Source organism: Schistocerca piceifrons, chromosome 2, assembly GCF_021461385.2.
Source record: "Schistocerca piceifrons isolate TAMUIC-IGC-003096 chromosome 2, iqSchPice1.1, whole genome shotgun sequence".
NCBI lineage: Eukaryota > Metazoa > Arthropoda > Insecta > Orthoptera > Acrididae > Schistocerca > Schistocerca piceifrons.
In genome coordinates this window covers 1,014,334,498-1,014,406,586 of record NC_060139.1, presented here as the reverse complement: position 1 = coordinate 1,014,406,586, position 72,089 = coordinate 1,014,334,498, and the positions used below count along the sequence as shown (strand labels likewise).

Sequence of the window (72,089 nt, the reverse complement as noted above, 5' to 3'; positions counted from 1 at the left end):
AACATCTTTATTAGTGCGGCTGTGACAAGAGATAATATCTATTAGAGGTAACTGTAACTTCAAGACCTGCCCTACCGTGTTTTCAGACTGCAAAATGGTTCAAATGGTGCTGAGCACTATGGGACTTAACTTCTGAGGTCATCAATCCCCTAGAACTTAGAACTACTTAAACCTAACTAACCTAAGGACATCACACACATCCATGCCCGAGGCAGAATTCGAACCTGCGACCGTAGTGGTCGCTCGGTTCCAGACTGTATCGCCTAGAACCGCTCGGCTACCCCGGCTGGCAGACTGCATAATGACAATGTACCAATAGCTCTTACTGTTTCGGTATTGCGATTAATGTAACATAAGGCAATAAAATAATACTTTCGTAATGTGGTTGTATGGGGAGATTCCACAAGTCTTTCAACAGTCTGCGTGTAAGGATACAGTTTACACTCAAAACAGAAAAGCTCGGCATGTTGCCATTTCCCACTATAGAAGTGTATTGATCGTTAGATGCTACTAGCATCGATAGATATCCTCAAGCTACGTTCCACCACCACCAAGAATAACAACAAAAGGATTCGACTTTATACAGGGTGGTCCATTGATCGTGACCAGGCCAAATATCTCACGAAATAAGCGTCAAACAAAAAACTACAAAGAACGAACCTTGTCTAGCTTGTGCCCAGTGGCAGAACTGTACACGACGATCAAAGTCGTCGCCATGCAATTCCTGGTGCATTGAAATATGGTACGGGTGCAATCGATGTTGATGTAGCATTCTCAACACCGACGTTTTTGAGATTACCGATTCTCGCGTAATTTGTCTGCTACTGATGCGTGGATTAGCCGCGACAGCAGCTAAAACACATACTTGGGCATCATCATTTGTTGCAGGTCGCGGTTGAAGTTTCACATGTTTCCTTAAATAACGTAGCTGTCCGACGAACGGTCCGGACACTTGGATGATGTCGTCCAGGATACCGAGCAGTACACATAGCACACGCCCGTTGGGCATTTTGATCACAATAGCCATACGTCAACACGATATCGACATTTTCCGCAGTTGGTAAACGGCCCATTTTAACACGGGTAATGTATCACGAAGCAAATACCGTGCGCACTGGCGGAATGTTACGTTATACCACGTACTTATACGTTTGTAACTATTACAGCGCCATCTATCACAAAGCGAAAAAAGTGGTCCAACTACAACATTCATATTTCATTACATACTACACGAATATGTAATAAAAAATGGGGGTTCATATTTTTTAAAAAAAACGCGGATGATATCCGTTTGACCTATGGCAGCGCCATCTAGCGGGCCAACCATAGCGCCACCTGGTTTACCCCTTCAAGCTAGACGAGTTTCGTTCTTTGTAGTTTTTTCGTTTGATGCTTATTTCATGAGATATTTGGCCCGGTCACTATCAATGGACCAGCCTGTATACACTGACCAAGAGGGCCGAATTTATGATGCAGACAACATAGTTTCCTGTCAGATAGGCGACAGTAACTGACGGGAAGTGATCTAGTGAAACAGAAGTGAAATCTGGAGTCCACCAAGGATGTGTTACGAGACCTTTTGCTGTACTTAATCTACAGACCTTTTATAAATTTGTCATGCGAAAGGAAACTTTAATTTGGAAAATCATAAACAGCTTACAGAAAAGTTTAATACAACACTGAATACAGTACACGTTTAAATTTTATTTCCGCCTAACATTATTAGTTCCCGTCGATAGCGCTTGGTGGCATGCGTGAATGAGTTATTCCAACAGTCATCATAGATTCGTATAACGGCGCAGGGCGTGTACAGTGTTGTTTATGGTTTCATGAACCCAAATCCGCTACTGCTGTTCGGAGAAAATTCAAGACTAAATATCGCAAGCCACTACCTCAAAACCAAGCTGTTATTAATTATGTAAGTAGCCTGTTTGTATGTTGGCAGCGGTATAGACTGTGTTAATATCACTGATAGCGCTCTGCGCCATTAGCGAGAGATTCTGTGGTTGGACGGACTAGCAGTTGGCGAGTGGATGGGGAACTGTATGGACATGATATTCTTAGTGGAGACTCTGTGTTGGTGGGACATACATTGTAAAGTGAGATTAAATTATATGTTTATAAGAAAATACTCAAGGAAATGTATAATGACGCAGGTTTTATTGGTTGTGTTTGGGCAGTGGAATTATTGGCAAATGGTTTAAACCTAAGTTGCGGCCACATGTAGTGAGCGTTGCTTCACGCAGTGGAGAATGGCAAAACAGAGGCACGCCGGTGACCGAGGCATTGCGAAATAAACGTGCACAGATAGCCTTGCTGACAGTAGCAGTCTACCAACAGACCGACGCAAGGACGCACACAGACCGAGCGCCAAGCGAAGCCTAGAGAGTACTGAGTAAAGGGAAGTGAGGCCAGCACGATAAGCTACGCTGCAATATACTGAGGGATTAATAATAACAAAAAGCTACCGCCGAGGGTAAAAAACGTCCTCCTGCCGGATATAAATAGTGGAGTGCCGGCAGCAAGAGACAGAAGCCATTAGGAAGCAGTTGGGATCTGAGGACGGACGTGGTCCGTATCCGAATGTTCAATCTTCGTAGATGACGATTCTGGAAGTCTGTTCCAGCTCGCAGGAGTCATCCGTTCGCCGCCAGATGTCAACTTCAGCTCTGGAGGTCGCCACCATGTCTGACTAACTACAGCGAGAACTTCCAGCAGGACCGCCCGCAGCGCGGTCTTGGTCACAGGCGCCGCCTGGGACTGACGCCCGGACCTCACGGCAACCCGGCCCCACGGCACGTGGTCCGTCCATGACGGGACCTCGCGGACATCGCGACTGACGGCTTCCCAGCCGCCGGTGCATCAGGCGTCGGCAGATGACCTCACGGCGACGAGTTCATCTCAACCACAGGGCATCCTGGCTTCAGCGGAGCACTGGTGGCCTGAGGCTCCCGAGTACGATCAGCGGTGCGCGTTGTCGGAGAATCTACACAGCAGCAGCCAGGCGAAGGGATCCACAGGGCTGGGCAGCGACGACGAGGTAGAAATTGTAAAGAAAGTTCAATAAATAATTGTAAAACTCCACGCCGTCTCAGTCTTTGGCGCAGCCACTGTGTCTGCTGCTAACAAGTGGTACAGAAGCCGTAACACCTAACTAACCTAAGGACACCACACACATCCATGCCCGAGGCAGGATTAGAACCTGTGACTGTAGCGGTCGTGCGTTTCCAGACTGAATGTCCTAGAACCTCTCGCCCACTGCGGCCGGCTAATTATTGACAACTACATAATTTTTGGAACCGGACGTCGCATGAATAAGGTTAACTTTTCTAAATACACTGTTTGTTCTTCAACAAAATCTTTCTTTTTGCTAACCATATGCATCCTAGTAGTTAGAGTCTGTAGTAGTTAGAATCTTTTTATTTCCAGAATGAGATTATTTAACTGTCCGTTGTTGCTATTTGCTGTAATTGCTGTAGTTCGTGTTACGAATATTTTGTGTGAGGTAAGTGACTTATGAAAAAAGAATGGAGTTTCCACCATCGGAATCCCGTGACTAAAATGAGTTCAGCCAGTTATCAGAGTTGGAGGTAGTTTCACACTTCTTTAATTTCAAATTTTTTGGATTTGTATTATTGTTAGCATTTCTTGAAATTCAGGGTCATTTTTTGTTTTAATTATATGTCATGTTGTCTGTGAATGGCAGTCAGATTGCGCTTGGCTTGTATATTGTAGGTAATAAATGAATCGGTTAAGTTTGAGTTGTCTTTGTCAGGGAAAATTCTGTAGATCAGTATTTAATTAAAAAAAAAATAATGAAAGAGCTAATTTTAGGTAGTACAATCGTTTCACTGAAACTGGTTTCGCATCACTTAGGACGCCGGTTCAGTGTCGACCAGCATTCTCTAACATAGCAAATGAACAAGTTCGGCCGTCTGCATTTGTAGTCTGGGTAAATCAATAGACGTGCCAGCTTGGAATTGAATACAGTTCGTGTCACGGTGTGAGAGGTATTACGGAAACACCTGTCGCAATAATCCTACAAACTGCAACTGCCACAAGCTTCATGAGAAAGTCACAAACAAAAACGAGCTGAATTTTATGCATAAATTTTTATCAAGCTGCAGGCTTAAGATGATTTTGTTGTAAACTTGCGTACAGTGAGGAAGCCACCTTTCATATCTGCGGTAATGTGATTTGTCATTATGTTCGCATATGAGGCGAACAAAAATCTCGTCACGCAATCTAACATCTACAGGGTTCGCCTAAGGTAAATGTATATTGCACTGTTAGCTGTAACAAGATTTACAGTCCTTTCATTTTTGCCGAGTTAACTGTAACCAGCCTATCATACCTGGACATGTTTGAACGTTACGCAATGCCTCGATTACAACAGGATATGGACACAAAATTTATTTTCCAGCAAAAACTACGCGCCGCCACATCGTAATTTTCGAATTTTCGCATATCTCCTTCGGAATGTGCCGACGTGGAATGGACGTCGAAGAATAATATCCTGGCCACCACCATCACCACTCTAACCTCAGTGGATTTTTGTGTACGGGATTCCATTAAAGACAGAGTTTTCTGGGAAACGTCGACGAGCTGCGACGAAGGATAACAGGGCGGGTGCCACCATACACCAGGACTTCCTTCATACCTGGACATGTTTGAACGTTACGCAATGCCTCGATTACAACAGGATATGGACACAAAATTTATTTTCCAGCAAAAACTACGCGCCGCCACATCGTAATTTTCGAATTTTCGCATATCTCCTTCGGAATGTGCCGACGTGGAATGGACGTCGAAGAATAATATCCTGGCCACCACCATCACCACTCTAACCTCAGTGGATTTTTGTGTACGGGATTCCATTAAAGACAGAGTTTTCTGGGAAACGTCGACGAGCTGCGACGAAGGATAACAGGGCGGGTGCCACCATACACCAGGACTTCCTTCATACCTGGACATGTTTGAACGTTACGCAATGCCTCGATTACAACAGGATATGGACACAAAATTTATTTTCCAGCAAAAACTACGCGCCGCCACATCGTAATTTTCGAATTTTCGCATATCTCCTTCGGAATGTGCCGACGTGGAATGGACGTCGAAGAATAATATCCTGGCCACCACCATCACCACTCTAACCTCAGTGGATTTTTGTGTACGGGATTCCATTAAAGACAGAGTTTTCTGGGAAACGTCGACGAGCTGCGACGAAGGATAACAGGGCGGGTGCCACCATACACCAGGACTTCCTTCATACCTGGACATGTTTGAACGTTACGTAATGCCTCGATTACAACAGGATATGGACACAAAATTTATTTTCCAGCAAAAACTACGCGCCGCCACATCGTAATTTCCGAATTTTCGCATATCTCCTTCGGAATGTGCCGACGTGGAATGGACGTCGAAGAATAATATCCTGGCCACCACCATCACCACTCTAACCTCAGTGGATTTTTGTGTACGGGATTCCATTAAAGACAGAGTTTTCTGGGAAACGTCGACGAGCTGCGACGAAGGATAACAGGGCGGGTGCCACCATACACCAGGACTTCCTTCATACCTGGACATGTTTGAACGTTACGCAATGCCTCGATTACAACAGGATATGGACACAAAATTTATTTTCCAGCAAAAACTACGCGCCGCCACATCGTAATTTTCGAATTTTCGCATATCTCCTTCGGAATGTGCCGACGTGGAATGGACGTCGAAGAATAATATCCTGGCCACCACCATCACCACTCTAACCTCAGTGGATTTTTGTGTACGGGATTCCATTAAAGACAGAGTTTTCTGGGAAACGTCGACGAGCTGCGACGAAGGATAACAGGGCGGGTGCCACCATACACCAGGACTTCCTTCATACCTGGACATGTTTGAACGTTACGTAATGCCTCGATTACAACAGGATATGGACACAAAATTTATTTTCCAGCAAAAACTACGCGCCGCCTCATCGTAATTTTCGAATTTTCGCATATCTCCTTCGGAATGTGCCGACGTGGAATGGACGTCGAAGAATAATATCCTGGCCACCACCATCACCACTCTAACCTCAGTGGATTTTTGTGTACGGGATTCCATTAAAGACAGAGTTTTCTGGGAAACGTCGACGAGCTGCGACGAAGGATAACAGGGCGGGTGCCACCATACACCAGGACTTCCTTCATACCTGGACATGTTTGAACGTTACGTAATGCCTCGATTACAACAGGATATGGACACAAAATTTATTTTCCAGCAAAAACTACGCGCCGCCACATCGTAATTTTCGAATTTTCGCATATCTCCTTCGGAATGTGCCGACGTGGAATGGACGTCGAAGAATAATATCCTGGCCACCACCATCACCACTCTAACCTCAGTGGATTTTTGTGTACGGGATTCCATTAAAGACAGAGTTTTCTGGGAAACGTCGACGAGCTGCGACGAAGGATAACAGGGCGGGTGCCACCATACACCAGGACTTCCTACATATGATTGGGCAAGAAACTGTTTACATTCGGGACATCTGTCGTGGCAGAAAAGGTACCTTCACTATGCATTTGGAAATGAAATTTCAATGTAAACTGCATTCAGTTCCGTATCAAACGGATCTGTAAGTTATTTAGCTTTTTCACAATTAGAAGGTACATTTGGGTAACTAGTTTACAAACATCCTGTATAGAAATGATTTAGGAGACATTTGGAACGTCCCTGTTAGATCGTCTTTTACTGTCGAGTAAAGTGATCAGAAGATCAATCCGTGAAACTTCGGTTACACGTTTTAAAGATCGTCTATGCAATAAAATACATAGGGATTACAATTACTTAAATTGGTACTATGGCATAGGAAATGTAATGGGGAATGCGACCCAAATGCTGTAATTTGCAGGCAGAGCGCGTAAAAGTCGCAAGCTCTACTAATAATACCATCAATGAGCCTTAGATCTACGACATTTCCGAAGCGGGCCAAAAATTTTATAGTGACCCGTCCCCTACCAATCGAGCGTTTGAGATAGGACTTAAAAAAAAATAAAAATAAAAAATATGTTCATTTTGAACTCACATCTTTCTGAAGAGTTTGATATATAAAACATACATATTCCAGGAAATATAAGACGTTACTTGGTTTTAAGCGTGCCAAAGTGCAGCGCCACGCCTCTTCATAGAGCATTCTTCTGTCTCACGTCACTGTATTTCGCTTTGTGGAATTCAAACGTGTATATTTTGTAATGGAAACCATTAAGCCTATATTTAGACAGTAGAAATTGAAATGTCGTGCGGTGCCTCCCCTGCCCCCAGTCGGCCAGTTTGACATCCTACCCCATTTAAAAAAACTCACAATTAATACTGGGTGGGACTATTAGTGACCGGAAGAATATGAACTCTTCAGAAAATTTGTCTAATAGCTAATAACTTTCTCTGTAGTGTGACATGAAATTAAAGAAAGGAAACATCAAACCAGTAAGACAAGAGACAAGCAAGAGAGTACGCATTTCTTCAATCCTTAGGTCGCAGCATTTTTTTCTCTCTAATCTTGCCACAGCTTTACACGGCGTGCTTTCATTTCTGCGAAAGAGTCTATTACATCAAAGTACGTCAAACGTTTTTCTACATGAACTCAAAATGACATTGCCTAATACTGAAAAATCTCTTAATACGAATGGTACCCAACACTGGTATGGTTTCTCAATTTCGTTACGTCTATTTCGTCACTTTCTGCTAGATAAAGCGAAGTAGGCCTTTCTAATATAGCAGCAGTTGTAACACACGCCAAATAAGCGAGATTATTTTGGCTCAAATGATCATTTTGTGTACCCCATTTGCATAAATAACACGACAGAGTATAATCCACTGAGTACCAACATCAATTGGCTATTAGGCTTACTACAAGGAAAAAGTTGCATGTTAGGAAAATAGTTTCACATTCATATACTCCAGTTTCTCAAGCATGAGATCGACAAGTAGTAGTATTATGAAATTTTTAAGTGAATTTGGAATCGTCATATTCTTTCATATAATTTGTGTGATGTCCCAGTTTCTTCTCCTTCCTCGTTCTCCGGTTAACACAGGTAACCCTGCCAGAATCATCAGTTCAGTTATCCCGCGTTTATTCTCCGGTTAGGCACTGTTAAGTGCTCGTACGAGCATTTCCGTGCTATTCCGAGAACAGAATTTAAGTGGCTGCTAACCGCTGCTACAGCCGGCCCTTAGTAGTGCATCTATCTGACAAAAATTTTAGATCAAAATATCATTTTCTAGGATACAACGAGGAGAAAGTATGTAATCTTTCTTTCCTGTTATTCCTATTATTTCCACTCTGGTAGTCTGAATCTACAGATTTCGCTAGTAATAACAATAACGCTTATCATTTGCGCACCCAATGAACCACATAAACAAACAGCGGTTGGCATTCACCCTTTCTGGTTCATTCGACTCAGCCCGTAATAGCCGATCCCCTTCTGTCTGCGGAAAAGTCTTTTATTTATAGATGCGAGGGGTATTCCCCTGTCAGAGACATCATGTACACTACACAGGCATTCAAAAACCAACTTATGATTCGCTCAGCAATCAACATTGGATGAGTTAAAAAATTTCTAAAACCAACAGGGATGCGTTTCAAACACATATGAATAATCGATCAACCAATGTGCGCTAGATGCTAGGCGCTTTGTGAAACAACGTTTTTTTTCTTCAAGAATGTGAGTATGGTGCTTCCTGAAATAGCTGCCCGGTTTGCTCCCCCTAGATCCGGACCTAATAATATAGTAATCAACAATAATAAACAATCCAGATATTAATCAGAAGGGATGTGATGAACAGGAAGGTGGAGGAGGAGAATAAAAGAAAGGGAGGATTAGTTTATATAATACCATTAATGGATAAAAAGTACAAATAACAACTCATGTCAGCAATGACTAGGGAAAGAAGAGATCATGTTTGTTCAATGCTAAGAAATGTGAGGTGTGGTCTCACCGCCAGACACCACACTTGCTAGGTGGTAGCCTTTAAATCGGCCGCGGCCCGTTAGTATACGTCGGACCCGCGTGTCGCCACTGTCAGTGATTGCAGACCGAGCGCCACCACACGGAAGGTCTAGAGAGACTTACTAGCACGCACCCCAGTTGTACAGTCGACGTTCATAGCAATGGTTCACTGACAACTACGCTCTCATTTGCCGAGACGATAGTTAGCATAGCCTTCAGCTACATTTGCTACGACCTAGCAAGGCGCCGTATTCAATTGATATTTATTATGTGAAGCATGTATCATCAAGAGCGATGTTCTACAATTGTGGATTAAAGTTAAGTATTATATCAACTACTTACTTTATTTGCATTTCTCAAGATATTGTCCTGTTCCAGACCTCACGCCAGTCAGCGTGTAATTAAACGCGTGCATTTCGGCCTCCTCTAGAAAAACAGTGTTGGCTCTTCTGCCAACACTACATGAGGTGCTGTTGATGTACCTCAGCCTGAATGTGCCGTATTTCCGAAAGAAACTGGTACAAGCATTGCCGAAATTTGGAAAAAAATTGTGTCGTGTTAGTAGGAAAAAACCAAAGAAAATTTATTTTTCCCCTTCTGTCAATTAGTGTCGCCACCAGTCTGATGTACCATACATAATACATGGTCTGCAACAATGTGTAAGAAGACAAAAAAGTTGTGAGCTTATTACCTGTCACTGTAGACATCTTTCTAATAGTATTTGTTATCCAGAATGAGGTTTTCACTCTGCAGCGGAGTGTGCGTTGATACGAAACTTCCTGGCAGATTAAAACTGTGCCGGACCGAGACTCGAACTCGGGACCTTTGCCTTTCGCGGGCAAGTGCTCCACCAACTGAGCTACCCAAGCACGACTCACGCCCCCCTCCTCACCAGCTTTACGTCCGACAGTACCTCGTCTCCTACCTTCCAAACTTTACAGAAGCTCTTCTGCGAACAAGAGGAGAGCTTCTGTAAAGTTTGGAAGGTAGGAGACGAGGTACTGGCGGACGTAAAGCTGTGAGGAGGGGGCGTGAGTTGTGCTTGGTAGCTCAGTTGGTAGAGCACTTGCCCGCGAAAGGCAAAGGTCCTGAGTTCGAGTCTCGGTCCAGCACACAGTTTTAATCTTCCAGGAAGTTTCAGTATTTGTTACGTTAAAATTGTTATTTATTAGGTTACTGGGATGTAAAAATGGTACTGTAAGTGTGTGAAATCCTTGTCTGACGTAACATAGGGCCTGATAGCTCTTATCATACCTGCTTAAATAAAGAAATAAATAGAAATGAAATATATAAATTAAAAATCATAAAATTATGGCCTAATATAGAAAATAAAATTTCATAAATTCTGAAATTAGTTCTAAATGTAAACTTTACTATCATCTACCGACCTCAGCAAATCTCGAATCACGGTTCAGCGATCGGGGTCCCTCTAGGTTTCTTTGTGGTATATTCTGTTTTATTAAAGATACCCCGTGGTTTTGTAGGGTTCAATGCAACTTGAGCCAAGTGTTCTCACTTATTTAGTTTCCTGACAATTTTTTTAAGTGTACAGTATGATGTACAAGAACCTTATACCTACAAACTCCGTCAATCCACAGAAACAATAAATAGGACAGTAATTCCAGTTACAAACAACAGTACAAAATAGGGGTTTGATGCAATTTCTATACAAGAGTATTTAATATAGTTAGGTGACAATAATTTTATGTAACGCCAAGGAACGATCCTAGAACATCATGAAAGTGTAGGTGTGGTAACATGTGAAACATGTGATGTGTTTGGCGCTTTATTCATTTTCAGCCTTTGTACTCTGAATCCCTTTGTAATATTTGTTTGGCAACGTCATTTATAGTGGCTCAGGAATCAGGTTTTCCGAATGCTAAGTGAAAGTCTATATCTACAACATCGTTGCCTCTAATAACACTATTCGGAGGATATTATAATACAACCTGAACTGTCCACATCCACGTTATTTGCATTTGGCGATTGCACACACAGAGGCTGTAACGCATGTCCCGTTACAAAATGGATCATGCCCTTTGTGGTAAGATCTTAAGGGACCAAACTGCTTAGGTTATCTGTCCCTAAGTTTACACATTACTTAATGTAACTTAAAGTAACCTACGCTATGGACAACACACACATCCATGCCTGAGGGAGGATTCGAACCTCCAACCGCGGGAGCCGCGAGGATCGGGACGAGACGCCTCAAACCGTTAGGTTACCCCGCGGATCATTCCTCTACTTGGGTTAAAATTTTGCAATTCCAGTTCTGTCATGGGCGACTAGCATCAGTTAGTAAACACTACCGGAAGTGTCCTTATTGTCCGAGTTCTGTTTTCAACGTACCAACTACGTGGGACTTCTAATGGACTTCATTTTTTTAGATTAGATTAGATTTACTTTCATTCCAATTGATCCGTAGTGAGGAGGTCCTCCAGGATGTGGAACATGTCAGAAAAACAACAATACATGACAAATATTTACAACTAAAACAAATAAGCTAATGTACCATTCCACAGGTCCCAAGTGGAATGATCGTCATTTTTTTAATGAACACTGAGACATTTTACAAATACTAATGCACTGAATTTAAAATAAAAAAGTTTTTTATTTATTTATAAGGTAATAAACATGTAATACAACTACTGTAATACTTATTTACAATGAACACATTACTGCACTGAAATGGTGCAGAAGTTAGATTATACTTACACACACACACACACACACACACACACACACACACACACACACATACACAAATTCTCAATGAACACATTACTGCACTGAAATTGTGCAGAAGTTATGTTGTACTTATATACAAATCAGTTGGTTTTACTAAGAAATTCATCAATGGAGTGGAAGGAGTTGGCCACCAATAAATCCTTTAGGTTTCTCTTAAACTGAATTTCATTGGTTGTTAAGCTGTTTATGGCTGCTGGCAAGTTATTGAAAATGTGTGTTCCTGAATAATGCACACCTTTTTGTACAATACTAAGTGACTTTAAATCCTTGTGAAGATTATTCTTATTTCTAGTATTGATTACATGAATTGAGCTGTTGGTTTGAAAAAGTGATATATTTTTAATGACAAATTTCATTAAGGAATAAATATATTGGGAAGCAGTAGTTAGTATCCCTAGTTCCCTAAACAGGCTTCTGCAGGATGTTCTTGAGTTCACACCACATATAACTCTTACTGCACGTTTTTGTGCCCGGAAAACATTAGCTTGGCTTGATGAATTACCCCAAAAAATAATCCCATATGACATTGTGGAATGAAAGTAAGCATAGTATGCCAGCTTTTTCATTTTTATATCCCCTATGTCTGACAAAATTCGCATTGCAAACAGAGATTTGTTAAGAGGCTTCAGCAGTTCTGTAGTGTATTCCTCCCAGTTGAATTTATTATCAAGCTGTAATCCCAAGACTTTAACACTGTCCACTTCTTCTATCTTCTTGTCATCGTATGTTAGACATATACTCTTGGGACACCCATTACAAGTTCTGAACTGCATGTAGTGTGTATTTTCAAAGTTTAGTGACAAAGAATTGGCTATGAACCAGTGATTAATGTCCACAAATATTTTATTGGCTGATATTTCTAAGACTACACTTGATTTGCTATTTATTGCAATGTTTGTATCATCGGCAAACAAAACAAACTTGGCATCTGGTAATGTTACTGATGAAAGGTCATTGATATACACAAGAAAAAGTAAGGGCCCCAAAATGGAACCTTGTGGGACCCCACATGTAATTAGTTCCCAGTTGGATGATGCCTGATAGCTTGATACATGTCTCTTTCCTAGTAACACCCTTTGTTTCCTGCCAGAGATATAAGATTTGAGCCATTTTGCAGCATTACCTGTTACACTATAATATTCTAGTTTACTTAAAAGGATATTGTGATATACACAGTCAAATGCCTTTGACAGATCGCAAAATATACCAGTTGCCTGCAATTTTTTGTCTAATGAATTAAGCACATTTTCACTGTAAGTGTAGATAGCCTTCGCAGTATCAGAACCTTTTAGAAATCCAAACTGTGACTTTGACAGTATGTTATTTGAGATAAGATGGTTATAAAGACGACAGTAAATTACTTTTTCGAAAATTTTTGAGAATGCTGCAACAGTGAAATTGGACGGAAATTTGATGCTATTTCTTTATCTCCCTTCTTAAACAGTGGCTTAACTACAGCATATTTCAGCCATTCAGGAAATATTCCACTGATAAACGACTGGTTACACAGATAGCTTAATATGTTTCTTAGCTCAGACTCACATTCTTTAATTAACTTTGTTGATATTTCATCATACCCACTAGATGTTCTTGATTTTAAAGATTTTATGATAGACATTATTTCTGTTGGGGTAGTGAGGGTCAAATTCATATTATGGAAGTTACTTGAAATGTCTGGTCTAAGGTAATCCATAGCAGCATCTACCGAACCTGATAACCCCATCTTTTCAGAAACAGTTATAAAATGTTTGTTAAAAAGTTCTGCAACACTATACACATCTGTCACCAATATATCATTTACTCTTAATGCTATTTGTTCCTCTTCATGTCTGGTTCTACCGGTCTCCTCCTTCACTATATCCCTTATTGTCTTTATTTTGTTATCTGATATGACCATCTTTTCCTTGTAATATATTTGCTTTGACATCCGTATTACAGTCTTTAATATTTTGAAGTATTTTTTATAATGTGCTATAGCATCAACATTGCAAATGTTTCGGATTGACAGATACAGTTTTCTTTTTGTTTTACAAGATACCCCTATTCTTCGAGTAATCCATGGCTTCTTTGTAGACTGTGCTCTAACCTTGGTAAGTTTTGGGGGAAAGCAGTGTTAGAATAAGGTAAGCAGTTTATTAGCAAAAATGTTATATTTTTCATTCATGCCATGAGCACTGTAAACATCAGCCCAGTGAATGTCTCTGAGGAGTGTCCTAAAATAATCAATTTTTGGCTTAATGATTACCCTCTTGAGCTCAGATTTAACAGATTTTATATCCTGTTCAGTATTAACATTTAACAGAAGGAACTGCATGTCATGGTCTGAGAGGCCATTGACTATTGGTTTTGTAATATAATTTTGTTCATTGGACTTTTCTATAAAGATATTATCAATGGCTGTTTGTGAGCAAGTGGTTATCCTAGTGGGGAACCTTACAGTGGGAATTAAGTTGAATGATAGTGTTACTAACTCAAATAAGTTTTTATTGGGAGAGTCTTTAAGGAAATCTACATTGAAATCACCAGCAACCACTATTTCTTTGTTTTTGGTTGTTAAATGGGCCAGTTTACAAACAGATTAAAGTTACCTGAAGGTGCTCGATATACACTTAATATTATGAAGGATTTTTTGTGAAATTCTAATTCTGTTGCACATGCTTCCAAATGCTGTTCTAGGCAAAATTTATGAATGTCTACGTTCTTAAATTTATGACAGTTCCTGATGAATGTGGCAACTCCTCCTTTCTCCATAATTCATGATTTGTTCCGCAGCATTCGGCTTCATTTCGAAGTCGCCTTCCCCCAACCACTGGCGTACATCTCTTTAGCTGACAGTTTTTTCGACGGGATGTATTCTCAGAACCAGGAACACAGTTTTTACAGATGAGTTCCAAATGCTCCTGTTAATTTCAGGACTCCTCGTCTAATTCGTTTAGCTGTGCCTTAGCTCTTTCATGGTGTAGCTGCTGAACTCCCACATTGATAGTAAGAATCCTAAATGGTAGTAAAGATGGTAATAAGGTACAAGTTCACTGCTGCTAATGGTATAAGGGACAGTCTGAACTTGACGTAGCTTGTGCAATACCTTGTACACGTTCTGCGGGAGATGAGGTGAAAAATTTATATTTTCCTCCCAACACAAACCCAAAAAATTACCCGACCGGTTTCTGCGATAGAAATTTCTCCTAATGTGAGAGTAAGATGTATCTCTAGAGACAATGTAATTTCCAGCAGTTGAAGCAAGGGGAGCTACTGCTGTTTTTGTACCATTTTGTCATTGATCTTTCCTCGAGTTGTCTAAGCCGATTACGGAGTGTTGTCTGCTTATGCAAAGATTCCACCTACATCAACCTCGCTTCCTTGATACTTATCAGTGGTGTGGCTATAATAACCGAAAAGATTAGATCACAGATGTAATATTGCCTTTCGTAATGCATAAGACTATGCTTAAGTACACAGTTCGTCCGCTACATCAGTCCGACAAGCTATTGTACACGTATTTTGGTGTTTGGAGATCTCTTAATTGGGATTACATTGTAGGCCACCAGTGACTGTAAATACGTCTGTGATACACACCGTTAAAGTCACTATGAACCTTGCAAACCCTCGTATTCGGTCCACCACACTTGATTGATATTATGGCCAATAGATTTTTAATTGTGAATCCAAACAGACTACGGTGGAGACCTTGTAGACTCTTGCGTGCATCCAGGTGACCAACCACAAGTCTACCCTAGATGTGGTCAGTCTGTGATGCTTTTGGCTCTATAGATATTTGAAACTGAAGCATTTTGGTCTCAGCTATTTTTAGTGAATAATGCTGTTACTGTTTTCCAGATTTCGAGAACGATCCATAGTATGAGTAATTCGCTAAGAGACATCATCTACAGATCTATGTTTCGGCAGACCTCTGAATAAATGTTGACAGGACTTGTGTGTTTCTTCAATTTAGAGATGAATTCGGCAAACTGTTCCACCAGAAAAGAAATATAATCGCACTTTTATCATATTCAGTATGCGACAATTCTGGAAGGCAAGTGTAACTGTCAATATTTGGAAACTGTTCGGAGAAAGGGTTCCTCTGGCGCCCAACAACCTCTAGTCGTTCCCTAGTTGTCTGGTCATGAAGCTGATATAACTGAAAGTGTTTCTCTTTCCTCACACGCCCTTTAGTATAGCTGCTTCTTGATATTGAACGATAAAGCACTACGCTGGTAGAACTCGTTTGAGGTTAATAATTGTTTGTTTGATATCCGACTTCAACCTATAGTTATTCTCTAAGCTTAGCTGACATTATTATCGTCTCAATAATGGTTAGCTAACTTCCGCATGCTACATACGGTTCCTCTAAAATTGAACACTTTTTCATTCCATAATCGTTACGATATGTTTGATGAATACATGATAGGTATGTTATGCGGGTATTATACAATTTCTGTTGTAGAGACTGTCATCATCACATTGCAATGGAAATGGCTACATTACTTGATCTACAAGGTACTGTCCTGTACCTTACAAGTCTACAGCGGCTGCAGCAGAAGTCCGTTCAGTCCGGTCACACTTTCTAAGTATAGTTGTTTACGTTGATTAACCAATATTCTGTGAATTTGCGATATTCTAATCAGCAAAGTTTAATCTTGAGATTCGTTAAGCGATGACATCCTGAGCACGATAAAGCAGCGACATTGCATCACTGAGACGATCTTGATACCAGCTTGGACGTTGCGCGCAGTACATAAAAGTCCCAGACTACACCACGCACACATCCGCGGCCAGAAGATGCTACGACACACGCTGCTAGTTCTCGCCCTTGTCGGTTGCGTGCTGGATGAGTTTGTATCGTATACTGTTCCATGTTTGCCGTAGTTGCTCCTATGTAACTTAAGGATTGATGGAACACACATATGTACATCCATTATACCTTGCATGCTGCATCGGCACAAAAAAATGAGCGTTAATAAGGAACTGCGTGTCGTGACGTGTTAGTGAACGATAAACTTTGGAATGTGCCCCTAGGATACGACAAATTTAATCAAATTTCATCAAGATAGGTGACCAATTTACTTCAGACATTATCTCGCGGCACCTCAACATTATCAGATATTAACAGAAGTACTCCATAAAGGTTGTCAGTTAGTCAAAAAGTCATGCTTCAAAAATAGAATGACTTCAATTCTCGTAATGCAACGTAGCCATCTCAGCTAAGTCCAAAATGCGTCACATTACGAGAAATATAGTACCTACTTTTGAAGCATGACTTTTTGACTAGCGACTAGCCACAGATCTACCCATTACGCAATACTACTGTTAATTATCAACATGGTCACCTGCCTCATACACGGCTTTATGTTGCAACTGTTTATAAACAGGAATATTGGGAGAGCGTTCGAACACGTGTCAACTCAAATGGGCTCTACCTTCAAGTTTACACACAACAATTCATGGTAGGTATACAAGGTTGCTCCGAGAGTCCTCTTTTGTCTTCGTCGCTTTACATGCACGACGTTCTCCGGTCGGTACAAAAACATGTCTGCAGTAAACAGCATGTAAAATACCGCGGAGTTGGTCGATTTTAATTGAAATTTTGTTGGTTAAGAACTTACATCAAGGCTGAAGTCCACATGTTCACCAGTAAATAACGATAAATAGATGCACATAAACGCAAACAAATTTGCTTTCTTCGTGCCGTGGTAACGTTTTTAAACTTAATTAATTACTCAAAAATTTTATTATTAAAGTACTTTTGGAGAAATGCTTATCAATCATTTCACTTGCTTACATTGGTACCCATTTTACACACCCACCCACCCACCCACCCACCCACCCACACACACACACACACACACACACACACATATATATATATATATATATATATATATATATATATATATACTATATATATATAAAAAGGGCTTATTTCATAGTGGTACGTGTCCATTTTTGTTCATATTGAGATAAGAGTCCTAAAGTTAAATAAGCGCTGAAAAATCTGCAGTTGAGATACCACAAATACTCAAGCATATGGCTTCTTGCTAGAGATGAATCTTTCTTTCTATTTGTTTGGCTCATTAATTCCGGAAGCATTATAGGCAGAAAAGTGGAGGTAAGTGAAAATTAGAGCCGGCCGTGGTGGCCGTGCGGTTCTAGGCGCTTCAGTCCGGAACCGCGAGACATCTTCAGTCGCAGGTTCGAATCCTGCCTCGGGCATGGATGTGTGTGATGTCCTTAGGTTAGTTAGGTTTAAGTAGTTCTAAGTTCTAGGGGACTGATGACCTCAGATGTTAAGTTCCATAGAGCTCAGAGCCATTTGAACCATTTTTTTTTTGAAAATTAGAACTTTACTACTACTCCTCATACACGCGCTGAAGTTTCCCCTTGGGACTACTTAAATAGACTCTACACTGAGGTGTCGAAAATCATGGGATACCTCCTTATATTGTGACGGGCCTCCGTCCGCCCACTGTAGTGGAGCAATTTGCCTTGGCATGGACCATGGACTGAAAAAAGTCGTCGGAAGGCCCCCGCAGAAATATTGAGCCATGCAATGCTGCTCTATAGCCATGCTCTGAATACTGTTGAATTCTTCCCAAATGCTTGCCAGCCAAGCTTGATTCGTCGATAGATTTCTGGCCTTATGTCTCCCTTCATTTTTATAATCTGGCCAAGGTAGACATATTCACTGACCTCTTCTAGTAGACTGTCCTTGACTTTCACATCTCCAGCTGGGACCCATTTGTTGCACATTACTTTTGTTTTGGAAAGGTTCATGTTCAAGCCAACCAGCTGACATTCCGATGCAAGATCTGTAACTAAGTTTTGGATTCTGCGAATTCTTTGCCCAGTAAGGCAATATCATCAGAAAATCTCAAGTTAGTAAGCCTTCTTCCATTAATTCTAATTCCCTTACCTTCCCAGCTCAACTTTGACGTAGCCATTTCCAATACAGCGGAGAACAGTTTTGGGGAGATGGGATCGCCTTGCTTGACACCCCTCATGATGCAGAATTCTTGAGTTGATTCGCCGATGTTAACATAAGCTGCAGAATTCTCATAGATTTTCCTGAACACTTCAATGTATGCTGCTCCCACTCCTTGCTCACTCAACGCTTGGAGGACAGCTACATGGCTAACGGAGTCAAATGCCTTTTAAAAGTCAACAAAGGCAATGCAGAGAGACAGTTGCTATTCGTACTGAAATTTCCAGGAAGAAGATGTGTGGTTTTTTGGTGTGGTTGCTATTTAGATTTATATAAACCGGTGTATAGAGCCGTAGTTGTAATCAGTTGATGTTCCACCACTTGACAGGAGCGAGACTGCCCGTGCGTCGCCTGGTGAACAGCGGACGTGGGAGGAGCCTGGGCACTGCAGCTGGCCGCATAGTGGGGGGCCAGGAAGCCACCAGCGGTGAGTACTGCAGCAGTTGGTGATGATCATCATCGCCAGGGATTAAACCACCACAAGGTAGTGTCAGCCGCATGTGTGGTTCATCCATTTTTTTCTGTGGCACACCGATTCTCCTTATTTTGGCTTCTAGCTCAATTCTGGCTTTGGTGTTCCAGTTTCTTTCTTTCTTTTTAATTGCCCTATCTCATGCGTCCCTGTAATTCACTACATCAAAATTCAGATGAAATATTTTTACTTCTTTGTTGACATCCGCATTTGTCGTCCCACCAGGTAACGTGTCGCTAGATAACTCTCACAGGAAAGTCAATTCAAACTTATATCTATCACTTAGTGAAGTGTCGTAACATTCTCGCTCAATTGTTTTCTTTCTTGTGTCCTAATAATAACAGTTGTAGTCACAGTTATTATGAAATTTCTGTATCTGTTCTAATCAGTATGAACTGAAGGTGACGATTGTGCGCAAGACTATTAAAGGTTGCTACTCGAATGGTGAATCCAACTTTATCACCGAAAAGACGTTTCATTGCATAACAAACTTTAGTAACATTCATATTTTTGGCAAAAACAACGTAAATGAGAGTTCAGAATGTTCAAATGTGTGTGAAATCTTATGGGACTTAACTGCTGAGGTCATCAGTCCCTAAGCTTACACACTACTTAACCTAAATCATCCGAAGGGCAAACACACACACCCATTCCCAAGGGAGAACTCGAACCTCTGCCAGGACCCCGAGCGGTCTAAGGGGCTGCAGCCATGGACTGTGCGGCTGGTCCCGGCGGAGGTTCGAGTTCTCCCTTGGGTATGGGTGTGTGTGTTTGTCCATAGGACAATTTAGGTTAAGTAGTGTGTAAGCTTAGGGACTGATGACCTTAGCAGTTAAGTCCCATAAGATTTCACACACATTTGAACATTTGAATTTTTTTCTGCCAGGACCAGCCACACAGTCCATGACTGCCGCGCCTGAGACCGCTCGGCAAATCCCACGCGGCTAAATGAGAGTAATATGTGTCATATTAAAATTGAATATTTTCTCAGACTAACATAATGCATGAAATCATATTTTAGTTTTTTTAAAGAAATGCTTCCCTAATTGTGAGAGTGATCCTAAGCTGAAGACTATCTTTCACCTCGAGCTGTGCTAGCGCCCATCCCGCGCAAGCAACGTGGTTACTATGAAGATAGGTCGTATTGTTACCATTGGTTACTGGTTTCCTTGGTTCACTGATTTTGTGGGAACATTCTCGCTGCACAACAGTGACAAACGTGCATTAATAATTAAATGAAGAAAGTTAGAATTACTGTGGCTTTGTACTCACATTAACATTTTATATATAATACCAGACCCAAGATAAAGAAACCTAGGCAACTTTTGGTTGGTAATGTCTGTTTTCGTCCTCACTATTTCACACTCTCTAAATTTGATAGTTTTGATTTAGACATGGAGATATTTAAGTTACACTAATTTGTAGCTTGTACAGGCAAGTACAGCGCACGTGGTAGAACACCTTCTGTTACACATAAAATCACATGGACGTTGTGACCAGAGCAGCGTTATTTACTTTGAAGTATTTTTCTAATAATTTTGCAATTCATTTCTGACATCGTCAACGTATTAACTAACGAAGCTAGGGGACAGCACGTTTGTATAAGTCTTTGTATTGTAATCTTACACAGTTCTGTTTAAAATATTATACAACTCATGGAAAAAAATTACGACAGCAAGAAGGAGTTGCGCGACATACACGAAAGCGGTAAGAGTGTCTCCACATCTCAAACATGGTATCTATTCAGATTTTCCGCCAGTCGCATAAGGCTAAGGCTAGTTGTGCCACTATGGGGATGCACATCAAGCTTGCTTTAAATACACGCTGTAACGGTCGTGACCGTTAGTTACCTTTGAGATTGGACATGGTGAGTTGATCTGCGCCAAGAACGCTTTTAAGGAAACGAAGAGGCTGTTGTCAACACCTCACTGAACTAGATCGAGTAAAAGGACTTCGAGATGGTGGCAGTTCCTTCTGCGATACTGCAAAAAGACTTGGCAGGAACATAGCCACTGTACATGACTGCTGCCAGTTGTGGTCAAGAGAATGTTCGGGCCCGGGAAGAGCGGGCTGCTGACGGCCACGTGACACTACGGCGTATGGCCCTTGCTCATCGTACTGCATCTGTAGCAGCAATTTGAACAGCAGTTTGCCCACAGTGACACAACGTATTCTTACAAATCTGTTAATTCGAGGAAATCTCCGATCCAGAGGCCCTTTAGCGTGCATTCCACTGTTCTCAAACCACCGCCATCTCCTTCTTCAGTGGTATCAAGCGAGGGCTTATTACGCTCGTTAAAGGGGCAAACACAAATCAACCATGGCCACGCAACACGAGGGACGTTGCAGTACTCTGCCGCCGGTGAAGACTGGTGCGGTACAGCCTGTCACGTCGTAGCGTCGTCCCCGATATCTGAATCGATGTCGGATACAGAAAGGAACTTTTACTTTACTCCTTTTAGTCACAATAGCGACCTAAAATAGCATATAAATAATGCATATCCAACCGTAAGAGTCTTTTCTGGCTGGTGTGACGGTGTTACCAAGGTTTTAGTCGTGGAGGATCCTTGTAATATCTCTCGCGATGTCGCAGCATCAGTCTACCAGCACTTCTTTTTAGAAGGTCTTTCGTAAGCTTTCCAATTTGACATATGTCCAGTATCCGAGCGGTTCCTAGAGGCGGCAGTTGTGGATGATATCAACAAGAAATGGTAAAACTTGCATTAATTACCTGAAATACTTTTAATGTTCATCTTTGGTGAATGACCAGTAACCATTCCAACAAAGTTTCATTATAGACTCGAACTCCAATATATAAAACAGTTTCAAACATGTTACATTTCTGACAATAAGGGTGTACCACTTTTGTGGCTGAAGGCACAAAACTGTAGTATGCTGGAATTGTTAGTTTCGCATTGGTAACCGAAGAAAAGTGATCACCCCTCTGCACGTTATGTAAGCTTGTTAGGAGCCGCTAAGTGTCAATACAGTCTGGGCAATTTGTGTGTGGTGAGTAACACTGCCTAGAGGTACCTAAAAAGTTTCTAACATTAATAGTTGACTTATTGTATTAAAGCTTTAAGATTATACACGTTAATGAGTTCATTATGACATCATTTTAAATTTTTGTCGAATATTTGTTGATCCAGGTAGGCTTTAGGTAGGCCCCAGACAATTATGATCAGAAGTATCTGGACACCCCTACGTAACAGGTAATTATCAAGCAAGTCGCATCCACCTGTTTAAAAGGGGGCGGGGAATATTGCGTTGTCAATAGACGAACAGCAACAGTAGAATGACTCGGTCAGAAGAGACCAGTGATTTAGAACGTGGACTATTCATTAGATTTCATTTTGTTAACAGATCCACAATTCAATCAGAGACATTTCAACGCCTATAAAGGTGTTGGTGACGTGAATGGGAAGTTGAAACGCGGAGGAACAACCAAAGCTAACCCAAGTCCAGTTACAGCTCATGTACTGCTGGACAGAGAGTGTCGAGCGCTGTTGACGATGATTGTAAGAAATAACACGAAATCAGCGGAAAGAATCACTCAAGTGTACCCAAGAGCTACCAGCAGTCTGCCTAGGGCAATGACTGAGTTAAAAAGAATGTGGTACAACGATCGAGCAGCTCCTTATATGTCAACGAGTCATTTGGAGTGATGAATCGTGCTATACTTTGTGGAAATACAGTCATAGAGTTTAGGTTTGGCGAATGCCAGGAGAAAATTACCTGCCTTCATGTGGCAACATTGAAGCCTCTAAAATTTTGAGTAGTGAATCGCGCTGTAACCTGTGGCAATCCGATGGAAGGGTCTGGGTTTGGGCAATTCCTGGAGAAACGTACCCGCCATAATGTGTAGCGCCAAAAGTCAAGTACAGAGGAAATATTGTTCATATGTGGGTCCAGAGCCTTTAAACATTAGAGTATGACTCACGCTACACCCTCTGGCGATCTGATGCAAGGCTTTGGGTTTGGGGGATGCCTGGAGAAAGTTACTTGCCATAATGCGTAGCGCCAACCGTGAAGTACAGAGGAAATTTTGTTCATACGTGGGTCCATGACCTCTAAAATTTTTAACAATGACTCACGCTACACCATGTGGCAATGTGATGGAAGGCTTTGGGTTTGGGAAATCCCTGGAGAAAAATACCTGCCATAATGTGTAGTGCCACCAGTGAAGTGCGGAATAAATTTTGTTCATATGTGGGTCCACGGCCTCTTAAAACATTGTGAAAGGAAGCACTGTACGTAGTAGGCTACGTAAGTATAACCTTTATTCTTTATAAAAAGTAATGCGTAGAACTGTGTAGCCTACACAGTTTCTTCCACAAGAAAAAAGCGCAGAGTATGTGGTGTTTAGGTATGGAAGTATTTTTCGTGGTTACATTACGGTCCCCTTATTTTGCTTAGTAGAACGCTAAATACGGAAGGATTTGACCACATTTTACAGCATTGTGTAGTGCGTGCAGTAGAAGAACAGTCTGGAGACTATGACCGCTTCTGTCACCATGACAATGCACCCTGCCACAAAGAAGCACCTGCCAGGCAGTGGTTTATGGAGAGTAACATTCCTGAAATGAGTACAGAAAATATTACTCACTAGCTGTTGAAAATGTTCGATTTATTTACCACAACATGTTTCAGAACTCTTGTATTCCATTATCAAGCTCTTCAACTTACAAAGTGAAAAGCAGAAAGTTCCGATCGCAACACAAAGGAACGCCCATAGAACGTCGACTTCGCTCCGTACCACAGAGTGCACCGTAACTGCCTTGTCTGGTATCGGATCTTCATCAAGAACGAGCTGCCGTTCCTCCACAGAGATTCAGACGACTCACTGAATGCGCCACCAACAGAGGTCAAGCCGTCACAAAGGTGATGGGTGCAGACGCCCCATATTAACAGCCACTAGTAAATATCTGGAATATTTTTATCAGAGAGCGCAAATTAACGAATAATGGTAGGGAATGGTGTTCCTTCCCCAGAACGGATGGAGCTGCTGTCGTCGTACAGTATCTGTGGTAGTATATACATTTCAGCGACGTCGGGAAACTTTAGATTAAGGAAGTTTCAGTATTCTTTTGAACAGGATCCACAACTCAATATGCATAGGAGGATTTCATTATATGACACCTTGTCATTTATCCAGTAGGATGCTAAGAGTCAATTACTTGTGTGTATAGTCAGTGATAAGTAACTTGATACTGGACTTGCAGGGCAGTTCCCGTACCAAGTGTCACTGCAGTATACTGAACTGTTCACCCGATCACATATGTGTGGAGGCTCCATCATATCCACCACGAGGGTGCTCACCGCTGCTCACTGTATCATGGACACCGGCACCTACTATGTAAGTACAGGAAAAATAGCCTCATATTAAGTATTTTACTCTAAAAGAACCTCCGTATTCTCGACTGCGAAAGATGAACAATTTCCTACACGACATGAGCATTCAATTCTCTGTTGCTCTCGATGAAAAAGAACAAAACTATATTTTTTATATATGACGGTAGTATCTGTTCCCGAAAGAACACTTACCGTGGATGACCATGCAGCTTTGCTAGAAATAAAATGATAATTAAATGGACATCCTAGCTGCAAACAGGCTTTGATGTACTTCATTGGGGACATGTGGATCTCACGGGGAGCGTGCAAGGGATAAGTCCCTGCAGACGCATTATCCTCTGTGCCCGTGGTGGCTCAGATGGATAGCCGACACGGTGGCTCAGCGTGTTCGGTCAGAGGGGTAACTGCCCTCTGTAATAAAAAAACTGAGTTAATCGATCAACAACGAACTCAAACGGGGTCTTACGACGTCCACCCCGAGCAGACACAACGAACAAAAGCGAACAAAATGAGATTAAAAAAAAGAAAAAAGATGGATAGAGCGTTTGCCATGTAAGCAGGAGATCCCGGGTTCGAGTCCCGGTCGGGGCACACATTTTCAACATGTCCCCAATGAAATACATCAACGCCTGTTTGCAGCTAGGGTGTCCATTTAATTATCATTTCAACTATATTTTTTTCCTTGTAGTGAAAATATGAAAATTCATGACGCATGAAAAACAGCGAACTTCCAGTACGTGAATAGAATGTATGAGGAATCGACAGCTGTAAAACCAAAAACCACGTTAACTGCCACTCCAGAAAATAATAATGGTTCTTCAGAATAAAATTCAGTCGACTGCTGCAAATGTATTTTTATTATGCTTTACCGGTTTCGACAAATTAATTTCTCATCTTCAGAAGTTTAGTACTGGTTTAGCAGATGTCAACGTCTTCCTCATAGAAGAGTAATGCCTTGGAGTGACCAGAAATGTAGATCTGGTAAGTGATTATTGTAAGTACAGGTTGACAGCTAAAACAATTAAAATTGTCAATCTGTGTTTACACTGACCACATACAATATGTACATTTCCGGACACATCGTGGCGTTTTGCTTCTATGAAGAAGATATTGTCATCTGCTAGACCAATATTAAGCTTCTGAAGATACACACTAATTTGTCGAAACCGGTAAAACACAATAAAAATATATTTGCAATTGACAATTGAATTTTATTCTGAAAAATATAGCCTACATTTGGTGAAGATTACAACTATGAATAAAATAACAAATAATTATGAGTATTCATGCAATGAAGTAGTTGATGGTATAGGTATTCTAAAGTAAAGCAAAATACTACATCGTCGCATGTGACTTACATATGTACGTACTTTCATACATTACAGTAAGCAACGACCTTATGTCTAAGGTATTATGTGGGTTATCACTAGGTACAATATGATAATAACAATTGTTTTACAACTATTCCTTTTACAGACATTAATAAGCATTTACATTCAAGGCATTCAAAAATAAAATCCATTAACCGTCTTTAATAAACAATAATTAAAATTAACTTTTATGCGGTTCAGTGACATTCTCTGTAGAAGTCACTCTGTTAAAGCAGTCATTATAAGGGGTGTTTGGAGGAATAGAAGCTATTTTATGTCTTAGTTGGGAAGATTAACTCGAATAACACGGGGAGGGTACATTAAGTACTTCAACACTTTCTTTCTGACCATATTATTCTCCACCTTTAAGGTTGCAAAATCCTATTTTTCAACATAATCTCCGTTGAATGCGACTACCTTACGCCAACTTACTGCCTCTTTGCCCCCATGGTAGCACGCAACTGGTCGACGTCGAAGCCAACGTCTTGCTGCATCAGTAACCTCCCCATCATCTACATACTGCTTCCACAGAGCGCGTCCTTCATTGAACCAAACGTATGGAAGGCGCAGATCCAGGTTGTGTGGTCTATTATCAAAAACAGTCAAATGAAGTTTTGTCAGATCCTGTTGTGTGAGGCTTAGCGTTCTCTTGGAGAAGGTGAAAGTGGTTGGCACTTTTGTGGCAATGAACACGGCAAAGTCGTTCATTCAGTTTACTGGGGGTACCCACAATACACTTCAAAGATTATCGCCGCCCCATGATGGAGGACATCAAATCGACTAACTCCTTCAGAGCCACAGAAGATGGTTCAAATGGCTCTAAGCACTATTGGACTTAACATCTGAGGTCATCAGTCCCCTAGACTAACCTAAGGACATCCATGCCCGAGGCAGGATTCGAACCTGCGACCATAGCAGCAGCGCGGTTCCGGACTGGAGGGCCTAGAACCACTCGGCCACAGCGGCCGGCGCCACAGAAGACCGTCGCTATGACTTTGCCGGCTGATCGTGCGGCTTTGAACCTTTTTCTTTGAGGGAGAGGTGGTGTGCGTCATGGACTGCGCCATGGATTACCGATTTATTTTCGGTTTGAAGTGATGAACCCATGTTTCATCGTATGTGACGATGTTCAGCAAAAATTGTCGCTATCAGCCTCGTAACGCGCAAACAATTCCGCGTAGAAGATCCTTCGTTACTCTTTATGGTCTCCTGTTAGGCGGCGAGGAACATAGGGGGAAAACCCGCAACTGGTGGACGACTGTGTCAGCACTACCAACAGAGAGGTCCACTTGAACAGCAAAGTGTGTGGGTGTGATCCGTCGATCACCAAAATGAGTGTTCACATTTCCCAACATTGCAGGACGGCCGGCACACGCGACATCGGACAGCTTTGCTTGACCTTGATACGATGCTGACACGCGCCACGCCCAACGACTCACCGTGCTTGTTTTCATTCTCAGGTCTTTATAGACTCTCTGGAAGCGCCTATGAATAGCTGCTATGCTTTTGGTTTATCGTCAAAATAAATTCAATGACAGCTCTCTGCTTGGAACGCAGGTCCGTAATGGACACCACTTTAAAGGCTACGTGTATCGGAATTTGACGAAACTGTAAGGGCTGAAGCGCGAATATTTCACAATGTCCCACACCAAATTCCGAAGTTGAAGTTCTGTAGTTGAGTTTGAGGTCCAAAACAGAATTTCTCGATCGCGACTGCGATTTGTTGGCAACTGTATTTTATCACTTGTAAATGTCGCATGCGTTTATGCGTTTACAAATGCACTGAATGCCGGTATGGTATCTTGTGTACGGAGTTCATAATGTAAATCCTGGTGTAGAGAATGTCGTAGACGTATTTTAACCGCAGAATACCCGATTCAGGGGTGTTTCCTCGTTTTGTCACCAAATTGGATGACAGTGGTGCAGTACCCAGCAGTCAAACTTCAAATAGAATGTGAATTCAGGAGAAGACATCACTCAGTTGCTAGAAAGAAGTCATTCAACAATCGCACACTTCGGCTAAAATATGGAAACACCACTATAAATGCATGGTCAGATAAATGCATATGCTAGCCAACCCTCCAGATCGCACTGGTTTATTTGACCAATGTTCTCAATAGGTTTCAGTGCTAGTGGTGGCCACAATAGCGTTTGTGTAGTTCTGTGTACATTATGCATATGGGAATGAACTCGAAGTTGGGTAGATTTTAGGTCCTCATATTGTGGGTGCTTCTGTAACCAATGGAACCGAGGTGTTTGGTGTTTTAAGAGCACCATATCGAAGATTTACACCGCAGGCGGGGTAAGCGGGAAAACATCATCCGCTAAGCGTATGTTCAATGACCGTAACGGGGGGTGATTGAATAAGATTGTGACGAGGTATAAGAGGATGGCAGCTGCAAAAGTCACTGCAGAGTTGAACGTCGCAATTGCGAATCCGGTTATCACCAAAACATCGCGAAGGGAGCTCCATAAGCAGGGAATTCTGTTGTGAGCTGGAATGGCGAAACCATCAGTCAGCGATGCAAAAGTCCGTAACAAGAAAAAGTGGTGCAAAAGCCGTAAAACTGTACTACGGAGCAATTGGAAGGAGGTCATTTGGAGGAGTATACAAGAGTGAACCATGGTGTGGGTTCAGTGACGATGTGAGTAGCATTTATGTGGCTTTCCATGGGCCCCACGGTTACTCTGCAAGGTCGTGTTACAGCCAAGGATTATGTGACAATTTTGGCTGATCGGGTACAATGTTCGTTCGCCAATGGCTATGGTGTGTTCCAAGGCGACAGGGGGCAGTTCACACAGCCCTCATCGTCCAGAACGAGTTTTGTGAACACGAGGATGAGTTGTCACATCTGCCCTCGTTACCACCAGAACTCAGTATTACTGGGCTCTTGTGGCTTACTTTGCAGAGAACGTTACGTGAGCGCTATCCAACTCCATCATCGTTAACTAAACTTGTCACTATTTTTTTAGGAAGAATGGTACAAGATTCCATTGGAAACCACATAGCCGGCCGCTGTGGCCGGGCGGTTCTAGACGCCTCAATCCGGAACCGCGTTGCTGCTACGGTCGCAGGTTCGAATCCTGCCTCGGGTATGGATGTGTGTGATGTCCTTAGGGTAGCTAGGTTTAAGTAGTCCTAAGTTCTAGGGGACTGGTGACCTCAGATGTTAAGTCCCATAGTGCTTAGAGCCATTTGAATCAAAACCACATAGGACCTGCTTTTATCCATTCCGAGACGACTGGAGGCTGTTCTGAATGCCAGCGGGGTTCCTACGCTGTATTAGGCATGGTAATGTGTGTTCAGAATATCCATATTTCCTTTTCAAACCTCTGTACAACGATGTGACGGATTTTACAAATGCAAACACCCTGTCCTTACCATTTGTTGCGGAAAGACATGAAGGTATTGGCTATTCGCAAATCACCGCGGAATCTCATTAATATTGCTCATTGATGAAACCACTTGCATCTGAGACTAAATCAATGTCACTCTAACTGTCGTTGGTGGTACGACAGAAATACCACGTGCCTTAGTGGAGATACGTTTCAAAAACATTTCTCTGTCAATGTGTGGTGTGCTACTACATCGTCTTACTGGGCTCCGTTATGCAGACTTCACTGAAAACGAGCTCCAGAAATTTTGGCTGCAAGAATAGGTTGTGTTCTTCGAAAGAAGCATTCTAGTCGTCATATGATATATCATCTAAATCTAAAAGTGTCCGGAAGACGGATTGGGAGAAATGATGACCTTTCTTCCCCTTCAAGCTTTCCACATTTTAGCTGTGAACTTGGCTGAAGGTTGCACTCTACAAAGAGAAAGTAAAAACGAGAGACATTCGCATTACGAATAGCGCTGCGAGCATAGAACAACTCCAAGATGATGTCAGAAGAGCTACACGTATTGTTGCTAAGAGAATTAGAAAGTGCGTTGAATTCGTAGGTCAAATTTACGAAAGTCGACGTTTAACCTGTGTTTGATTAGCACCTTCTGTGAGTACGTGTGTGGGTTACATTCTAGCCTCTGTACCTCTGTAGCCAAAACAAGCTGGCATACTTTATATGGGACGTTTTATTCGCATTTGTCTGTCCTATACTCTCCTGAAGCATTTACTATTTTTTGTAAAACATCCGGTGTTAGATAGATTTATATTCGACAATATTCTTTCTAACGTTTGGCTCCACTGCCCCATTGAACGTTTTGAAATACATTACTTACTTCCAGAAGGACGTTTTTTGTGTGAAACGTTCATTTCATTAGCGATTTGCATAAGTAATGAGCTAATTTCATCTCTTGAGCACTACCAAGCCTCAACTGGATCATCCATTTTATTATTTTATGTTTATTCGGAATGGCTGTACAATATGTCGTTCTTACAACAATCAGGCTACTGCTAAACGTCAAGGAGGGAAAAGAAATCTTATTGAGAGTTATATGAGGGATTTGTCTTAAATAAAAATGTAGCTTCTTATAGGAAAACGACGTCTTTCAAGAAATCTCACACTTCTATACATTTGTGGCTTTTTGAGCTTGAACGTTGCAAATGTGTAAGAATAGAGAAATAATTGATTTGTGTTCAGTTTAATTAAGACGGGAAGATACGAAATTTGCGAATACCAGAGCCCGATTCATATTGCGATTATCATTGCAGCGTTTTGATGCTGCTTAACTGAAAGATAGTTCTAACTATTGCATTTCTAGCAGTAGTGTGATTGGAATCTTATGTTGTAATAATCCCAGTTCTACTCAAATTATTTTAGGTCACAATGCGTCTCCTTCAAGAACTTCTTTTGAAAATATCCAACATGAATGCCAGAAAGCATTTCATTAGAGAAGGATGAGAAAAGTTAAGTACTTATAATTTGTCATTTTTGTCACTCTTCACTTGTAATCAAATGTCTGCCAAGAAACAGCACTTCGCAGTGTTTTAAAAACTGGTATCACAGTGTAGATACTCAGTATATTACATTGTTCCCAAAATCACAGTCAATGATGTTACACCATTTGCGTACAAAATGATTTATTATCATACCCGCTTCGTGTAAAACCCCAAACGTAAGAATAAAACTGTACGTCTTGCCTGGCATTAGCAATAGTTACACTTTTAATAATCGAAGTGAATTACTGACCAAATGAATATATGAATAGTAGTAAATATAAAATTTACTTCTTCATAAATGTGTTTGTAAACATAACGCTGTGGAAGGTTTCGCAGACATCCGTGAGCACTGAGGTTTGTAGAACAGGTTTCCGTTGTTTAGTGGAGCTCAGGTATTCTTGTAAGTTGATAGCTTTATCATTTACAACAGCTATTTATTCTTTTATTTGAAAGACGGAGAATAACAAGTGCCTCTTACATTGTTTGCTAAACGAACTGTCGTACTGACTACTTTCAGTCCACGAACCGGTGACATATGATTGCACATCGTAAGAGAAAATAATACTGCACTTTAAAAAACTTACCCCCAAAATACCTACAAATGAGTAACATGATTAACCATATTTTTGTTAAGTACTGAATACATGTAGAGTACCAAACACTGTATAACAATATTACTCGTGTTGTATAAAATGAAATAAGTTTCAGTTTAAAATCTGATGACTTACAAGCAAGATTATCGGAAATACGTAATATTGTGCGCAGAATCTGATCGTATTACACAGGAAATTCTGTTACAGTAAGGATGTCGCAGGGATACCACTCATTGGTCTGAGGCTACTATGTCAATGTTGAAATGTCGTCTACGAGTACTGGAGTTAGAAACAATACTCTTTTGTCGTCAGGCGGTAGCTGGAGAAGTGGACTTTTCCTCTGAAGACGGCACCGAGCAGGAGTCGCAGGTACTTCAGCAGATCCCGCACCCCGACTTCCCAGGGTGAGTAGGACCAGTCAGTAAGATCTTCTTTGTAGACCGCACCAAGGGCTACATTTTCGTCTTAAGTTGTCGATTCGTCGTTGGTCGGATATTTGAGTCTGGTATAGAAGACTTCGTTACAGCTAACGTAATATTTAAGTCTAGATCCCTATCTTCCGAGACGCGATTTGTATCTCATGCAGTAGGTAGTGCAGAAACGTTTTATAGGTGTTTGCCAACGCCCTTCTAGCTGAAAATTCGTTCATTCATTCTGAGATCGTGTTCCATAAATACATTTACGGAAAGTTCTCAAAACGTGATAAAAACCAAATTGTGCATCAATTGCCACAATCCGCAAGTGAAAATTATTTCTGTAAATTATACAATTATACTAACCACCAGTTGCCACTAGTTACCCATCTAATTACATTGATAAGTATGCAGCTTACTTTTAGTTTACTTCGTTATTTACTAGGTGAACTCCAAATCCAGCAACAACTTCTTGGTGGTTGAGACCTTTCTCAAAAATGTGTGGACTAGGCTGATACACTGCCCAGTTCGCCACCATGGCACAGTGGGTTTGCACAACTGCACGGACTATCCTAGCACGCTTCCCTCCTCGATCAAAATTCTTATTCATGCCTCAGCCCACTTGGTATTCCCCCTGAATTCGAACAGCTTTGCAAAGGCTCTCCAACTATATTTGAATAGCACCGAATGAAACGTGGGATCCTGCGTGAAACACAGGCTGAGGTGCTTTAATCAGATGAAACTATGTGGTTTCAGGGACCCTTTCAAGTCTCAAGCATCTCTTATGTATATGCGCATACTGAAGCGATGAATGAAAATTTGTGCCATGGCTAGGATTCGAGCGTGGGTGTCCTGCTCGCTTGGCAGATGCGCTTACCACTACATCACCCTGGCACAGGGTATACCAACCGGCTTGCGGCATGAATGGGAATTAGGATTTAGGAGGGAGGCATGCTATGGTAGTCCGTGTGGTTGTACAAGCTCCTTGTGGCAGGGTGGCGTAGTGGTTTGCGTATCTACCTAGTGTGCAGGAGACCAGAGTTCAAATACCAGCCATTTCATTAGGTGCTTCAGTCTGCATGTATAGATCATATTTCGGCGGCTGTTCAGTGGTGTATTCTGAGTATTTAGATATGTGGCATCCATGATGTCAGATGGTTCGTTGCAAAATAATAAAGTAATTATCATCATACTGGTCAGGTGTGGTTCGTAACCATGGATTCTCAATTATTTCACAGACGACTCATTTCAGATCCACGTTTACTGTAATGTTCCAGCATCTGTTACTGTACACTTTCGTTCACGTATGTTAGGACGACTGGTAGGCGTGTGTATAGCCTTTTCACCAAGTGAAAGTCGGGCTGCTACAGCTCCTGGATGACCCATCCAAGGGAATGTTGCACTTCATTACTGGAAATGGTCCATACTCAGTCCGTCTACACAAAACAGGTGGTAGGCAAAAGCTCCCAGCACGTTATAGAAAATGACACCAGAACATGTGGTACTTCATTGTAATTTTTGATCAGTTTGGTCAAGTTATCGAAGGATGGGAGTTACTTAACACTGATGTCAATAGATTTTCACGGCCACTGTAGTATGATTTTCACAACATTGAACATACTACTCGAATACTGGATTGTATATCTGGTAACCAAGTGGGTCATGATCAAAGAGGTTTGGAGCGTATGTGTACGAAAAGAAAAGTAGCGCAACTATCTCGAGAAGGAGTAACAATGAGGAGGAAAGCTCACAGAATAGAGATGGAGATGAGTCGAAACGAGACATTTAGGAATAGGCTTATTATTCATGTAATGTGTTCGTACATAAATACGTAAATAAGGTCCGTCCGAACAGGCCAGGAAGACCCAATGGCACCGACTGGCTGCCGTATCATCCTCATAACGCAGGCGTCACTGGATACGGATACGGAGGGGCATGTGGACACTACACCGCTCTCTCGCCGGTATGTCTGTTTACGAGACCGGAGCTGCTATTTCTCAACCAAGTAGCTCTTCAGTTTGCCTCACAAGGGCTGAGCGAAGCCTGCTTGCCAACAGCGCTCGTCAGAGCGGATGGTCACCCATCCATGCGCTAGCCCAGCCCGGCAGTGCTTAATTTCGGTGATCTGACGGGAACCGGTGTTACTATTGCGGCAAGACCGACTCAGAATACATAGTTGCTTCTATTTCACATTACACGAGATCGGACACAGAAACCCAAATGCTAATGCGAAGGCCCAGTTATTGTTGGGCCACGCAGGATTAGCTGCCAGTAGTTTAGCGCAGGTGTAAAAATAGCTATAACGGACTACGTAGTCAGCGGTCTTCAGTAGATTCAAGACAAGTACAGAGAGTACCGTGGCCGTAGGCTTTTCTTTCACTTCTGCTTCATTCTTCTAGCTTTCTTTCATTTCTAAATTTTTCTGTTAAGGAAGCTGTAACGTTAGATTCTAGAGATTTCATGGTATATGATCATCAGTTATCTGCTATTTCAGCACGTACTTTAGGGTATACATTTCCTGCGATCCACCACTTCCTTCATAATGCTGCTGTATGTGCTGCCGTTTGTCTCAACATCCGGTATACGAAATCTCTTCCCCCCTCGCCTCCTCTTCCCTTCCGCATACCTTCTAAGACTTTCATAAACTCCTCATTCTTTCTTAATCTATTTCCAATACATTCTCGTGTCCTTCTTTATATTACACCCAGTAATTTTCTTTGCTCTCCCACTTATTCTCAGTACCTCTTCATTTTTCGTTTTATTCAATCACACCTCCATCACCTGCCATGTCTCTATTTCAAAAGCCTCGAGCCTTGCTCTACTTTTCTCTCTCAGTATCCACGTTTCAGCATCACATAGGTTGGTTGGATTGTTGATTCTGGGGAGGGTACCAAACAGAGAGGTCATCGAGCCCATCGAATTACGGAAGGAAGCCGGGCGTGCCTTCCAAAGGCACCACCGCTGCGTCTGCCAGAAGCGATTTAGGGAAATTACGGGGAACCTAAATCAGGATGGCCGGACACGAGTCCCGTGTTCGAATGACAGCACCACCCCGCTTTCTACCACAAAGGAGGGCGCGCCACAAAATATATTTTATTAGTCTCTTTCTCAAACCTTTGTCCATATTGCTGCAGAAAATTATCCTTCCCTTATAAAATACCTCTTCCGCCACTGCTATTCTGATTTAAATTCCTGTGCTGCTGTTCCAGTTATTTACTATCCTGCTTCCGAGGTATTTAAAGCCTTACTCCTCCATTCAAAATTATCTTTACCTTTTTATTTCCTTCTAGTATCATTACTTTTGCTTTCTATATGTTGATTTTCTTTCCACAAATATTTCCTGTAGCTTTGATTATATCCACTATGTCCTATAATTCTTTTTCACCTGTTGCTAGAAGGACCATGTCGACTGCAAATCTCAAACACGATATTATTCTCCCTCCCATTCTTACCCACTTGTCAACTAGTGGGCAACGGTCAATCGTATTTTCTAAATTTAGATTGAAAGAGTAGAAGACAGACAGCAGCTGTGTCTTACTCCTTTTTCCAAGATCTATCCAGTCGGTACTTGTTCCATAAAATTTCAGGTAACTGCCACTATATTTCGGCGCAGAGTCTTCTGGTCATCTTCAGGTGAATACTGACAGGAAAGACAAAGCGCTCACGTATTTAAGACCCCGCCGGCACATGCGTGGGTTGCCCAGCAGGCGTTGTGACTGCGATGTTTATGAGTCTGTGCCCTCCTTGGTGAAAGCTGGCGCTATGGATATCAGATCCACTATCTTCGAAAGGCAAACGACACCGGCTACTTTGAGCGCGAAGTTTTGGTATGCCGGGATTCCATGCACAATTTAACTGGACACTGGCGTCTCGATTAATAAGGGACTAAGGCAGTCGTGTTTCCACTGATTCAGTGATTATAGAACTCCAAAAGCTTGATGTATGAGCCGCAATTTTCGTTTAATCGGTACTTTCTCCTCCGACTTTCACTGATGGTTTTTTTATTTAAATTTAATGAGTTTGTAAGTCGTCTGGCTTTTCACTCACTTTATTTTGCCTTATTATAGCTCAACGGCGGTGTCAATGATAATAACAATAAATGTATAAACACACCATGTTACCCCTCGCATGTGTGTGTGTGTGTTTGTGTTCGTTTGTGTGCGTGTGTGTGTGTGTGTGTGTGTGTGTGTGTGTGTGTGTGTGTGTGCGTGCGTGCGAGAGAGAGAGAGAGAGAGAGAGAGAGAGAGAGAGAGAGAGAACAAGTTTGTACATGTAAAGCATGATGTGTATGTGCCTTTAGAACTGTTCGTAATCATACAAGTGAAGTATGTTTACTCTTACTCTTCAGAGGTCTTGAGATACACCCAAACGATATCGCTATCTTCACGCTGAGCTCCGCGTTCTCCCTCAACTCTTACGTGCAGACTATTCCTCTGGCCAGCGCTGGATCCATTCCGACAGGTGAGTAACGAACATGACAACTCTCAAGCATGCTCCTGGCAGTCCAGAACTATAAGACAATTTGGTCTCCTAAGTTATGCGATTACAGAAACTTGCGAGAGTACGTAATATACATGTGTCACGGAGCAGAGGATGTTCCTTAATATACATTTCAGGTACGCTATACTAACTGAACTAAATTAAGTGGAAATAATTTTGACGTAACGTCAACACTTTCAGAATGAATCTCGATATACAGGCAGAAAGAAAAAGAAGTTAGGAAATCGAATAAGGAATCAAGACACTGTGAAATTAATGACACTGAGCTGGTAGTGGACATATATGTACAACTATGGGGAAAGTAAAAAATTTCTGCCGTACCAGCATTTGAAACTGGATCTCCTGCGTGCTAGGCAGGTGTTCTGATCACTAATGGCTGCAGGTTGAAAATGGTGTTTGTTCTTTCCGACATTTCCAAAAGAACAGACACCATATATATGAAAAAGAAATGTTAGTTGAAAAGACTTATTCGGTAAAGTATAGGGAAGTCAAAACGAACTGCAGTGAAATTGAAAGCAATGGCTGCAACACAGTGAGTGCAATGTGAATTATACAGTACAACGCAGAGGAGAGAGAAGATTATAGGAAGGAGTACATTAAAGGCGTCTGCTTGAGAGAAGACTTGTCTGATGTCATGACAGAAGTAGAAGTCGAGGTCGATATAGAAGACATAAGTTAAGTTTAAGTGAGCTCTGGTAAACGATGAAATAAGACAGAAAGGATAGATAACATTCCTTCTGAATTACTTCAGTTATTGGGCAGAAGCAGGAACGAAGCCACTGTCCAGCTTATTGTGTAGAATCTATGAGACTGGAGACTTACTACAGACTTTCGGAGAAACATCATCTGCAGAATCCCCCAGAGAGCAAGAGGAGATACGTAAGAGAACAGCTGCACAATCAGCTTAATAGCTCGTGCACCCTAGTTGCTGACTAGTAGAATGTATGGAATAAAATGGTTCAAATGGCTCTGAGCACTATGGGACTTAACTTACATAACTTCTAAGGTCATCAGTCCCCTAGAACTTAGAAATACTTAAACTTAACTAACCTAAGGACATCACACACAAGAGGGAACAATTAGAGAAGGAGACCAAGAACGAAGTGCTCAGGTTAAAAAGGGTTTGAGGCAAGGCTGCAGTTTTTCGTTCCTTTACATCGCAGAAACAATGACGGAAATGAAAGAAAGGTTCAAGAGTGGAATTAAAATTCAAGATGAAGGGATATCAATCATAAGATTCGCTGATTGCTATCCTCAGGGACACTGAAGAACTATTACAGGACCTGTTGAATGGAAAAAACAGTCTCATGAGTACAGAGTATGTATTTAGAGTAAACCGAAGATAGACGAAAGTAATGAGCAGCATAAATGAGAACAATGAGAAACTTAACATCACAACTGATGAGCACGGAGTAAACTGTCATAGAACTCTGCTGCCTTGGAAACAATACAACGCATGACAGAATAAACAGAGTAGCATACGCAAAGAGGGCGTTGTTGACCAATACAGTTCTGGATAGTATCAAACATATGCTTCAATTTGGGGAAGGAATATCTAGAATGTACGTCTGGAACACAGGCTGTGGGAAAACCGGAAGAGAACAAAACTGGCGCGTTTGACGTTTGGTCCGTAGAATGCTGCTGGATATTAGGTGAACTGATAAATAAAGTCATGGGGAAATTGTGTGCAGAATTGGAGAAGAAAGGATGATACGGAAAACACTGACAAGGAGAAAGCAAAGGATGACAGTACAAGTGCTAAGACATCAGGTAATAACTCCCTTGGTTCTAGAGGGAGCTGTAGGTGGTAAACACTGTACGGGAAGACAGAAATTGGGATTTACCCTAAAATCAGTTCCGGATGCTGATTTTAAATCCTACTCTGAGATGAAGAGGATGGTATCAGAGACTTATTCGTGGCAGGCCGCATCGAACCAGTCAGACGACTGATGACTAAAAGAAAGAAAGAAAACGCGTGGTTTTATCTTAGTAGATACATGAATGCTGAAGACACGAATATTTTCTCACACGAAATATACATAGCTTTCATGAAACACCTAGCACTGAAATTGTGCTGTGCTGTATCGAATTGAAGAATAATGAGATCTGTTTTCTTTGAAACTACAGTGAACAGTGGTGTGTACCAAGACATCATTCCACAGTTTAGTAGTTGCTTGGGGCTGGTGTGCGCGACTTTTCTATCATTCTGCAATCAGTTGCTTTGTACTCCTTTTATATATAACCTTGATCACAATAACGCTATTATCGGGTTAAAATGGCTTAGGTAAACGTCACCATAGAAGCCCTTGGAGAAGTATCGTTACACAGTAATCATTCGTAGGTCGTTGTTCTTTGTTGTTGTAAACAATTACGTTAACAGACCTCCATGGAAAAAGCAATAATTTAAACTAAACCTAAGTGAAAAGTAGCGAACCCTTCCAATGAAAGCATCAACGACCTGAACGTTATTCTATTGATTACATTCCATTTAATTTCTCCTTGAAAAGCTATCGAAATTTAGTCCTACTCTGTGATATGTCATTACACGACGTGATGCTGTCGTGCACTGCATTTTCGACGGAATAATGTAGTAGTTCTCACGCTGTTCTAGCTGGTTCGACTGGGATTGCTTCCGGTTGGGGCGCCACCGATTACACTGTCGCCCCTGACATTCTGCAGTGGGTGGAGGTGACCATCGTCGACTTCCAGACTTGCCGCCAGCTGATCGACGACTTGGGCATAGAGGACAACCCCGTGGTGGACACCATGGTGTGCACCGGCCCAGTCACCGGTGGAATCAGCCTCTGCGGCGTGAGTTGCTCTCCTCCTAAAACTCAATTTCTTTATGAGTAAATCTGGTTGAGTGTAAGGACTAACCGCGGTGCGCCTGTTTTGATCAACAGTGTTCTACTTTAAGGTGACCAGCCACAATTTTCTATCTTCTGTACCTCCAGACATAATACTACACAATCTCAAAGTTCTCAATTGTTTAATATGCAGTCTAATCTCTATCTTCCGATGCAATTTTTGCCTCTCTACTTCCTTTGATAGCATACACGTTGCTTTTTGATGTCCAAAATATTCCTACCGTCCTGTTCAATCTTCTGTTTGGTATTTTCCGCTTATTACTTCCCATGCCAATTCTAGAGATAACGTCACTTCTTATGAGTCCAATTATGTGTTCTTCTGGAACACCATATGTCGAACGCTTTGATTCTCTTCTTTTCCAACTTTCCCACAGTCTATGTCCATGTTTCACTATCATACCATGTCGTACTACAGGATGAGATTTTCACTCTGCAGCGGAGTGTGCGCTGATATGAAACTTCTTGGCAATTTAAAACTGTGTGCCGGACCGAGACTCGGACTCAGGGCCTTTGCCTTTTGCGGGAAAGTGCTCTGCCATCTGAGCTACCCAAGCACGACTCACACCCCCTCTTCACAGCTTTACTTCTGCCAGTACCTCGTCTCCTACCTTCCAAACTTTACTTAAGCTCTCCTGCGAACCTTGCAGAACTAGCACTCCTGAAAGTAAGGATATTGCGGAGACATGGCTTAGCCACAGCCTGGGGGATGTTTCCAGAATGAGATTTTCACTCTGCAGCGGTCCGGCACACAGTTTTAATTGGCCAGGAAGTTTCATGTCGTACTCCAGACGTACATCCGCAGAAACGTCTCTAGTTCCAGCCTGTTGTTTAATGCTTAGTTACCTCTTTTTTTTGTTTTTCACCAAGGATTTCCCTCCTTGCCTGTGTAAGTCTCCTTCTTTTATTCACCTGCTTCGTCCGTCTTGAGTCGTTTCACTTCGAAAGTAAAAGTAGTAGCATTCCTTCACTTTGTCTAGTATATGGTACCCAATTTTTATACTGAGTTTCTTGCATATTCCATTTCTGCAACTCATCTCTCCGTTGGTATGTCTTCCTTATTCGTTTTCAGTTCAGGTTCTGTACTCAGTGGACGCATTCTCTAGGTGCCATAAGTTTTCTTCACTAACACAGAGTAGAGTAATCTTACGAGCGATTCATATTCTTTCTGACTGAATTTAACTCCACTTCTTAATTTCTCATTTATTTTCCAAACTGCTTCTGCATTCCATCGTACATGATGTACATTGCAGAAATTATTCCTGCCCTTTTTAACCCGATTACTTTTTTCTTGGTCCCTCTCCCTCTTGGTTCTTGTACGAAATATTAGTTGTATGTATTTTCTAACGGGCTATATCCACTTTACTAAGAATATCGAACATCTTGAACCATTGGTTTTCAACCTTTTAGAGTTCGTGGCTCCCTTGACCAACTATGTCGTTGGTCCCCCTGTAGAATACTTTCTACAAAATGAAATACTTAATAAAAAAAGTTACGAATAAAATACTACTCACCTCAGTGCGGCACCGGAGCTTGCTTTTTGTTACACAAGCCGTCAAAATTTGGCACCAAATAAGATACAGCTACATTCATTTCTATCTCCTCACAAAGTCTTGATTTGTATTCGGTTTTAATGTCATCCACTGCTGAAAACCACTCTCCCAAAGATTGGACGTTGCTAAGGAAATCAATACCTTCAGGACTTTATTGCTCAAGCTTGGGAACCCTTTCCTTATTGAATACCAAAATGATGGCAATGTCATTGAAGAAAATGAAATCTTTAGAGTGGAATCTTATGAAAGTTCTATCTTCTCTTTCTCTTCCATAGTCTTGAACTGAGAAGGAAAATCAGTACTGAAGGGATTCTGATCCCAATGAAACCTGCCACATTCTCAGGAAAATATTTTTTAAAATGAACGTGAGGTTCAGTTAAATGTCTTTCACTTATAGAAAAACATCTGCAGTTACGCCTATTCCATTGCCACTTATAAAATGGTTCAAATGTGGAAAGGAGTCCATTTCTCCTCCGTAGCTCATTTTTCTGTTCCAAAGCAGCAGCTTCTTTTGGAAGGCAAAAACTATGTCAGTATGCTGAATTAAATTATTTTCACTTCCTTGCACAGAATTATTCATTAACTTCACAAATATGTGAAATAAATATGTGATCTTATTTAAAAAGTTATTGTCTAAAAAACACTTCTTACTGATAAGATTTTCTTCTTCCGGGTGAGAATAGCTTCATCGCTTAAGATAAAAAATGTGTGATGATACATTTCCCCTGGAAAGCCAGTCACCGCTTGTATAAAATAGGAGAGATGTATGTTCTGCCCCCGTATCGTGATAAATTTGACTCAAAAAATCTAGTTTTTTGAAGACGAGTTTTAATAAAGATCACCACATTCATTACAGTGTGCATTGTTCGATTCACATCAACACTTATACGTTCCGAAGCAAGTGGATCTCAATAGATAATGCAATTACTACGCATAAAATGAGGAGCTTTGCTGCGGGTAGATGCTTGTATACCACCGTAAAGCCCTTACATGGATCATGTACCGTCAATACACACACCAACACAGTGAACTCAGTTAATTTGATTTTCTGTCATAAAAAATTAAATGATCATCTCTGTTGCTATCAATGGCCTCATCAAACTGCTAACCAGATTCCCTGCACGCCAAGACCGTAGGATCCTACGCAGTGCCGTAGGGGACCGCACGGCCACTTCCCAGCAAATTAGGGACAATGTTGCTCCTGGGGTATCGGCGAGGACCATTCGCAACCGTCTCCATGAAGCTGGGCTATGGTCCCGCACACCGTTAGGCCGTCTTCCGCTCACGCCCCAACATCGTGCAGCCTGCCTCCAGTGGTGTCGCGACAGGCGTGAATGGAGGGACGAATGGAGTCGTGTCGTCTTCAGCGATGAGAGTCGCTTCTGCCTTGGTGCCAATGATGGTCGTATGCGTGTTTGGCGCCGTGCAGGTGAGCGCCACAATCAGGACTGCATACGACCGAGGCACACAGGGCCAACACCCGGCATCATGGTGTGGGGAGCGATCTCCTACACTGGCCGTACACCACTAGTGATCGTCGAGGGGACACTGAATAGTGCACGGTACATCCAAACCGTCATCGAACCCATCGTTCTACCATTCCTAGACCGGCAAGGGAACTTGCTGTTCCAACAGGACAATGCACGTCCGCATGTATCCCGTGCCACCCAACGTGCTCTAGAAGGTGTAAGTCAACTACCCTGGCCAGCAAGATCTCCGGATCTGTCCCCCATTGAGCATGTTTGCGACTGGATGAAGCGTCGTCTCACGCGGTCTGCACGTCCAGCACGAACGCTGGTCCAACTGAGGCGCCAGGTGGAAATGGCATGGCAAGCCGTTCCACAGGACTACATCCAGCATCTCTACGATCGTCTCCATGGGAGAATAGCAGCCTGCATTGCTGCAAAAGGTGGATATACACTGTACTAGTGCCGACATTGTGCATGCTCTGTTGCCTGTGTCTATGTGCCTGTGGTTCTGTCAGTGTGATCATGTGATGTATCTGACCCCAGGAATGTGTCAATAAAGTTTCCCCTTCCTGGGACAATGAATTCACGGTGTTCTTATTTCAATTTCCAGGAGTATATTTTCTACACTAGCGTTTACTATCTTCTTTACCACTTTCCTTGTTGCCCTCAGCAGGCTATTGCGTTTAACATTCGCTTGGGAAATTAAAAAACTTTTCCTTAGTTTGTCGTCCTTATCAGGCTTGATAACAAAATTGCAATATGACAAAAATTAGTTGAAAACTCAAACGTCACAAGTGGAACATGCGATACTTCAATATGGAGATTATGACAGTTTACACAGGCTGGCCAACATCTCCAGGGGAATTCCTCAGACGCCACACGAACTGGCGCTACAAACGAAATTCCCGCAACTGTCTTCCTTACCACTACGAACCAAATACACTGTTTCCCAGTAGGTCATTCATGGCACACCTGCGTGTGGCGGCGCCAAGATTGATACCAGTGTCTTCAAGCATTTCAATGCACTTAATAAAATTGTTTTCACAAAAGAAAAGCCTTTCACATAAATAAAAAAGCAAAAACTGGATAACGTCACCCATTTAAATAATCAAAATTGGCTTGGACGTTTCTGTGATGTAAATCCATCTGGTAGTTGAGGGTAACTTCTCGGGCTCTTCTCAATGCTCGAAAAATCTCCAATTCTTCTAAAATACTTACAACTTTGCCCTTTTTCTCCCGGTGCTTGCCGCGTAGGCCTCGCTACAGATAGCGCTCAGTTGGCGCCGGCAGCACCAACGCTTCCTCCCCAGGATGTCTGCAGTGTATGTACAGTGTGACACTATTCTATTTTAATGTTACAAACGCTGCGTTTTTCAAGGTATTTTAATAACTTTTATTATAATTATTCTAATAGAGACTACATTCTTAATTTGACGTTTATACTGCGTTCTTTTTTATGTTGTAGATGGCCTTAGCCCTCATTACATTCTATCACAGACGCTCCCACATTCGTGTGACAGAAGTTTTAAATACCTCGTAAATGTATTGGATGGCTTTATGCGGTTTAAATAGAACCTTCAGTATTTTGACTGTACGTAGACAGACCTAATCGCTTATGTCTCATATAAGGGGCGTTCAAAAAGAAACGAGCCGGAGTCTGGAATGCGCTAATCGGTGACAGGAGGGTAATGGTTCAAATGGCTCTGAGCGCTATGGGACTTAACTTCTGAGGTCATCAGTCCCCTATAACTTAGAACTACTTAAACCAAACTAACCTAAGGACATCACACACATCCATGCCCGAGGCAGGATTCGAACCTGCGACCGTAGCGGTCGTGCGGTTCCAGACAGTAGCGGCTAGAACCGCTCGGCCAAATCGGCCGGCACAGGAGGGTAATATCATGGTGTGTGTAACGAGGTGTGGTTCCGACCAGAGCGTGGAAGTTCACAGCCCGTCGCTAGAGGGTGCGTGTGCACGTCACGTGACGATATAGAGCTAGCAGCGGCATGCATCAATCGTCCAACACTGCCAGTCGCATTGCAAACAGTGACATTGACGCGTCAACAGGAGAGCAAAAAGGTGTTGTTGCCTATCTGACAGCGGAAGGAGTAGGAGGAACGGACTTTCATCGACGAATGTCGCAAGTGTACGGCGAATACTGCATGTCCCTTGCGAGGGTCAAGCAAGGCACTACCGCTTCACGGAAGGACGGGTGTCGTTTTAGCCGATGATGCACGGTCTGGAGCACCACATTCCATCACCGATGACATCTCCAACTGATGGATGCACTGATTACCCACGACCGACGAGTGTCAGTGAAAGCCATAGCCGCCGTGGTCGGATTGAGCGTCGAAAGTGTTCACACCATCATCAAGAAACGACTGTATATGCGCAAAGTGTGTGCGCAAAGGGTGCCCCCACAGTCTTCAACCACACCAGGAAGCATGTCGAATGGCCCACTGTCTTGTTCATCTGCAGCGCTATGCTCGGGAAGGGAATGCGTTCCTGGAACGAGTAGTGGCTGTAAATGAGCCATGGCGTCATCACTTCGAACCAGAATCAAAAGGACAACGTCTCCAGTGGAAGCATCCAGGGTCACCACCACCAAAAAAAGCCAAGGTCATCCACACGAGTGCACGAGAGATAATGCTGACGCACTTCTTTGACCAAGATGGCACCTTCTGATTCACTTCCTACAGCACGGGACAGCAGTGAATGCCCAGCGTTGCTCGGAAACCTTGACCGCCCTTCGCCAAGCGATCAAATCAAAACGACGAGGCAATCTCAACCGTGGGGTTCTTCTGATCCACGACAATGCAAAGCCTCCTACGGTCAAAACAGTCGCGGACACTCCTGCAGAAATTCCAATGAGGGGTTCTCGGCCGCCCTCCACAGAGTCCGAAACTCTCTCCCTTTGATTACGCCATATATGGTCCCCTTAAAAAGGCTCTAATAGGCAAACGATTCACCTTGGACGACGACGTCCAGCTGTATGTGCGGAACTGGTTAACATCGCAGCCCCGGGAATTTGATGAGACAGCCATTCACCGCCTTGTGTCACAGTGAGACAAGTGTCTCAAAAGCTATCGTCAATACTTTTAACATACAGGTGAAAATGAAATACAATGTCGTGTGACTAGGACCTCCCGTCGGGTAGACCGTTCGCCTGGTGCAGGTCTTTCGAGTTGACGCCACTTCGGCGACCTGCGCGTCGATGGGGATGAAATGATGATGATTAGGACAACACAACACCCAGTCCCTGAGCGGAGAAAATCTCCGACCCAGCCGGGAATCGAACCCAGGCCCTTAGGATTGACATTCCGTCACGCTGACCAATCAGCTACCGGGCGCGGACAACAGACAGGTAATCGTTTCTGTAATTCTGCCTCCGGTCCGTTTCTTTTTGAACGCCCCTTACACTTGGCCGTCTCATGGCATGGCTAAATTTCTGATAAGTTCTTTTATTCCTTTCTGTTCACTGAAGCACCTGAACACGGAAATTTACTTTCCAAAACCGCTCATGTTCTCCGATGAAGAATTCCAATAGCCGCAGCGGTTTTCTTCATTCAAGTAATGGAATATTTCGGCTGTCGTTACCCTACATACAAAGTAGTGTCTACAGTTTTATCGAATGATGCACCAAACTTTAAAAAGACACAGATACGTGCCATTATTTTTCAACTTAATCAACAAATCCTTCTAAACAACGGAAGGAACGTTCTGCCAATGGCTCAATTCCTCGGCGACGGAACGATGCCCCTCCATCACGAAATATTCGAGAACTGCTGTGTGAACGTTCTCATTGTCTGAAAATATCTCTCTTTCCAGTTGTTCTTTCAGCTTGCCGAGAAGATGCAAATCGTATGGGACATGTACTTATCTGTATGGCGAATCAGCGTCACCCACACCTGTGCACCTTGGGCAAACTGTGGAGACCAGCTCGCTACCGCTGGACACGATATCGCATTTGGTCCGTACAGCGCCAGTATTCGTGTGCAGTTTAAACGCCTTGCCCAACAGAACCTGTCCTGTCCTGCGAACTTCAGTTTTGGACTTGGTTCCCCACAACATTGCCACCCTGTAATGTAACTCTTATCCGTACTACAGTAAAACCGAGAAGATGAATTCTTTTCTGACAACGTGCTACTCTTTTCCTGCAGTGGTCTTACCTTACGGCGACGTGCGTAATTTTCTTTCTGAAATCTATACGTGCTATTTCTTTCGCTTTTTCTAGGACTGGTGATATCAATTTGTCTTGACTTTTCTTATCTCTTGTCTCCGTTATGAGAACTGAGGCATTTTCCTTTCCCAAAGAAAAATGATAGTTATATATTTCTTAACATTCTTTCTCTTTCTTCTGGGTATCGTTATTATCAACAACTTGGATGCATGAGCTGTTAAACAGTTGATGCTATAGGTCTCGCTTCTGTTTGTCCTTGGTATATTCGGTTTTGAGTGGATGACATTCTTCCTAAACTTAGATGGTATGCCTCCGGTCTCATAGATTCTACGCAACAACGTTAATTTTACCAGACGTTGAAAATACTGCTGCAGTTGTAAGATTCTCTTATTATCACACGGTCGGTTTCGGGCTCTTATGCGCCCATCTTCAGGTGTCGTAGCTTGGTGCTGGCACCCCCGAGCGCCGCGGTGGACGTGTACAAGTTTCGGTGCCCTACCAACGAGTGCAGAGCATGATCCTTTCCTTGACACTTGTTACGTACATGTTAAATGCTCAGAGCCATCCCTTCTGTCTTGTATGAACGCAATACTTCCATAGCTCTGTGAAACGCTGACTCTAATACTGGATGTTTTCCCAATCGATACCCACAGCATCTTTTCCGTCCGCAGAAAGTTCTTCCTCTCTCCTTTACGTTTTCGAAGAACTCCTGTCTCTGATTTCTCCGACAGTCTTGACTTTTTCGTAGGCTAAATCAGGTCTTGCTGCGGCGACTTCTTCGATTTCTTCATATTTACTGCCAAGTCATTTCTCTGTAACTTCACTACACTTCCTATTGATTTAATTAACATGCCGACGTCGCATGCTGAAGATGGACAGATAGAGAAAGTGTATGAGGATCTTGAAAGGGTAATGCAGTATGTAAAGGGGGACGAAAATCTAATAGTCATGGGCGACTGGAATGCAGTTGTAGGGGAAGGACTAGAAGAAAAGGTTACAGGAGAATATGGGCTTGGGACAAGGAATGAAAGAGGAGAAAGACTAATTGAGTTCTGTAACAAGTTTCAGCTAGTAATAGCGAATACCCTGTTCAAGAATCACAAGAGGAGGAGGTATACTTGGAAAAGTCCGGGAGATACGGGAAGATTTCAATTAGATTATATCATGGTCAGACAGAGATTCCGAAATCAGATACTGCATTGCAAGGCGTACCCAGGAGCAGATATAGACTCAGATCACAATATAGTAGTGATGAAGAGTAGGCTGAAGTTCAAGACATCAGTCAGGAAGAATCAATACGCAAAGAAGTGGGATACGGAAGTACTAAGGAATGACGAGATACGTTTGAAGTTCTCTAACGCTATAGATACAGCAATAAGGAATAGCGCAGTAGGCAGTACAGTTGAAGAGGAATGGACATCTCTAAAAAGGGCCATCACAGGAGTTGGGAAGGAAACCAAAGGGACAAAGAATGTAGCTGCGAAGAAACCATGGCTAACAGAAGAAATACTTCAGTTGATTGATGAAAGAAGGAAGTACAAACATGTTCCTGGAAAATCAGGAATACAGAAATACAAGTCGCTGAGGAATGAAATAAATAGGAAGTGCAGGGAAGCTAAGACGAAATGGCTGCAGGAGAAATGTGAAGACATCGAAAAAGATATGGTTGTCGGAAGGACAGACTCAGCATACAGGAAAGTCAAAACAACCTTTGGTGACATTAAAAGCAACGGTGGTAACATTAAGAGTGCAACGGGAATTCCACTGTTAAATGCAGAGGAGAGAGCAGATAGGTGGAAAGAATACATTGAAAGCCTCTATGAGAGTGAAGATTTGTCTGATGTGACAGAAGAAGAAACAGGAGTCGATTTAGGAGAGATAGGGGATCCAGTATTAGAATCGGAATTTAAAAGAGCTTTGGAGGACTTACGGTCAAATAAGGCAGAAGGAATAGACAACATTCCATCAGAATTTCTAATATCATTGGGGGAAGTGGCAACAAAACGACTATTCACGTTGGTGTGTAGAATATATGAGTCTGGCGACATACCATCTGACTTTCGGAAAAGCATCATCCACACAATTCCGAAGACGGCAAGAGCTGAGAAGTGCGAGAATTATCGCACAAGCAGCTTAACAGCTCATGCATCGAAGCTGCTTACAAGAATAATATACAGAAGAATGGAAAAGAAACTTGAGAATGCGCTAGGTGACGATCAGTTTGACTTTAGGAAAAGTAAAGGGACGAGAGAGGCAATTCTGACGTTACGGCTAGTAATGGAAGCAAGTCTAAAGAAAAATCAAGACACTTTCATAGGATTTGTCGACCTGGAAAAAGCGTTCGACAATATAAAATGGTGCAAGCTGTTAGAGGTTCTGAAAAAAATAGGGGTAAGCTATAGGGAGAGACGGGTCATATACAATATGTACAACAACCAAGAGGGAATAATAAGAGTGGACGATCAAGAACGAAGTGCTCGTATTAAGAAGGGTGTAAGACAAGGCTGTAGCCTTTCGCCCCTACTCTTCAATCTGTACATCGAGGAAGTAATGATGGAAATAAAAGAAAGGTTCAGGAGTAGAATTAAAATACAAGGTGAAAGGATATCAGTGATACGGTTCGCTGATGACATTGCTATCCTGAGTGAAAGTGAAGAAGAATTAAATGATCTGCTGAACGGAATGAACAGTCTAATGAGTACACAGTATGGTTTGAGAGTAAATCGGAGAAAGACGAAGGTAATGATAAGTAGTAGAAATGAGAACAGCGAGAAACTTAACATCAGGATTGATGGTCACGAAGTCAATTAAGTTAAGGAATTCTACTACCTACGCAGTAAAATAACCAATGACGGACGGAGCGAGGAGGACATAAAAAGCAGACTCGCTATGGCAAAAAAGGCATTTCTGGCCAAGACAAGTCTACTAATATCAAATACCGGCCTTAATTTGAGGAAGAAATTTCTGAGGATGTACGTCTGGAGTACAGCATTATATGGTAGTGAAACATGGACTGTGGGAAAACCGGAACAGAAGAGAATCGAAGCATTTGCGATGTGGTGCTATAGACGAATGTTGAAAATTAGGTGGACTGATAAGGTAAGGAATGAGGAGGTTCTACGCAGTATCGGAGAGGAAAGGAATATGTGGAAAACACTGATAAGGAGAAGGGATAGGATGATAGGACATCTGCTAAGACGTGAGGGAATGACTTCCATGGTATTAGAGGGAGCTGTAGAGGGCAAAAACTGTAGAGGAAGACAGAGATTGGAATACGTCAAGCAAATAATTGAGGACGTAGGTTGCAAGTGCTACTCTGAGATGAAGCGGTTAACATAGGAAAGGAATTCGTGGCGGGCCGCATCAAACCAGTCAGTAGACTGATGACAAAAAAAAAAAAAAAATAAAAAAAAATAAAAAAAAAATAAAAATAAAAATTTTTCACTTGCATCACCCCTGTTCCCAGAACTCCTGAAGGTAGACGTTGACTGTGGATATTGTATATTGTATCACAGACAGACCCTTTGACTGTTCAGAGATGGCACTAAACCTGCCCAAAGATATAAACAACCATGTATGAGCAGCGCCTATTAGACGGAGGGGGTCAAACAGACGAACAGTTCCGGTCATTCCACCAGGAAGGAGGTACACTGCCCGTGTTGTCTGTAGTTCAACCATGCCTAGACGATCAATACCGTGGTTCGATCGCGTCCGCATTGTTACTTTGTGCCAGGAATAGCTCTCGACAAGGGAAGGATCCACGCATCTTGGAGTGTACCAAAGCGATGTTGTCCGAACATGGAGAATATGCAGAGAGACAGGAACTATCGATGACATGCCACTCTCAGGATCCCAAGGGCAGTGGAAGACCGCTACCTACGGATTATGGCCAGGAGGAACCCTGACAGCAACGCCACCATGTTGATAAATGCTCTTCGTGCAGCCACAGGACGTTGTGTTACGACTCAAACTGTGCACAACTTCACTTCCGACGTCCATGGCGAAGTCCATCTTTGCAACCACGACACTATGCAGCGCATTACAGATGGGCCCAACAACATGCCGAGTGAACCGCTCAGGATCGACACCACGTTCTCTTCACCGATAATGTGTTTGGAGGCAACCCGGTCAGGCTGAGCGCCTTAGACACACTGTCCAGCGAGTGTAGGCAGGTGGAGGTTGCCTGCTGTTTTGGGGTGGCATTATTTGGGGCCGACGTACGTCGCTGGTGGTCATGGAAGTCGCCGTAACGGCTGTACGATACGTGAATGCCGTCCTCCGACCGATAGTGCAATCAAATTGGCAGCATATTGGCGAGGCATTCGTCTCCATGGACGGCAAATTGCACCCCCATCGTGCAAATCTTGTGAATGGCTTCTTTCGGGATAATGACATAACTCGACTAGACTGGCCAGGATGTTCTCCAGACGTGATCCCTATTGAACATGCCTGGGATAAATTGAAAAGGGCTGTTTATAGACAACGTGATCCACCAACCACTTCGAGGGATCTACGCCGAATCTGCACCAACAGCGAATTGATGAACTTGTGGATAGTATTCCTCGACGAGTACAGGCATGCATCAATGCAAGATGAAGTGCTACTGGACATTAGGGGTACCGGTGTTTACAGCAGTTTGGACCACCACCTCTGAAGGTCTGGCTGTATGGTGGTACGCCATGCTATGTGTGGCTTTCATGATCAATAAAAAGGGCAGAAATGATGTTTGTGTTGATCTCTATTCCAATTTTCTGTACAGGTTCCGGAACTCTCGGAACCGAGGTGATGTAAAACTTTTTTTTGATGTGTGTATATTTGTGATCTCTTGGTATCTCAGAGCGTGTCATATCAACCGAGCCTTTCTTTTAGTCAATATGCTCCACAAATTTCTTGCGTCACCAATTCTACTCAGTACCTCATTTGTCACATGATCTACCCATCTAATCTTCTGCATTCTTTCATAGCACCACATTTCAAAAGCATACTTTTTCTTCTTGTCTAAACTGTTGGTCATCCTTGATACAGTTCCCTACATGCCTACACTCGAAAGGAATACCGTCAAAAAAGTTTTCTGAGTACTTATATTTTTATTCAATATTAGCAAATTTCTTTTCTTTGGAAACTCCTCTCTTACCATTGCCAGTGAACATTTTATATCCTCTCTATCGCGACCATCACCAGTTATTGTGATGCCCAAATAGCAAAAGTCATACACTACATCTATAGTCTCGTTTCCCAATGTAATTTCTTCAGCATCACCTGGTTTCATTCGACTACATTCCATTGTACTTTTTTTTGCGTTTCTTGATATTCATCTTACATCCTCCTTTCAAGGCGCTTTCCATTCTGTTCAGCTGCTCTTGCTAGTCCTTTCCTGTCTCTGAGAGAATTACATTGTCGTCGGCAAACCTCAAAATTTTTATTTCTTCTCCCTGAGTTTTAATCCCTGCTCCAAATATTTCTTTGGTTTCGTTTAGTACTTGCTTAATGTAGAGACTGAATAACGTAGGGATAAGCTGAAAACCTGTCTGAATCCCTTCTCAACCGCTTGTTCCATTCCATGCCCCTTCCATCGTATAAAAGGCTTATGGTTATGTCCATGTAGTAGAAAGTGTATCCCACTCGAGATTGTCAAAAGCTTTCTCTAAGTCTACAAACGCTGTAAAAGTGGGTTTCTCTTAAGGTAACTTAATCGTAGTGTCAGCATTGTCTTGCCTGTTCCTGCATCTTCCCCGAGATCGGTTTCTTCCAGTTTTTCCATTCTTCTGTAAATAATTAATATTAGTATAGTGTAACCATAACTTATTAAGCTATAGTTAGATAATATTGACACCTGTCAGCACCTGCTCTTTTCGGAATTGTAATTATTACGTTCTTGTTGAAGTTTGAGGATATTTCGCCTGTCTTATACACGTTGCACATCAGATGGGGTAGTTTTGTCATGGCTGGCTCTCCCAAGGCTTTCAGTAGATCTCACGGAATGTGGTCTACTTCCAGGGCCTTGTTCAACTTTCAGTACTGCTATATGCGAATTAATTGTGTCGCACAGTTGAAGATCAGATTTTACGACGACTGGTAAAAAGTAATTTAGATTGTTACCAGTACTTGTGTAATCGTTTATCGTCGATTTTCGTTGCCAGTCCGTCATTAATACTGAAAATTGTTTTCAGTATCGTCACCGATTATTTCGAACACGATTTGCCGAGTTGTAATTCTCTTTACAGATTTTGTCAGTATATCACAAATGTAGTTGCACTGCCAAATAAAAAAATCATGACTATTTTACGAATTCCGACATTTATGAAGTACGTTCTGTAGTTGAAGACAGCACAGGACGTATTATGTTCAATCTTCAACACGTGTAAAGTGGATATTTTGCTAGCCTCAAACCAGACAGTGTCGTTATTTGAGTATTTTTCTCAAATATCTCACGTTAATTTATCTCAGTTTTTGTGTTTGATCCTGTGTCATGTACACAAGCTACTAAGAGAGGAATGTGATTAGCTGAGTGTCATGAATTCACAATCAGTTTACCACAAATACGGCATATGTTAGCCTAACTTCAGGATTTGCGTGGACTCTCGTATGCACCGGTTGTCTTGAATTTGTCGTGTAGACAAATTATAGACACTAAGTAAATTTTGTAACAAAATACTTTAGGAAAGAATTCAATCCTTTAAGAAAATGAGAGTCCTCTATTTTTATCCAGAAAGAAGAAGGTTACATATGGAAAACTCCGTAATATCGTAAAAATCAGTATATGATAACAAGTACTGACTCATGTGCACCTGCTTTCATTTGCTGTTCAGTAGATAATCGACATACATTTATACCAACTTTTGGTATAAATAAAAATCTTTGTATATGTATCATATAGCACGTAAAAGAAAGTGATATTTGGAACAGTAGTTATACGATACATGATGTTCTCATATTTTCATTGTGTGACCGAAGCAGTGGAATATCTCTTAAAGTATGTTTAACAAGAAAACTATTAAACAGACCTACTATAGATGTGAGTAATTTCACGGTTTTCTACGACTGTGTGATTAGTTTCTCCTGGCAGGAAGTTAATCACTGAAGCCAGATATTTCACTAGTTGTAGCATACATGAGATTTACGGGCAGCACAACTTTTAGCGTGTCTGTATTTTGTTGTTGAATGTGGTACCATGTGCTGCTGACTTGCAGGGTGACTCTGGTGGACCTTTGGTGCAAGACGGGGTGTTGATAGGCGTGGCCCAGTGGGCTTACTCCTTATGCGGCTACGAGGGCGCTCCATCCGGTTGCACCAGGGTCTCCGCCTTCATCGATTTCATCAACGACAACCTGTAATCTCGCTTTTCATTTTGGCAATAAAGTAATGTGAAAGTGATGACGGTTTCCGAGTATCTGACAATCACGCAAAAGATTGCCTATACCTTTCCACAACACTCGAATATTTTCAACTGCAACTGTGCATATCTTCACAGTCGATGCAACAGTAAACCGGATTCGAAAGGTTTTTGACATTTTACGCCAAATACGATGGCCTACTGCAATTTTTCAGCGTCAGTAAAGGACATTAGTCCAAGCTCCCATTTTTCACCCTCCAATCACAAGAAAAGTTCACTTTAGTCAAAATATCACACTAATAGTGCAGTTAAAATGGTAAATTACGAAATAAAATGGGGGATTGAAAGCTATTGTGATTGATACCACGTTAAAGCAATGCTGGGTAATGTTTACCATTTCCCTTTCACCATTCGCGATTTAGATGTTGTTTACAATGAAGTATTCAATGTGTGTGTGTGTACACGCACGCGCTTTTAATTGTAATTTCTGTGCCTTCGTTTCGATGGTAGATGTACATCTGACGCTCATCGTCGAAATGCACTTGTAAACATACAAAAAAATTTATAAATTATTTAAGTGAGAGATATTTCTATTTTTTAATCTTTACAAAAGTTTCACAAAGATGATATCAAAGTCTGTTTGTTGTCTTTAAAGTCTTTATGAGGATTTACTCTTGTAACAAAAATGACGAACATCAATGCACTATACTAAATTGTACGACTTGGACATGGGAAAGATGTTTCGAACATTCCAACATGAAAATTATGTGGTATTTTGAGGAGTATGATGGCTGCGTTTGAGCAGTGATGGAGTAAAAAGGATGGAGGGAAGACGATGATTTTGTAGATGCAAAAAAAGGTAAACATGGAAAAGGAGGAGGGAAACTGATATAAGGAAGAATAGAGTGTGTGAGAGGGTTACATCTTGCAGGAATGTCAGATGTCAGCATGCATTTGATTATTTTTTTTTTTTTGGGGGGGGGGGGGTGGAGGACAGAGTGGGTTATATCAAGCAGGCATGTCAGACGTCAGGATGCATTTCATTATTTTTTGGGGGGTGGGGTGCTGGGGCTGTAGAAGTTTCGTTGGGAGAACAGATCAACTGTCTGGGAGAGCAAATTTATTGTCTGTGAAATGCGCTGATATTTGTAATATAAGGAGAAATAACGGCGTGGTTGGAGGTAATTTCTGTGGCATGTATAGAATTTAAGGACATGTCAAAATAGGACGAGGAGGTAGGGGAATTTGCTGAGTACGGAAAGCATTCAGATGGGAGAAGTTAAGTGGTTGTATTTAAAGATATGCAGAAACTGACTGACAGCAAGCTTGATTAAGCGCATATCGAGGGAACACGGGTAGGAGTGGATGAGTTAGATCAAACCGTGGTACATAATGACTATAGTGGGCTCCATATTTTGTGAAAATCAAGGCCTACTCATACGAAAGCGCATATCGAGGGAACACGGGTAGGAGTGGATGAGTTAGATCAAAGCATAGTACATATGGACTATAGTGGGCTCCATATTTTGTGAAAATCAAGGCCTACTCATACGATGCTGTAATTGTTTGTATATGTTTGAAATTTTGCAGTTTATCACTGTTAGTGCAAAACATTTTCTAAAGAATTTGCAATTATTTTGAACACTTTTGGACATATTCTTTAAAAAAAAAAACAATTAGAAATGATCTAAGACAGTTCTTCAAAAGCAGGTACCATTTAATCCAATGATACACCTGTGAAAGAGAATAAATTTTTACCAGATGTTTATGCCATGTCGGGTGATATACTTCACACACTTAATTGAGTATACTAACCTGTAAAATATTATATTTTTATTTTTAGTTTTAGAATATTTTTGCTAAATAAAAATTTTGTCTACAACTTAATCTAACCTGCAACAAAGTTTAGGTCAACTTGATAGGTGTGGACAATTGCAAGCTGGATAAAATGCCAGTGCAACCTCTGCAGTGGCCTGGCTGACTGACTCATTACTGTGCAGCTCAAATCACGTAGGACAGAAACTTTAAATTTGGAAAGGTTGTTGTACTGTAGGTGTAGGTATCATTTTCCGAAATTCCATCCCCTAAGGGGTGAAACAGGGAAGGAAAGGTTTCCTGAGTATAAGTCATTAGGGCAATTTTGAAGCTGGGCCTACGAAAATTGATATTTGGTTTCTCGCTCAAAAACTAAGAAATACGTGTTTCAGCATTTCTGAAAATTTAGCCCGTATGGGATGAAATAGTGTCTGAAAATTTTGTCATGAAAAATCTGCTGAAGCAGATTTTCAGCTACAGTTACGAAAATTGCTATTTGACTTCTAGGTTGAAAATTAAAATAATACGTGTTACAGAGTTTTTGGAAATTCATCCCCTAAGGGGCGAAATGTATTGAAAATATTTCATTATGAAAGAATTTTTAAAGCTACATCTACGAAAATATGTCTTTCACTTCTTGATTGGAAACAAAAAGTAGGTGTCTCAGTGTGTTTAGAAGTTCGACCTCTAACAGGGTGAAATAGGGGACGAAAGATTTCTTGTAAATATTTCATTATGCAATCATTTTTGAAGATAAATACATGAAAATTTATATTTGGGTTTCCTGTTAGAAATAAAAAGAACACACATTTCACTGTTTTTAGAAATTCAATTTCTTAGGGAGCGAAATAGCGGGCGAAACGTTTTAAGAAAGTATTTCATTGAGAAAATATTTTCAAATATGAATCTACGAAAATTTGTTAATGAAAAATATGTGTCACTATATTAAAGAACCATTTAAAGCTGTATGTATGAAAATTGGTATATGTGTAAGGGGGAGGAAAGTTTGTACGGAAATATTAACAGAAGAACGTAAAAGCCATGATTAACAAGGAACTTGACTACAGGTATCAGAATCGCTTTTGATCAGAACTGCATTCGGAAAAGACCATGCTTCTACGATCCTAACTAGAGTGAAAAGTTAAAAATGTGTTGCAATTTCTGAATGATAGAGAAATACTATTACTGGAAAACACAAACAAAAACGAGATGTGCAGACCATACAGTCTACACGACCAAAGTAGTTGGCTCTAAGCTTGTGCTTTACAGTATTAAAGAGATAGGTGTACCTAATTTCTAAAGAGTACAACTTGCACGAAATTGAGAATTAAGATTTGAGCCACATTAAAATGTGTCTTCCAACATTACTGAACCATGGGCATCAACTTGTTGCATTTCTTCATCTTCAAGCTTCCTCTTGGGATCCTTTCTGGTGTTTATTACTTTATTATTGACTGTACATTAATTACATGTGTGTTCACGAAATTAAACAAAATTAACTACTGAATTCCTTTTGCTGCATAATGTTACTAGAGAGATAAAGACATTTGACATAAATTAATATGTAATTGCTTAAAAGAACATGTATTTGAGTAGCAATATAATTCAACACTTATTTGGGTAAGGTTCTGTGGGGTGTTGATATAATTTCTTAATTAGTTGTTGGTTATCGAATCAAGTTCTTTGATGGGGAAAGTGTAAAGATGAAAATGTGATGGTGTAATCGAACAATGTTCTGTTAGGAAGTATGTAGGGTCCTCTACAAACAGCATTACTGCTCTGTCATACCAAAGATTTGAATCATCGCTGAAGAACTTATCCACAGGTTTTCTCAATAGTATGCAATACTTAGTTTGTGAAGTAGTTACCCCTGAATTTTCTTTTATTGAATTTCTGGACATGTACAATTGTTAGTATTTATTGCACACTAATGAACATCTAGAACCACACGTGAGTACCCCATGGGAAAAATGGCGTAACTCCATTTAAGTAGAAAAGTAATTTATGTCAAATTTGATTGGCCAGCCGTCAGTACTACAAGGAAGTTAAAATGCCTTTCAAATAACATCGAAAGGTTCCTAGATACAATCAGTTTTACTTTTAATGGTAACGCAAAGAATGTCCTATGCCTGTCTTCTCACGGAAAGAATGGGACAAGTGCAAGGCGCGATTCAACTCTCTGCAATACACCTTCAAAGTCAGTCTGGTTGCCGCTGCAAACATGATCGGTTGAGTTTTTTACTCTGTGTTGTTTTCTTGTAGTAATAGTGATTTGTTTGGAGTGTGATAATAGTGTGGTCCTCTTAGGATCTTTAAATTGTGTGAATTATCACAAGATGAAGGTGACAAGAAATCCATCAATCAATCAGCAGAAAAAATAAAAGTTATAACATTATGAGTAGCGTTTTTAGGGCCTTAGGGCGATGTGTCATGATTTAGACAGTTACTGGAAACGCCCATCGTTTGATTGTTTTTTTTAAAAAAAAAAACAAACTCTACGAAAGAGAACAAAGTATCAAGAACTTTAATTTGTTAGGTGAGTGCACTGACATATCTTCCTATTTAATCAACTTAATTTTTGTGACACTAGCTACTCATTGAAAGCCTAAAGATGATGATTCCAATGCCAGAGATTGCTCTTTACGATACATTTTAAGAATCAAACGAAATGATAACGTGATTGAAAATTGTTTTTGCCAGAAGGTCTTCATTGCTTTGCATGGAATTATCGTTTTACTGTTTAAATATTCATCAAATGCCTAACAGTGATGCAATATGTTATACTTACACTGAAGGTTTTGGGAATAAAGAAGCAATTAAGCTATTAGTTTTCGGTACAATTATGTGAGTGAAATCCTTTAACCAAAAGTAAGGGTTCTTTTAATACTCCCTGATTCGTGCTCAGGATAGAATAAGAACTACGCAGTGTTCATATACCGTCACTATCTTGTTGATACCATTAGGAGATGAGGTAGTGTCGTAATATTATTTCCAATAAGAGGTTCAGAAAGTTATCAGAGAGTTTCCAGAAGACTGGGAGTAATGATTTTAAAACTACAAATGCCAATCCAAAGTCATAGAAAGTCTTTGCGGTTCAAGAAGAATGTATACGAGGTTGAACGACCTTTGTAAAAGCATGTGACGAAACTAAATGCTCTTTCAAGGTACCATCTCTCAGAGAAGCTCTGGCTGTGGAAGAAGAAACCTGTTTAAATACAGGATTACTCACAGTGCAGCTTGAACGCCGGTATTTTTGGAACATTCCGTTGGTCTACAAGTAACGTCGAGCTTGAGCATCAACTGTAGGGACGTGGCAGATTCTTATGGTCTCAACGAAGACATAATGGTGTTTTATAATATGAAACACTTTGAAAGGTAAATCACCATCGTTCTGCAAATAACAAATTCTATGGGTATACTTCCGCAGCTCCTGCCCATACCTTATGAAAAATACGCAAACGTTCAAGAACTTAAACAGTTTTGTGGTCAAGGCGCAAGAAATATTTATTCCAGGCTACGAGTTAACAAACCAAAATCCTAGACTAACAAAAAGTAACTTCCAGTGCTAAATAACACAATAAAGCGACGAAAGTTTACCATAAAGTAATGGACTTACAAGTTCTTTTCTTGGTAAAGATGTACTTACTTTGGATTTACTGTCTTTTTATCATATAATTTTATTACTTACACTTGAGCAAAGTGTTTTATGTATTTTTTCATAATCTTGAAGGTTCAAATCTCCTCTCCTGAGAAATGTACACAGTTTTCTCCATGGGCTCTTCAAATATCTGTAGCATTTATACAACAAACTTTCATTAGGACCTAAACAAAGCATTACAACAAAGGAACTATACACAGGAGTAAAAATGACAATTTACAGAAAGACCAGAAATGTCACCAACATACACAATACGAGTATAAATCAAACAGGAAAGCCGGAAGCAAAAATTTTCCAGTTTTTCGAGAAATACTAATGGTTTTCTGTAATGTAAATAATGGAGGCGTGGTGTCGAACTCGACAGTGAGTTTAAAATATCGTTTATGGCGGTCATTTTCACTCTAAATCACGTCAAGTATGTACCAAACTACAAATAAAAATAATAAAAAAGTGTCGGTTTTTTCCATGATTCAGATGTACCGTGTATCCTTAAGCAACGAGGTTCTTACTCAGAAATCGCATTTAAATATTGTTTATTAGTTAGAGGATCGTGTTATGTCTCTCGTGTGAGAAGTGGAAACGACTATCAGTATATGTCGGAATAGCTAGCGACGCCATCGTGGCCTACAGAGAGTGTGTTTTATTACTCCGCAACAGTTCTTCTCGTATTGGTCAAAATCCCTAGACCACCTTCCTATTTTGGAATCGATGGGCTCAAGACTGCCACACTCGGAGTGTGAAGGATGTCAATAACCACACAAGACTTGCGCCCGTGAAGGAAGACATGTTCACTCGGGGTTGCTGAATCGTGCAGCCACGACATGAAGGAGAGAGCGGGGCGCGTTTGCGCATGGGGTACCTTCATGCAGATCTCTTTCCTAGGGAACCATTCTTCCTAGAGGCCTAAATACAATGGAAGGTTATTAGTGCCATCTACTGAGGGCTCTCAAAAACTTCAGGGCTCCAGGAGAATCAACGTCTTAGTGCGAAAACATATTTGTGTTTTTCTGCATGGTGAGGAAGTATTGTTAAACAAATATCTGTGCTCCTTGGAAGCATATCTTTAGAACTGAAAATAGATAAACATAAATGCTGTTTACAGAAGATTATTCTACTTTATAAGACACATCTGCATAATGTGAAAGCCTGAACGTGACTACCGTAGTTTTGAAAGTATTGCAAATATGGCAATGAGACACTCTTACGCTGTTATTTAGCGAAACGTTTATTCACTAGTTTGCGTTGCGATCCTAACTCTAACCCAGTCAAGGAAACTTTAAAATTACGCAATATATAAATGAAGGCACAATAGAATACATGATAGAAATGGATGAAAGACACATTTGAACGTAATGAATATCAAGCAGAGAAGGTTAACTCTATGAGAGCATGGACTGATAATGGCAAGAAATTGCTAAAGGGAAAAAGAAGGAGAAATGTGGATAGGCCTACGTCTGACATCACTAACGTTCTGCCTAATGTCATGTTTTCTCAAGGGAATTCTCCATGGTCTCCTGTCCTCTGTCATCCTCTTCACGCCCATGTGATTTCCGCTTCGTGTCATCCATCATCATCAAGTACTTCCTTTCTCTAAACGTGATCTCACAAACTAGTCCTTCCAAAGCGTCTGTTATCAAGTACTCTCAAAGTATGTTCCATCCAGTTTATCTTCCAACCTGCAGCTATTTGATGAAGAGGATGAAAATTTTCTTTCCATTTACAATCAATAACAAAGAAAACAAGAGTAGGTCCACTACCTTCTACATAAAAGGTGAGCTCAGGGCTATTGTTCCACAGGATGCATGTTATTTTTTCGTGCGTAAATTGTAGTTTCGGAACAAATTTTTATGAAAGCAAATAATATGCTTACAGGTGGAATTTGTTTACTGCTAGTAAAATATTGGTATTTTACCATGTTAATCGGTGTAATTAAGCCTGTAATTTTGTTTAATGTCAATAAAATATATTTTGAAAATTTCAGCAGTGGGTTTAGCTATTCATTTTTGTGTTCGATGACATCGGTGAACGTGTCAACATAGGTGCATAGACTTGCTACATATCTGGGGCACGTTCATGCTCTCGAACTGAGCCTATATAAAATTCTTTTGCACTCTTAAATGTAACGTTGAGCTAAAATTATATATACAATGATATGCTTTAACAACCATTTGAAACATGGCAAATTTAACAAAAAATTATAACATTTCCGAAAGAAATGTGCCCTGGTCTTCCTTATCTTCCGCTAGCTGCCTTTACATTTATGAGGTCTTAAAAACCGACGGCTGTACCCTTTCTTCGAGCTCTCCGTGACATTATCTTTCACCAAACAAACACTAGAGCCATGCTGTCCGCGCTGCCTTGATACATAGTCCGTTTCACATCTCTCTCATCCTTTGAAAACATATAGTACTGGTTGCCAAGAGACTAGCAGGGCACCACTCACCAGCCACTGCAACTGGTAAACTCTGCAACGAAGCGTCCTAGAGACACAAAACATATTGGAACACTCTGTCGCTAGCTGTTTGCCAGTTGGTGGCTTGTAATACGAAACTTCAGTTCGTGTGTACATCGCGTCAAAAGGGGTCGACACTTGAACGTGTTATAATCCTACATATACGCCTATACTTCTAGTTCAAAGTACAGGCTGCAAATGCTGCGTTCCCTGTTGACAGGGAAACTATTGAGAAAGAATGAAAGTTCACATGTAACAATTTCTCGAACACCAGGAGATGAGAAATCGCTGAATCGGTGCAGTGCCCAGAAATGATTTTGTGCCTACACTTCTATGAGCACAACTAAATGATGATGGATTTATAACGTGTCAATCGTTCCCACTGCATCACTTACCAGTTGTTTTACGACCAGTTACATGAAATGTACCATATCATTTTTTTTCTTGACTCAACACCCTTGATGGCAAGATAACTAAGAAGTTGGCCACAGAATGTTTGCAGTAGCACAACCTTTTCGACAAACGATGTAAGGGTAATTGTTGTGTTGTGCTGTTTCCGATTTGTCGCAGATATTTCTATTTGGATAGTACTGTTTTCACAGTAAGATACTTTGGCGAGAAAACAGGACGGATATTAACTGCTAACCTCAAACGATTTTGGTTTTCTGTCGTACTTGTCATCGCAAGCTGCTGTTCAGGAAATGTCTGATGAAGAGCGAATGCGTCTGAAGTCATCATATCTTCAGGAAGCTGAGAGTGGAAGTGGAAATAAAATTTGAATTATATTTGGGATAACAGGGTGGTATAAATTGAACTGTTCTTCGTTTTGGTTCATCATCAGCAAGGCAGACATTGTAATTTCTGTTAAAATTGGGACAACAAGACGTGGAACTCAGATGTTATTCTGCAGCTGTTAATGAACACATGGAAGTTTTAGTTCTTTACAAAGGAATTTTAGTAAATAACTTGCAGAGCAGATATAAATTTGTAGAAAAATTAAGTTATTTACATGTTATTAATAGTATAGTGAAGTGCGTTAAAACTGTTCATCTACAGATAATGAAAACAAACAGCGTTTTCTACACATAATGCAAGATATTGCAGAAATATTTCATCTACATGATTATTCTGCAATTCAAACTTAAGTGGTGGCAGAGGGATCACGGAATTTCTTTCATGCTATTTCTCCACCATTCGACTTCTGATAGTGTACAGGAAAAACGAACACTTAAATCTTTCCATGCAAGCTCTGATTTCTCTTATTTTATTACAATGATCGCTGCTCCCGCTGTAGGTGACTGCCAAATAATATTTTCGCCTTCTGAATACAACGTTACAGATTGAAATTTCATACTTATTGAAGACTCTGATGATAAAATACTCTTTTCAGGTTGTGGAGTCTCAAATACATCTTGTGAGTAGCATGCATAGACTAAAATACGAACCGGAAGACTTGTTTTTACTCCAGCGCAAATTACTTTTATAGCTGTCTATAGATTCGGGAGTGACTCTGGACACTCCTTATGGCCCATCAAAGTACAATAACGAGACTTTGTTCTGCACTTAATGTTGGTCCTGAGATAGCATATCATGACCGCGACGCTTTGTTTGAAATTTCGTTATCTTACGTCTTCCAATTCTGTGGCACTTTTTGAAGTTATACAACCATCCATTGCTTCCCATGAAATCACTTTAATCTGTGTCGCGCGCAATTTGATGTGCATTACGTAGCAGGTCACCATCAAGCGCATCCTGCAGATCGTATCGAGCATCCTGGAAACGCGCAAACACCATTTTTTAACGTGCGCGCCTTGTCCTCCTTTGAATATCCGCAGTTTTCCTACAGCACTATAGTTTTCCTTATGTAATACTCCATCATATTGCTGCGAACTTATTCGAAATCTATTCATAATTGGTTTTTATTATGATATGGATAACCTTGGATGAATGTAATTATGTTTAGTCCCCAGTACTTGAATAACGATTGTCATGTACTGCGTTTCACTGGACACCAGATTTGTAGCTTCCTGTCCGATAAAGGTGGTGAACTACATGGCTCGACACCTGTTCCGATATCAGTTTCAATTATTAAGCACCATGTCTATCTTTGTACTCCTCATGTACATCGTCCACACAGCCGTGTGTAGACGACACCACATATTGCAGAAACGCTAATATTTCATCTGCCATTTATTTCTCACTCTGCAAAGCTTCTCAGGTTCCTTACTGGGAAAATGCCGAGTTCGGCAACTTTTGTTGTAGATTTAATGCAATGTTTCCTTTGTTGCCATTGCTATGCTTTGTATCAGGACACTGTAGCACTGTCGTGAGTCACTCGTTGACTAAGTAGTCCAATTACACTCCTCATGCTGTGTTCACCATTGGATACCTCCAGTCCCGCCCCCTGTTGTCATTAGTAGCCAACATTGTATTTGGATGGTATTCAGTATTATGGGCGTCGACTGCCGTAAACATCACTGGCCTTTTGTGACCACGTACTCAAAGGTTTTCTTGTAAGAAACTACCCGATGTCGAGGGGGAAAGACCGTCACAATCCGATGTATTGCACCAAGAATTGCGACGACTATTGCGTCTTCTGTGTGGAAAAGGCGGGGGAAACTGATTCCTAGTATCTGCCTTTTTACGTCACTTTAATGGGGCGGCGGTGAGACCGTATTTTGACAAATAAGCGCGATCCGGGCACGCCGGCCCCTAGGAAACGGGACCCTGCTGTGTCGTCTGGCGACGTACCACGGGAACAACTACAGTCCACTTTCGCTATCTGACTTTCATCGACAAAGGCATCCCGGGCCGAAGCAGACAGCTCATTCGATCGTGCTAACTGTGCCATTTCAGCTAGGGATCAGTCAAATGACTAAAGCGCATTGGCTTGAAATTACCTATCCGGAGCTAATCGCACAATTGCATCAAGGATAATGGAATCAACGTAATATGCATCACACTAACTACAATGAAACTGACAGTCTCTAGACAAACCCCGTAAACTCACTTTCTTGTTTCCTGTACATGTGCTCAGTATAATGTCTAATCATGGTTGTAAAAACTCTGCTGACAATTTTTGTTATATTTGTGGTCAATTTGTGATTAAAAAACACCAAAGCGAAATTCAGGCTTTGTGAAAAAGGTTTGTCTATCATACGTTTGATCTAAGCTTGGTGATCAAGATAAAACTTGGGCGTCGCATAAGGTATGTTATGATTGTGTTGACGATCTGAGAAAATGCTCCAAAGAGAATAAGCCTTTAGATTTGCTGTTCCTATGGTATGGAGGGAGCCAAGAAATCATTCCGATGATTGCTACTTTTGCAGTGTTGATATTACTGGTCATAATTCGAAAAACAAGAAGGTAATAAGCTACCTTAACCTTCCGACCGCCATCTGACGAGTAGGGAATGGTGTAGATTTGCCGGTTCCTGAACCCCCAGATGATTTAAATTCTGTTCCAACAGAAGTATTTTCTGGTGTACAATCTGATTTCCATGAACCAGATGATGATGAATTACATTGTAATACAGAAAGTCTAGAGGCCAAATTGTTTAATCAGACCGAGCTTAACGATTTGGTTAGGCATCAGGGCTTAACGAAAGAAAAAGCTGAATTGCTTGGCTTTAGATTTAAAAAGAAAAAGAACTTACTGGTAGTTGGGACCAGCATATACGTGTATAAAAAGAGAGAGCAGCAATGTTCCAAGTTTTTTCAACACGGAGGTGATTTAGTTTACTGCTCAGACATTCCCGTTCTGATGAATGAGTTTGGTATTGAATATGAAAAGGAAGACTGGAGGCTTTTTATTGATTCATCCAAAACTGGTTTAAAGGCTGTTTTATTACACAACATACCTGTTGGACATTCTGTACATTTCAAAGAAAGCTACGAAAACATAGAAATAGTGCTAAATAAAATAGGCTATTCTGCTAATGGTTGGAAGATAAGTGGTGATCCAAATGTAATACGCATGCTCCTTGGTCAGCAAGGTGGCTTTACGAAATCTCCATGTTTCTTTTGTGAGTGGGGCAGTAGGGCTATTGATCAGCACTGGTACGGAAAGAACTGGCCTGTGAGGGAGTCTTTAAAACCTAGTGAAAAGAACATACTACGCAAAACCGTGTAGATCCAAAAAACGTGCTCCTACCACCTCTACATATAAAGTTAAGCCTAACGAAACAGTTTGTAAAGGCTTTACCTAAAGATGGACCATGTTTTACGTATCTCTGCGAAACGTTTCCACACCTTTCAGAAGCTAAACTAAAAGAAGGCGTCTTTGTCGGACACGACATCAGAAAACTGATGTTTGATGTTAACTCTGAATCAACAATGACCTTAAATGAGAAAGAGGCATGGGTATCATTGAAGCAAGTCGTTACAAAGTTCATAGTATATGAAAAAGCCCCACAGGTAGCAGGGGTTGTGTGACATGGACTGGGCGGTTTTTTAGGTTAGATGGCCTCGGGCAAGTACAGAAAGGACAACAGCCTCAAAGGGTGCGGGGCAAAGTCAGGATATGCAGGGACCAAGCAGCAATGGGTATTGTAATTGTAAACTGTCGAAGCTGCGTTGGTAAAGTACCGGAACTTCAAGCGCTGATAGAAAGCACCGAAGCTGAAATCGTTATAGATAGGGAAAGCTGGCTGAAGCCAGAGATAAATTCTGCCGAAATTTTTACAAATACACAGACGGTGTTTGGAAAGGATAGATTGCATGCAACAGGTGGTGGCGTGTTAATCGCTGTTAGCAGTAGTTTATCCTGTAGTGAAATAGAAGTGGATAGTTCCTATGAATTATTATGGGAGGAGGTTACACTCAACCACCGAGCTAGGTTAATAACTGGATCCCTTTACCGACCTCCCGACTCAGCAGCATTAGTGGCGGATCAACTGAGAGAAAATCTGGAATACATTTCACATAAATTTCCTCAGCATGTTATAGTCTTAGGTGGAGATTTCAATTTACCAGAAATAGATTGGGACAGTCAGATGCTTAGGACGGGTGGTAGGGATAGAGCATCGAGTGACATTATACTGAGTGCACTATTCGAAAATTACCTCAAGCAATTAAACAGAGAAGCGACTCGTGGAGATAACATCTTGCACCTACTGATAACAAACAGACCCAAACTTTTCGACTCTGTAAGCGTAGAACAATGATCATAAGGCCGTTGCAGCATACCTGAATATGGAAGTAAAAAGGAATATAAAAAAAGGGAGCAAGGTTTATCTGTTTAGCAGGAGTAACAGGAGGCAGATTTCAGGCTACCTAATAGATCAAAACGAAAATTTGTGTTCTGACACTGACAATGGTGAGTGTTTATGGAAAAAGTTCAAGGCAATCGTAAAATGCGTTTTAGACAGATACGTACCGAGTAAAACTGTGAGGGACGGGAAAAACCCTCCGTGGTTCAACAACAAAGTTAGGAAACTACTGCGACAGCAAAGAGAGCTTCACTGCAAATTTAAACGCAACCAAAACCTCTCGGACAAACAGAAGCTAAACAATGTAAAAGTTAGCGTAAGGGGGGCTATGCGTGAAGCGTTCAGTGAATTCGAAAGTAAAATTCTATGTACCGAGTTGACAGAAAATCCTAGGAAGTTCTGATCTTACGTTAAATCAGTAAGTGGATCGAAACATCATTTCCAGGCTCTCTGGGATGATAATGACAATGAAACAGAGGATAACACGCGTAAAGCTGAAATACTAAACACATTTTTGCAAAGCTGTTTCACAGAGGAAGACCGCACTGCAGTTCCTTCTCTAAATCCTCGCACGAACGAAAAAATGGCTGACATCGAAATAAGTATCCAAGGAATAGAAAAGCAACCGAAATCACTCAACAGATGAAAGTCAACTGGACTTGACGGGATACACAGAGTACGCCAAAGCACTTGCCCCCTTTCTAGCAGCATTGAACCGCAAGTCTCTAGAGGAATGCAAGATTACAAATGATTGGAAAACAGCACAGCTAGTTCCAGTTTTCAAGAAGGGTCGTCGAGCAGATGCGCAAAACTATAGGCTTATATCTCTGATATCAATCTGTTGTAGAATTTTAGAACATGTTTTTTACTCGCGTATCATATCATTTCAGGAAACCCAGAATCTACTCTGTAGGAATCAACATGGATTCCGGAAGCAGCGTTCGTGTGAGACCCAACTCGCCTTATTTGTTCATGAGACCCAGAAAATATTAGATACAGGCTCCCAGGTAGATGCCATTTCCCTTCACTTCCGGAAGGCGTTCGATACAGTTCCGCACTGTCGCCTGATAAACAAAGTAAGAGCCTACGGAATATCAGACCAGCTGTGTGCCTGAATTGAAGAGTTTTTAGTAAACAGAACATAGCATGTTGTTCTCAATGGCGAGACGTCTACAGACATTAAGGTAACCTCTGGCGTGCCACAGGGGAGTGTTATGGGACCATTGCTTTTCACAATATTTATGAATGACCTAGTAGAGAGTGTCGGAAATCCCATGCGGCTTTTCGCGGATGAAGCTGTAGTATACAGAGAAGTTGCAGGATTAGACAATTGCAGAAAAATGCAGGAACATCTGCAGCGGATAGGCACTTGGTGCAGGGAGTGGCAACTGACCCTTAACATATACAAATACACTCCTCGAAATTGAAATAAGAACACCGTGAATTCATTGTCCCAGGAAGGGGAAACTTTATTGACACATTCCTGGGGTCAGATACATCACATGATCACACTGACAGAACCACAGGCACATAGACACAGGCAACAGAACATGCACAATGTCGGCACTAGTACAGTGTATATCCACCTTAAGCAGCAATGCAGGCTGCTATTCTCCCATGGAGACGATCGTAGAGATGCTGGATGTAGTCCTGTGGAACGGCTTGCCATGCCATTTCCACCTGGCGCCTCAGTTGGACCAGCGTTCGTGCTGGACGGGCAGACCGCGTGAGATGACGCTTCATCCAGTCCCAAACATGCTCAATGGGGGACAGATCCGGAGATCTTGCTGGCCAGGGTAGTTGACTTACACCTTCTAGAGCACGTTGGGTGGCACGGGATACATGCGTACGTGCATTGTCCTGTTGGAACAGCCAATGGTAGAACGATGGGTTCGATGACGGTTTGGATGTACCGTGCACTATTCAGTGTCCCCTCGACGATCACCAGTGGTATACGGCCAGTGTAGGAGATCGCTCCCCACACCATGATGCCGGGTTTTGGCACTGTGTGCCTCGGTCGTATGCAGTCCTGATTGTGGCGCTCACCTGCACGGCGCCAAACACGCATACGACCATCATTGGCACCAAGGCAGAAGCGACTCTCATCGCTGAAGACGACACGTCTCCATTCGTCCCTCCATTCACGCCTGTCGCGACACCACTGGAGACGGGCTGCACGATGTTGAGGCGTGAGCGGAAGACGGCCTAACGGTGTGCGGGACCGTAGCCCAGCTTCATGGAGACGGTTGCGAATGGTCCTCGCCGATACCCCAGGAGCAACAGTGTCCCTAATTTGCTGGGAAGTGGCGGTGCGGTCCCCTACGGCACTGCGTAGGATCCTACGGTCTTGGCGTGCATCCGTGCGTCGCTGCGGTCCGGTGCCAGGTCGACGGGCACGTGCACCTTCCGCCGACCACTGGCGACAACATCGATGTACTGTGGAGACCTCACGCCCCACGTGTTGAGCAATAATTCGGCGGTACGTCCACCCGGCCTCCCGCATGCCCACTATACGCCCTCGCTCAAAGTCCGTCAACTGCACATACGGTTCACGTCCACGCTGTCGCGGCATGCTACCAGTGTTAAAGACTGCTATGGAGCTCCGTATGCCACGGCAAACTGGCAGACACTGACGGCGGCGGTGCACAAACGCTGCGCAGCTAGCGCCATTCGACGGCCAACACCGCGGTTCCTGGTGTGTCCGCTGTGCAGTGCGTGTGATCATTGCTTGTACAGCCCTCTCGCAGTGTCCGGAGCAAGTATGGTGGGTCTGACACACCGGTGTCAATGTGTTCTTTTTTCCATTTCCAGGAGTGTATAATGTATAGCAAGAAGGATCCTTTATTGTATGATTATTTGATAGCAGAACAGACACTGGTAGCAGTTACATCTGTAAAATATCTGGGAGTATGCGTGCGGAAAGCTTTGAAGTGGAATGATCATATAAAATTAATTGTTGGTAAGACGGGTGCCATGATGAGATTCATTGGGAGAGTCCTTAGAAAATGTAGTCCATCAACAAAGGAGGTGGCTTACAAAACACTCGTTCAACCTATACTTCAGTATTGCTCATCAGTGTGGGATCCGTACCAGGTCGGGTTGACAAAGGAGATAGAGAAGATCCAAAGATGAGCGGCGCGTTTCATCGGAGGGTTATTTGGTAAGCGTGATAGCGTTATGGAGATGTTTAGCAAACTCAGGTGGCAGACTCTGCAAGAGAGGCGCTCTGCATCGCGGTGTAACTTGCTGTCCAGGTTTCGAGGGGGTGCGTTTCTGGATGAGGTATCGAATATATTGCTCCCCCCTACTTATGCCTCCAGAGGAGATCACGAATATAAAATTAAAGAGATTCGAGCGCGCACGGAGTCTTTCCGGCAGTCGTTCTTCCCGCGAATTATACACGACTGGAAAAGGGAAAGGGAGGTAATGACAGTGGAACCTAAAGTGCTCTCCGCCACACACCATTGGTTGGCTTGCGGAGTATAAATGTAGATGTAGATGTAGAATATGTTTCTATTACATCTACAATGTTGAAGAAGTTTAAAACTTTAGGATGTTTAATGAGCATGAAAGATCACTTTCTGAACAGTCATCTTGATTACTTCCCGGAAAATATGGGAGATGTTAGTGAGGAGCAAGGAGAGAGTTTTCACCAAGGCATTAAAGTGATGGAAAAACGCTACCAAGGCTGCTGGAACAAACATGATTTGAGACTACTGTTGGTCTGTTCACCGAGAAGTTCAGCAAGCGACTCATCGTAGAAAAAGCTACACAAGAAGCTTCAAAGCAAAAAGAGAAAGAAAATACAAATGAATTCTAGCTGCCAAGTGAAACTTCTATTAATGCACATTATTGTTTTATGTAGATTACTGTAAATAGAAACCATACTTACGTTGTAACAAAGCGTTTCATTAATATCGCCGTTTACCGTATAGCATAGAATTTTATACTATTTAATAAAAAACATATTCCTCGGAAACTATCGATGATACAAAAAAACTAAGGCTAGATTTGGATCAGCTCATAAAAATGTATAAAGATGAGCTATCAAATTAAAAACTTTTTCAAAAAAATTTTTCGTTGGCCTGTGTTATCGGCTGATAGGATACGAAAAATTATAACTTGGGCTATTTCGACATCTGTGCAGCTCAACTCACATAATTTTTTAGTTGCAAATGGATTTATACACTGTCCAGTCACATTAATATGACCAAATGTCAAAAGCCTGAATAACCACATTTGCCAGGGCTAGACGTGTAGGAAGGGTGTCAATGAAATTCTGGAAAGTACCAACAGGGATGTGAACCCATGCCGACTCCAGCTCCATTGACAGCTGCGCCAAGTTTCGAGATTGTGGATCTATACCTCGAACAGGCGTATTGTATGACCCCACAGATTTAACATTTAGTTTAAATCCGGTAAGTTTGGCAGCCATAGGAGTACCATAAAATCATCCCGGTGCTCTTGGAATCACGCACAAACACTGCAAGCTGTGTGACACGTTCCACTGTCCTGCTGGTTGATGCCATCGTGCCGAGGAGAAATCAAACGCATATGTGGATAGAAATGGTTCCCAAGGATGGATAAATACTTGTGTTGATTCATTCTGACAGCCAGAATGTCGATATCACCCATGGAACACCACTAAAACATTTCCCATAACAAATGGTCTCTTCTGGTCGCAGGTTCTTTGCTTTCAGACTTTTCGCGCCATACACGCCAACGGCTATCTATGCAGTGCTCCATAAAACGTGATTCATTTGCAAAGGTCACCTGTTGCCACTCACTGGACCTCCAGTTGTGGTACTGTCATGCTAATTCCAGTCTTCGTCACCGATGCACAATAGTCAGTATGTGTGCATGAACCAGCCACCTGCTACAGAGGCCCGAGCTCGGCAATGTTTACTGAAAGATCGTTGAGGAGACACTGTTGGCAGTCCAGTGGTTCATCTGCGCAGTCAGTTGGAACAGTTGAAAGTTTAATCGCCCATACATTTCTCCTCAGCCGTTGTTCACCCGTCATCTGCGGCCTATGGTGAACCAGAGTTGCCCTGGGGCCATTCTCAATATTTAAATATAGCAGCACGCTATGAGCTTACTAACTTAGTCGATTCGGAAAAGCTTGAATTCTTGACTTGACAGCCAATGATGATACCTCTTTGGACGTCAGATAAACCGCTTCTTTTCCAAATTATGATAACGACTGCACTGCATTCCGTATACCCCTCTCGACACGCTTTATATACCCTCCACTGCTAGTG

At 41.7% G+C, this 72,089-nt stretch overlaps 1 protein-coding gene across 1 annotated transcript; it reads left to right on the top strand.

Annotated features, from left to right (window-relative positions):
* Positions 1-19,023: 19,023 nt before the first annotated feature.
* On the top strand, positions 19,024-53,695 carry LOC124776074 (trypsin-1-like). Its single transcript, XM_047250917.1, has 6 exons — positions 19,024-19,141; positions 24,409-24,542; positions 31,694-31,785; positions 36,095-36,255; positions 38,906-39,105; positions 53,552-53,695. Exons 1-6 carry the CDS (start codon positions 19,024-19,026, stop codon positions 53,693-53,695), a joined length of 849 nt encoding a protein of 282 aa, XP_047106873.1.
* The last annotated feature ends 18,394 nt before the right edge of the window (positions 53,696-72,089 follow it).

Coding starts and splice junctions, on each gene's coding strand:
- LOC124776074 (XM_047250917.1), top strand. CDS start 19,024: ATGTTCCACCACTTGACAGGAGCGAGACTGCCCGTGCGTCGCCTGGTG. Junction 31,786..36,094: donor CCGCACCCCGACTTCCCAGG/GTGAGTAGGACC, acceptor ATGTGCCTTTAG/AACTGTTCGTAATCATACAA. Junction 36,256..38,905: donor CGCTGGATCCATTCCGACAG/GTGAGTAACGAA, acceptor ACGCTGTTCTAG/CTGGTTCGACTGGGATTGCT.